The 60,948-nt window shown below is 41.8% G+C and overlaps 1 protein-coding gene and 1 long non-coding RNA gene across 5 annotated transcripts; both read right to left on the bottom strand.

Moving 5' to 3' along the window:
• Positions 1 to 10,991: 10,991 nt before the first annotated feature.
• On the bottom strand, positions 10,992 to 12,348 carry LOC117251240 (uncharacterized). Of its 2 annotated transcripts, XR_013493223.1 has the most exons (4): positions 11,846 to 12,348; positions 11,579 to 11,769; positions 11,247 to 11,449; positions 10,992 to 11,117 (listed from the first exon to the last, which is right to left on the bottom strand). It is a non-coding gene; the product is annotated as an uncharacterized LOC117251240 (long non-coding RNA). The 2 variants fall into 2 exon arrangements; XR_013493222.1 differs by having other exon boundaries at positions 11,579 to 12,348.
• An 11,767-nt stretch (positions 12,349 to 24,115) lies between these two features.
• LOC117251234 (interferon alpha/beta receptor 2-like) lies at positions 24,116 to 60,450 on the bottom strand. 3 transcript variants are annotated; one of them, XM_033617339.2, is made up of 6 exons: positions 60,293 to 60,450; positions 59,712 to 59,844; positions 54,272 to 54,453; positions 53,823 to 53,974; positions 26,777 to 26,939; positions 24,116 to 25,348 (listed from the first exon to the last, which is right to left on the bottom strand). In XM_033617339.2, the coding sequence occupies exons 1-6, from the start codon at positions 60,330 to 60,332 to the stop codon at positions 25,197 to 25,199; spliced, it is 822 nt and encodes a 273-aa protein (XP_033473230.1). In that variant the 5' UTR covers positions 60,333 to 60,450; the 3' UTR covers positions 24,116 to 25,196. The 3 variants fall into 3 exon arrangements, with proteins under 3 accessions (XP_033473230.1, XP_078030402.1, XP_033473229.1); XM_078174276.1 differs by having other exon boundaries at positions 60,272 to 60,425; XM_033617338.2 differs by having other exon boundaries at positions 60,245 to 60,405.
• Between the last annotated feature and the right edge of the window lie 498 nt (positions 60,451 to 60,948).

Consider the following 60,948-nt stretch of genomic DNA (forward strand, 5'->3'; position numbering starts at 1 on the left):
AAATATTTCATAGCTTAACCCATCTTTTCCTGGTGCTGTCCTTCCCCCATTCTTTATAGCTTTGCACAGCCCTGTCATGGAGAAGTACAAATTGACAGCATCAGTATTTTCATCATCCACTTTGAGTTTGAATATGTGGTGTCTCAATGTCTCATTCCTTTTCCTTATACCCTCCTCCCCAATGTTCGTACCACTATGGACAGCCTTAAACTTATTTTCACACATCTTTGCTTTCTCTACATCACTTGTAGCAACCACCCCTTCCTTCTCTAACACTGGCATTCTCTTCTGCCTCACTACCCCTGACATTCGGTGAACTGCTGCCCATACTTCTCCCACTGAAGTGTCTACCCCTAACCCTCCACAGTACTTCCTCCAGCACTCCTTTTTTGCAGACTTAATCACTCTTCTTGCCTTAGCTCTCAACCTTTTATACTCTATCATATTACTCTGTTGTGCCCTTTCTCAGAGCTCTATATGCTCGATTCCTACCTCTGACTGCTTTATTACATTCTTTATTCCACCATGGGACGCTTACTTTTGCAGTGGGGTTTTTCTTAATAGGGATACACTCATATGCTTTATGCAATAGTATTCCACAAAGACTATTACTCCACTCAACTATTGTTCCTTCCCCCTTTACACTATCAAGGGCCTGATCACACTTCTCTGCAAATGTCTTCCAGTCTGCCTTGCTGTAGTCAAAATAACCTGGCCTCATCTGTTCTTCAATTAACAATGTTTTCCCAAATCTCAGCAAAATAGGATAGTGATCACTGCCCAATGTGTACCTGTCCATGGAATCCCATTCTCCCACCCTTGCCCACTCACTAGATGCTAGAGCTAAGTCTATGCATGACACTGCCCCTGTTCTTATCTCAAACCTAGTAGGCCTGCCATCATTCACACATACCAACCCATACCTGTCCATAAATTCCTCCACAGTGCTCCCGTTACCATCTCTTACCCTGCTGCCCCACAGAGGGTTGTGTGCATTAAAATCACCGAGCCAGATGACCGGCTCCCCTATTTGTTCCATAACCTTTTCCATTTCACTTATATTAATTGGCAAGCATGGATTATAGAAATTCACAATATTCACCCATCTATCCTTCTCCCACACCCTTACTAAAACACACTCTAGTGAAGACTTGATTTCCACCTGCTGATACTGTACATCTGACCTTACGAACGTTGCACACCCCCCTCCTGACTTCTCATGTCTATCCTGTCTGATACTTTCATATCCTGGCACCACAAAGTCTAAACAAGGCTTAAGCCAAGTCTCCTGAATACACAGCATCTCTGGTTTATCTTTAAATGCGTCCACAAATCTTTTGAGTTCCTGCCCATTCGCAATTAAACTTCTTGCATTCCACTGCAATATATAGAACATTAGCAGGCTAATCATCATCATCACCATCCTCATGTGCGTCCATGCTTCCCTCTTCATAGTATTCACTTCTGTCTGTACTCTTTCTTTCCCTTTCTGCAACTCTTTCCCTCTCTTGTGTTTCCACTTTCTGTCTCATGAACGTGTGTAACTGCTCTGGGCCTACTTTCACCTTCTCAAGGAACCTTTCCGCTGCATCTATCACTACTTTGATCATATCTGACCTCCTCGTTTGGTTCTTAGCTGCCCACAGAACATCTACCATAAATACTAGAAATGACTCTTTCTTCATTGCCTGCGCTGCCTCTTCCTCCACCACTGGTTTAGCATAGAGAGCCCTCCAAAGTCCAAAGTCCACAATCTAATGTCAAAGTTGTTATCCGATCTAATTTACTTTAATCAAGGATTGACAAACAAGTTTGAATTTTCGCTATCACACAACCGTCTCAACGTCACCCTCCTCCTCGCTCCGCCTCCCACACTCCGGCTCGGCGCCACTGGTCCTACTAAGGGCTTCAGCTATATAGGTGATAGGTGGCCAATTAACTGCCTGACCAAAATCACACTGAACAATACAAAGAAATGACCAGAAATACAACAAACAAATGGGCTTTTGTACAGTATTGTTGAATTTTACAGTGGTTGCCAAGGAGAAACACGACTGCAAATAGAGAAACGCACTGCATATAAGAAAACAAATGCAAAGGGAAAATGCTGCAAATACACAAACGTGCGGCAAATACAGAAACGCACTGCAAATAGAGAAACGCGCTGCATACGAGAAAACAAATGCAACGGGAAAACGCTGCATATTAGAGCCCTGCGTGGGACTGTTTTCTTCATCCCTCTCCTGCCCGCTCTTGCTGAATTTCTGACCATTACCGCCTGCAACCGCAACGTGTGTGTTACACTCCCACCCGCTCCTGCAATGTTTATGTCCACTCCCACCCGCACCTGCAAACCTCTGAGAATTTATGCCCGCACAATAATAGAGATCGATGATTTTGTGTCTTCTCCCGTCCCGCAGGAGAAAACACGTCATTTTATAGGCTATTAATAAAGAGATTCATGGGGTTGTTTCGTTTCCCTGGCCTGCATGTCTTTTGATGCACTGGTCAGGAATAGCGCTCCTATTTCGTTGTTTTCATTTCGTTTTTAATGAAATAAAGGCTGTTTCATATTCTATTCTCCTCCTCTGTATTTTATTCATTTTTCTACCTTTATATAATCACACAGTGATTGAGGTTAAGGCAGGCCTGGCGCCAGGATGAAGTTACTGAGGGGGCGGTTAAAAATTACGAGGGGGCAAATCTTTATTATGCAACATAGGTTCACAATGAGTTACAAAGAGCGCACAGCCGTGCGTAATTGTCGCGCGTAATGACAGCTCGTCGCCGGTGAAACACAATAAACTGCACATCTTCTTTCATGTTTGTCTCATGACAGATGGAGCTTACAGACAGACAGACAGACAGACAGACAGGTGGAGCAAGCGGCAAATTGGTATGAAAGCTGGTTCAGGGCATATTTGTCCATTTATGAATAAATATAGAGTGGAAACGCTTATGCATGTGCACCAAGATCCCACAGTGGTTTTTTTAGCCGCCCGTTCTCGCCCGCAGCAAAGTCCAAACTGAAGGTCTTCTCTGCAGACTGGATAATGTGCTGCAGCCTGTTCTTGCTGAAAAATGTTGTCTCTTTATCTTTTTCTCCCTTTGTTTGTCAGGGTCAGCATCGGACAGCCCCACAGAAGAGGATATATGATTTATATGATGATTGATATTGGTTTTAATGCTAATGAGCAGTTTGAAAATAAGATGTTTCAATAAAATAGTTTTCTTCCAAAGCACTTGTCAGTAATGCATGCATGGAACAGCAATGAAAATTTAGACCTCCTAGAAATGTAGAATTAAGCAATTAGCCCCAAGAGACTGTGGTTTGCCAGCGATTTTACCACGATATTTACCACGTCCGCTTCGCGTCATGCCTAACAACGTCCCTTAGCCATGGTAAAATCAAGGCAAACCACGGCCTAATGGGGCTAATTGCTTTCATAAAATGGTTACTACATATCCCTGGCTGGGTTTCATAAAATAAACACACATTAATAAGAGCTGCAATAATTTATTAATGAGAAATAATCATTCTTTCACTCTTCCGCCAAACAAATAGTTCCTCAACAAGCAACAGACGGACGCAAAAACACACAGGAGCTACAAACACAGTGGAAAGCATGCTTAAAGCTTGTTAACATTTACCTGGGTTGACTATTTAGCTACATTTATCTGGATATCTCCATTAATTGTGCAATTGCTGAAGTAGTGTTCAATTATGTTAGCACTCCTCTTTGCTAGTACGGGGGTGTCTGATTTTGGACAGGTGTGTTTTAATTGCGCTGTGCCAGAAACAAGGATGTTGCTCCAGGATTTTCTCTCATTGTAGTTTGGGCGCCAGTATGACTGCAGGGAGGATTCACATTTATGCCCCGTTACTGACATGATTTCTCTCGCCTCTGAGCCAGCGTCAGAGAGTTTTTGTACAGTGGTGCTTTGCAGGCAGTGGTTGGTGTAGATGGTCTTGGTGCCAGCTGCTTTACAGATCCGTGTCAACATGGAGCCGAGAAAGTTCACCCCCATGGGCTCTCTAGTATACCTAACCGTTAGGAGAGAGAAAAACAAGTCCCCTAAATGTTTTACAGTAACTAAGCTACACTGTAACAAAACAAACAGACGTTACATGTTAACTTACTGTAATAACTGTTCGCTGTTAAAGATTAAAATAGCGTAAGGCTGCCACCACCTTTGTTAATCTAGTCTGGTCCGGTGTCAGAGGCAAGAGAACGTCTACCCCAAAAGACAGGAGTGCAGTACAAAAATAACCTTTATTGGGAATACAAATTCATAAAAGCTACAAGACAACCCCCCACAGGAATCCCCATAAGAGTCAATGACTAAATAACTTGGCAGCCCCCCCAACCCTTAAGCACACAACACTGCAAGTGAATTAAGATAACTTTGCTCGCACCTTACAAAGATCACTGTACACAGCACAGCAAAATAACACTCTACACACTTCTAAAACACAATATCAAAACGCACAGCAACCAATATGGACCACTTCAAACTGTAGGCAGGTCAAACCCATTCCAACCAATAGGGGGAGGCAGGGGGCTAACAGAGTCACAAATACTGCCTCTAAATGGGGCCCCGGCAGGGTGTCAAATCGCTAAAATCTACCATAAGACAAACAATGAGTACACTATAACAAAACTCCAAGCCAACACATAACATTAAGAATTAAAGTTTAACTTATCTCGTCGGCCTGGCAACGACACCCCCCCGTGGGGTGTAAGCATGGGTCCTCCCGTAGAGTCAGGAAGCACACATGGGAAGAAACAGTCAGTACAGCCAGGAGATGCAAAGATGGTGACGGCAGACGACTTGCTTGCAGCAGCGAGACGGCATGAGGCACTTGTTGGAACAGGAAGGTTACAGATCCGCCCAACACTGCACAGGCACCTTCTACATCCCGGTCCCTCGCTATCTAAAGGAGGCATCCAGCCTCCCCTCCTAACACAGGAACAACTCCCCTATTTAACTGTCTTCGCTGCCAGCAACACTAACAGTTGCAAACAGCACCCTCCCACCACGGTGCTGCAGCCGTGAACAAGAGTTCAGTCTTTCTCACGCCCGTCCAGCCGTACTTTGTTTACATTTGAGTCAACGTGCTCCTCCACCCTGTCTGAGCACAGGTGAGAGTCATCAGTCATCAGGTACGTGCACAGGTGAGAGTCATCAGTCATCATGTACGTGGGAATCCCTCCCCACACTCACCCACAGAGAGAGAGTGACCCTCCCCCTCATTTCGTCACTACATTACCATTCATCGTTGGTGTAGTTTCTCCTCTTTGGATGGAGATAAAAGGCCGGTGGATTGGGTGGCAGAAGTGACAGATATTTCTCCAGTGAAGCGACAGGACACAGTGGGTTCCCTGGCTGCTCGAACATAAATCCCTGCAGACTCTCTTTGTTTTGCTGGCCGGCATCCTGGTGATTTTTAGTGCATTCATTAAATGACAGTGTTACATATTTCTGACCGTTTTCGTCCTATCGGATGATAAATGAGTCAGGCTTCATTTGCCCTCCTTAGCTCTGTGTCCCATATGCAGCTGCACATGAGTCAGGCTTCATTTGCTCTCCTTAGCTCTGCGTCACATATGCAGCTGCACATCAAACCAAACTTTGTTGACAAGACCCTCAGGTGTGTTTGGATTCAGCGCCCGAGAGAGCTTGATTTTCTGAAAGTCGGCCCGTGTTAATGCTTGGTGGTGGGATGTTTTGTCGCGACCTTCTCGGCGAAGTTTCTTCACTACTCCAATGAAGACGTTGTTGCTGGTGGTGAACTCGGTATCATTCATCAGACACCAGGATCGACTGATGGGCAGATCATTAATGTGATGGTTAAGCCCTGCATGAAGGCCAACATAACTGCTGAAACCATAAGCTTCACCTTTCCTGTTTTTCACAGTGGCGTAAAACTGGCGGAGAACCTGGTTTAGCTCAATCTTGGTGACCGTTTTAAAATCAATAGCCACCTCCTTCTTGGCACACCAGGTCTGAAAACAGCGAACTGACCACAGAGTCTGTTTAACGGTCCCAGCTCCACTTCTTGCCTTTTCCAGCTCTTCAATCTCTCTTTCATTAATTTCAACGTGTCTCCTTTATTTTTTCTCTTCCTTCTCGATCCTGTCCATCTCCTCCAGCCATTCATCCATGCTTAATCCACCCAGTAAATCCATCCATCCATCCATCTTCTAAGCGCTTCATCCTCTTGAGGGTCGCGGGGGGGGCTGGAGCCTATCCCAGCTGACATTGGGCGAGAGGCAGGGTACACCCTGGACAGGTCGCCAGACTATCGCAGGGCTGACACATAGAGACAAACAACCATTCACGCTCACATTCACACCTACGGACAATTTAGAGTTATCAATTAACCTAGTCCCCAATCTGCACATCTTTGGACTATGTGGGAGGAAGCCGGAGTGCCCGGAGAGAACCCACGCTGACACGGGGAGAACACGCAAACTCCGCACAGAAGGGCTCCCACACCCGGGATCGAACCGGCAACCCTCTTGCTGTGAGGCAACAGTAAATCAAACAGTAACAAAATTCACAACAAAGTCCGACATTGTGATAGATAACAAAACAGGTAACAGCTGCAAACGGTTTAACAATTAAATAGGCGGAGTAATACGGTGATGCAGTCACAGGTGTATGATTATAGTGGTTTTACAACGACTTCCAGCCAATCACAATCAAGGCTTGGATCAACCCGTTTTATAATGAATGTGTAATGTCACAAATACAATGCTAATCTACTGAAAAACAATTATATTACCTTGTGGGCAAAACTTGTACTACTACACACTACTGTGAAAATGTGCAGTATACGCCCACAATGTGTGTCCCATCATCCCTGTTACCCTTGTCACTCCTGTCTGTTATCATAATGTCAATCCTGTTATTGTCAGTAAATTGATAAAAATGTAAAAAAAAAAAAAAAAATATTTCAAATTAGAAATGTAGTATATGATAATGCTTATGTCTGTAACAGGGTTGACAAAGCTATCAAAACATTTAGGAGAAAAACAGTCATAAAATATTAAATTATATAGCCCGAGATGGCACGATACTTTTTGTTGGTCACTTTAGGATGTTCTTACTTCATGCCTATTAAAAAACAGGTGATTAAAGTTATTTTGAATTTGAACTTTTTGAAGTTGAAAAGGCGCCGGTTTCATGGAAATCACCCAAAAACAAATTTCTTTAAACTCAACAGACTGATAAAAGCGGGAAGCAAAACTGTTTTGTGTCAGTCTTCTTCTTCTTTTCGTGTCTTTGAAGCTGGTTGGTTATATGACAGTTTCCCATTTCTTTACACAGTCCTTTGCATTTTTATTGAACACTGCACGATCCTTTGAGCTGCACTGGTTGGGTAGTAGGGGGCAGACAAGGCAGTGCTGCATTGTATGGTCCTCTTCTCCACATTCACAGGTGGTTTGGCCAGTTTCATAGCCCCATCTGGCCATGGCAGCTTTTGATCGCTCTGTTCCTGTTCTCAGGTGGTTGAGCGTCTTCCACTGGACCCATGGTGCTTCTGAGCCCGGGGGGAGGGCTTCAGAAGGAGGGATACCCATGTCAATAGGAGGGGGGTCATCCTCAAGCCTTTTTGTCCATAGTTGGAGTCTGGTTTCTTCCCGTGGACATGGCTGAGAAAGCTTCTCCTGGACTTCAGCCATTGGGCCGGGGGCACACGTCTGTAGAGGAGGTGGCATTCATCACTGGTGGCCTTGGTCATCTCTACTCAGCTGGCGGCTCCCCGTCTCACATCAGCAGGGGCAATGCCAGAGAGGAGGTGCAGGTTGCTTATGTTGATGGGCTTCAACCAGCCAGTGATTGAGCGGCAGGTGTCATTCAACGCTGGGTCTAGTTTCTTGGCGTGGGATGATCTCTCCCACACAGGACACGCATACTCCGCAGAGGAGTAGCACAGGGCCAGAGCAGTAGATCTTAATGTATGTGCTGTGGCTCCCCATTTGGAGTTGTCAGCTTCCGGAGGATGTTATTTCGGGAGTTAACTTTCAGTTTGGTGTTTCTGACATGTTCCTTATAGGAGAGAGTGCGATCCAGTGTTACACCAAGGTAGACAGGGTTGGGGCAGTGCTCAAGGGGTGTTCCAGACCATGTGATGTTAAGGGGTCTGTTTGCTTCCCGGTTCCTGAGATGGAACGAGCAGGCTTGGGTCTTCGCAGGGTTTGCGTGTAGGTGGTTGCGCTCATAGTAGAGGTGTAGCTCATCTAGGGCTGAGGTGAGATTTGCTTCTACAGCTTCAAACATACTCTCTTGGGATGTTACACAGAGGTCGTCAGCGTAGATGAACCACTCAGTGTTCTGGTCCATTGGCTGGTCATTGGTGTAGATGTTATATAGTAGTGGAGCCAGCACACTACCTTGAGGCAAGCCGTTCCGTTGTCGTCGCCAGCGACTTTGCTTGTTGTTAAGGACAACATAGAAGTGAATGCCAGGTCTTTGGTATTCTCCAAGAACTTTTTCAGGAGGAGGCGGTGGTTCAGTGTCATACGCAGCAGACAGATCAACAAAGACGGCTCCTGTCACCAGTCCTTTCTGGAACCTGTCTTCAATGTGCTGTGTAAGATTCAGAAGTTGACTTGTTGTGGATTTGCCAGGTCGGAATCCAGCTTGTTGAGGGATGATTGCTGGTTCAACGAATGGGGCAAGCCTGTTGAGGATCAGGCGCTCAAACAGCTTGTATGGGTGGCATAGCAAGGAAATTGGGCGGAAGCTCTTTGCATGTGCTGGATCTTTGCTGGGTTTTAGAAGAGCGATGATTCTGGTTTTCCTCCAGATCTTTGGGATGTTTCTTGTCAGCATGCAGTTGTTCATCATCTCGAGGACCCACTTCTGTGTCAGAGGTCCAAAGTACTTGATCTCCTCTGTGAAGATATTGTCCAGGCCGATGGCTTTGCCAATCTTAAGGGCTTTGATGCTGATATTGAGCTCTTCAAGGGAGAATGGCTCAGTTAGTCTGGTGTTCTGGGAGTGCTGAAGTCGGGCTACCTTTAGTCTTGGCTGTTTGGCGGTGGATTTCCCATTGAGCAGCAACTGATGCGCAACTTGGTTAGCCGTGGTCTTATACTGTTGCTGTGTTGGTGTTGATGGGTCATTGCTGATTTTTCTGATGAGGCTCCATGCCTTTTTGCTGTTTTTTGCCATATCAGTTGTCTCCAGTAGAGTTTGCCATTTCCGCTGGTGGCATTCTGATAGGGAGGTCATGAGTCTCTCACCTACTTCGACGGTGCTTTCAGCAAAGGGGTCAGATTCGTAGAGCTGTTGGTATTGCTCATATAGTTCGCTGCTTGGAGCGTCAAGACTGGGGATGTATTGAGTGTGGCAGCCTCTTGGGATGTTCTTCCAGGCTGCCTGGTGCACTAGCTTGGTAAAGATTTCATAGTTTTTGGGGTCCGCTGGAAGATGGGCGATCTTCCGTTCAAGATCTTCTTGGAAGCCAGGCCAGTTTGCTTTCCCAAAGTTGAATCTTCTCCGGAAAGGAACTGTGGCTGGGGTAACTGCAGTATTGACTGTAAGGCCAATAGGGCGGTGTTGGGTTTTTGGCAGTGGCTCCAGAACCAGCTTCTTGCTCAATCCAGAGATGCTATGGCTGACAAACATGATATCAGGGTTGTAGCCGGCTTTCCATTGCCCGCTGTTAAAGGACTTTGGTTGTTTGGCATCATGGATCAGGTAGAGCTGGTTGGTTTCGGCCTATGCTTCCACTGCATCTCCACCAGCGTATCCCCATTGTGAGCTGTGGCTGTTGAAGTCTCCAATCACTATCCTTGGTTTCCCAGATGATGGTATTTCTGGCATCAGGAAAGGTGTGGGAGGTGGTTTGTAGACGGAGGTGATGGTAATTTCTCTGAGCTCAGCGGTTAGGACCTCAGTGTTGTTTTCATCGCTCTTTGATGTTGATTCGATGATTGTCCCATTTTTTGCAAGCATGATGCTGCCATGTTTCTCATGTGGTCTTTCTATGAGGTTGGTCATGCCTTCCACTCCAGGGCGGGGGTGTTTGGGTCCACGGTGGGTTTCTTGAAGGCAGAGAATATCACAATGATGTTCTCTGCAGAGTTTGGCAACAAGTTCTTCTTTGGTTGCAGACAGTCCTTCAACATTTAGAGATATGATGGTCAAAGCTGGCCTTGGGGGCGGGTGTTGGCCTCTCTTCCTGTTCTGGGGCCTCATTTATAAAACTGTGCGTAGGAAAGATCACTACAAACGGCGTATGGAGGAAACACAGGAAATGTGTGAGCACAAAAACTACCTGATTTATAACACAGTGCACACGCACATCCTACACCTGTTTCCAGTTATAAATCACAATCAACTCTAAAGTTGGCGCACCTGAGGGAGCGCCTTGCCCCGCCCATATGTGGCTATAAAAGGTTGGGGGAACACCCTTGATACATATTCATTCATACCGAGGCTGAAGACGTCCCAAAAGGGGAAAAGAGCAAAGAAACGAAATTTCATGCAATGTGAAGTGGAAATTCTTGTAGATGAGGTGGAAAAAAGAAAAACTGTGTTGTTTGGTGGGCACAGCATGGGCATTACTAATGCTAAAAAGGCGGACGAGTGGCAGCATATGGCAGATGCTGTCAACAACGTTGCCTCAGAGGGCCGGACTGCGGCCGAAATTAAGAAGAAATGGTCAGACATAAAAGTGGAGGCAAAAAAGCGCCTGGCCCTACACAGAAGAAGTGTATGTGCGACTGGTGGGGGAAAGGGGACACCGGAGCTGACCCCCACAGACGAGAAGCTGGCGGGGATAATCGGCAGTCCCACTTAAGTGGCGTGGTGATGGAGGTGGAGGGGGACACAGATGCGCCAGAAGCACCAACTGTGCCAGAAGCACCGGATGATGCAGGTAAGTGTGTGTCTTGTTTGAAATTACAGTAAAATGAACATGTACAGTACAAACACAATTGAGACGTCATTCACAAAAGTTGAATTTATTTAAAGTTGAATAATTTGTCTTTGCAGACCCCGGGTGTTCCAGCAGTGGTGCTCCACCTGTGGCTGGAGACGGAGACGCCACAGCACCTCGTGCGCCCTCCCGCAGCGGCCGTGTCCTGACAGATGCAGTCCTGCAAGTGCAGAGGGACACAATCACTGCAATTAACGAGGTGGCCAACGAGTTGCGGGACATCAAAATTGTCTTAACAGCCATAAATGACACACTTAAACAGTTGGTAAATAAAAAATAATTTCTGTACCTCTTGTGTGTTTTTTATATGCATTGCATCACCTCCAGACGCTGGCGCACAGCAGCAGCATTTTGCTCACACACGGGGGGGGGGGGGGGGGGGGGGGGGGGGTCAGGGTCAGGGATGACATTGGCCTCAGGTGGTGGTGGTGGCACATTCTCCCTCTGTGCCATGTTGTGTAGCACAGCACAAGCCCTCACAATCTTGCACACCTGCAGGACAAAAATAGTTTAATGCAAAGGTTTAACAGCCTAACATTTTGGTGATGTCTTTTTTTTTTTAATTGAAAAGATCTAAACAGTCTCTCTAGGAAATGGAAATAATACACAATCTTTACACACCTTTGCAGGTGTGTAACACAAACGCCCTCCTGTGGCATCGAGGCACCGCCACCTGCCTTTCAGCAGCCCGATGGCCTGCTCCACAACAGCGCGCGTCTGGCTGTGACGCATGTTGTAACGGCGTTCCTCTGCGCTCTGTGGGTTTTGAAACGGGGTAAGCAGCCCTCGTTTAAGGGGATATCCACTGTCACCTGCAAGGTCAGAGAATGGTGGATTAGGTAGTGCAGTAGAGTTTAATTGCAATATTTCAACATGAACAATCCTTACCTAGAAGCCAGCCATCCTGCACAGCTCCAGCCTCCAGTCTGCGCCCCACACTGCTGTTCCTTAAAATGAACGAATCCTGGGTAGACCCAGGACAACGAGCCACTACATTTGTTAGCACCATGTTTCAATTTCAATTCAATTTTATTTAAAAAGCCCAATATCACAAATCACAATTTGCCTCACAGGGCTTTACAGCATACGACATCCCTCTGTCCTTATGACCCTCGCAGCGGATAAGGAAAAACTCCCCAAAAAAAACCCTTTAACGGGGAAAAAAAACGGTAGAAATCTCAGGAAGAGCAACTGAGGAGGGATCCCTCTTCCAGGAAGGACAGACATGCAATAGATGTCGTACAGAACAGATCAGCATAATAAATTAACAGTAATCCGCATGACACAATGAGACAGAGAGAGAGAGAGAGAGAGAGAGAGAGAGAGAGAGAGAGAGAGAGATGCAGGTAATGACAGTAGCTTACAACAACATTATTGAAAGTAATAATATTATAGTTATAGTTCTGGCTACTGTGGTACAATATGTTGAAAGTATGTATTAATATCTGGCAGTATACATGTGTGACAATAGTCATATGTGTATAATAACAGTAGAAGTATGACTAATGACTAATGATGGCAGCAGCAGCAGGAGGCATCTGGCAGGACCACGGCAGCAGCACAACCACACACGTCACGCTGTCCAGGCACCGCTGCGATATGAGTTAATCTGAGAGACAGTGGAGCACAAAGGCTCCGGAGAAGAAGCCGAGTTAGTGACATCCAAAATGGCCGAGTTAGCAAGATGCAGTAATAGAATATGAGAGAGAGAGAGAGAGAGAGAGAAGGAGAGAAGGTGCCCGGTGTATTATAGGGGGGGGTCCTCCGGCAGACTAGGCCTAAGTCAGCCTAACTAGGGGCTGGTACAGAGCAAGCCTGAGCCAGCCCTAACTATAAGCTTTATCAAAGAGGAAAGTCTTAAGTCTAGTCTTAAATGTGGAGACGGTGTCTGCCTCCCAGACCGTAACAGGAAGATGATTCCACAGGAGAGGAGCCTGATAGCTGAAGGCTCTGGCTCCTGATCTACTTTTGGAGACTTTAGGGACCACGAGTAACCCTGCGTTCTCAGAGCGCAGTGTTCTGGTGGGATAATATGGCACTATGAGCTCTCTAAGATATAATGGAGCTTGACCATTTAGAGCTTTATAAGTTAACAGTAGGATTTTAAATTCAATTCTGGATTTTACAGGGAGCCAGTGCAACGAAGCTAAAACAGGAGAAATATGATCTCGTTTCTTAGTTCCTGTTAGTACACGTGCTGCTGTATTCTGAATTAGCTGGAGAGTTTTTAAGGACTTACTAGAGCTACCTGATAATAGAGAGTTACAGTAATCCAGCCTAGAGGTAACAAAAGCGTGGACCAATTTTTCTGCATCTTTTTGGGTCAGGATAGGCCTAATTTTCACAATATTACGCAGATGAAAAAATGCAGTCCGTGAGGTTTGTTTTAAATGAGAATTAAAAGACAATTCTTGATCAAATATTACTCTGAGGTTTCTTACGGTAGTGCTAGAGGCCAGAGCAATGCCATCTAGAGAAACTATGTCATCAGATAAAGAGTCTCTGAGTTGTTTGGGGCCAAGATCAATAACTTCAGTTTTGTCTGAATTTAACATCAGGAAAGGTTTTTATGTCTTTAAGGCAGTTATGGAGTTTAGTTAATTGATTACTTTCTTCTGGCTTCATCGATAAATACAACTGAGTATCATCCGCATAACAATGGAAATTTATAGAGTGATTTCTAATGATGTTACCTAAAGGAAGCATATATAGAGTAAATAGGATTGGTCCGAGCACAGAACCTTGCGGAACTCCAAAACAAACTTTGGTACGTAAGGATGATTCATTATGAACGTCAACAAACTGAAAACGATCAGATAAATAAGATTTAAACCAGCTCAGTGCAGAACCTTTTAGGCCAATTAAGTGATCCAGTCTCTGCAGTAGAATTTGATGGTCAATTGTGTCAAACGCCGCACTAAGATCTAATAAAACAAGTACAGAGACGAGTCCTTTGTCTGAAGCAATCAGAAGGTCATTTGTAATTTTAACTAGTGCTGTCTCAGTGCTATGATGCACTCTAAATCCTGACTGAAATTCCTCAAATAAATTATTATCATGGAGAAAATCACACAGCTGGTCTGCGACTACTTTCTCAAGGATCTTTGACAGAAAGGGAAGATTAGATATTGGTCTATAGTTGGCTAACACCTCTGGATCCAGGGTGGGCTTTTTTAGGAGAGGTTTAATTACAGCTACCTTAAAAGACTGTGGTACATAGCCTGTTAATAAGGATATATTGATCATATCTAATATATGAGTGTTAACTAAAGGAAAGACCTCCTTAAGTAGCCTAGTTGGGATGGGGTCTAAGAGACACGTTGATGATTTAGATGAAGAAATCACTGCGGTCAATTCTTGAAGAGAAATTGGGGAGAAACAATCTAAATATATATTAGGTCTTACAGCTGTGTTTGAGGTTAGATAGGTACTATCTGAGGACAGGAGGTCATGAATTTTGCCTCTAATAGTTAGAATTTTGTCATTAAAAAAGCTCATAAAATCATTACTGCTAAGGGCTAAAGGAATACAAGGCTCAATAGAGCTTTGACTCTCAGTCAGCCTGGCTACAGTGCTGAAAAGAAACCTGGGGTTGTTCTTATTGTCTTCTATTAATGCTGAGTAATAGTTTGCTCTGGCATTGCAGAGGCCCCTCTTATAAGTTTTGAGACTGTCTGTCCAGATTAAACGAGATTCTTCCAGTTTGGTTAATCACCAATTCCTTTCAAATTTTCGCGATATTTGTTTTAACTTACGTGTTTGAGAGTTATACCAAGGAGCGAACTTTCTTTGCTTTTTTAACTTCATTTTAAGAGGAGCTACAGAGTCAAGTGTTGTTCGCAGCGAGCCTACGGCGCTATCGACAAAATGATCAAAGTCGGTACAGGAAACCTCTGTTACTGAGGGACTTGGTATTGAATTTAACGACGGCACTATCTGATAAACATCTAGTATAGTAACTGTTGCTGAGTGGTGTGTAATCGAGTAAAAAGAAATCAAAAGTAATCAGATAATGATCCGATAGCGAGGGATACTGTGGAAAGACTTTTAGGTTATCAATTTCAATTCCATACGTCAGAACTAGATTGAGGGTATGGTTAAAACAATGAGTGGGTTCATGTACACCCTGACTGAAGCCAATGGAGTCTAATAATGAGATAAACGCAGTAGCCAGGGAGTCATTATTAACGTCGACATGAATGTTAAAATCGCCTACAATAATAACTTTATCTGATTTAAGAACTAAACTGGATAAAAACTCTGAGAATTCAGATACAAATTCAGAATACGGGCCAGGAGCACGGTACACTATAACAAATAAAAGTGGCTGCAAGGTTTTCCAGGTCGGATGTAAAAGACTAAGAACGAGGCTTTCAAATGAATTATAATCTAGTTTAGGTTTAGGGCCGATTAACATTGCATCACAAATGATTTGAACGTTTATGGAATGAACATGCTTACGGTTAATAAAAGCAGGTTCATTCTCACTTGGTGCCCTTATTGCAATATGAGTGCAGTCAATAGCCCCAATTACATTGGGGAAACTGGACATTGCTGCAAATTGCATTTTTTTGTTTGCCTGTTCACCCACCGTGTAAAGAAAGTTAATGTACCGTTGTGACAAACCAATGATACCTCCTAACATGTCTGGCATAATGCGGCTGAAGGTAGGCTGGGATATCCCCCACCTGTCAGCCAGTTCCCTCTGGAAGGTGCCGGTTGCCAGGAAACTGGGTATTGTTACCTGCAGAGGGACTGGCACGGCGTGGTTCCTGTGGGTGCTCCTCTGTAGTGCCGGGCCCAGCGTATCACAGAGGTCCACGATCACAGCGCGTGGCAGTCAAAACCGGCTCATGAGCCACTCGTCATCATGGGCCAATGGATCTTGCTGGTCCCTAAAGAGCCGCTCCCTCCGAAGTCTCCCGTCCGTCACATCCTCAAGCAGTGCCAAATAAGCCATTGTGCGTCTTTACACATTGTGAGTGCATGCCTTTTTATATCTTAATATCTTAATTGTCTGACGAGATACAGCTGTGTGTGTGTGTGTGTGTGTGTGTGTGTGTGTGAGATAATGACAGATTATCGCCGTCTTTATTTATCATCCTGAATCATGTGTTACGTGCGCACTCCAAGGAGTATTAATCACACAGGAGATTATGTACTGTAAAAACGGCTGTATTTATTTTTTACAAATTAGCTCTTCATATCATCCGTGAGAGGTCATATTTTGATTTATTTTACACACAATAGTATCACTTTAACACTTTTTCTTGCGTTTCATCCTTCTGCCATCGGAGTCGCAGTTTCTTATTTCTCCAGTTTATGTGCGTACGGCAGGGTCAGAGTTTGCGTGGAGGACATTCTCCTGTCAAGTTTGTTTTTTATAAATCCCAAACTTTGCTTAAAAGTGGCATACGCCTTCTTTTGTGCGTAGGCAGCCTTTATAAATGAAGGCCCTGGGCTGATGGGCTACTGCCATTTGTTGGGCTTCTGGACATCATTTGTCTTTCTGCTTGGCTTCAAAGTGTTTGGTAGAATTCGCAAGTAATATTGGCACATACAGCAAACATCTCCTCATGATCCGCTAGCTACATGTCCTCTGAATATGCTGTGAAAAAGTCCGGTCTCTGTAGGCAGCCCAGGCTCTGCAAATGGCAACAAAAACACTTCACTTCTGTTACGTTCAACAATGTTATCAAACACAACGGAGCTAGCTCACCTTTTAGCCTCATTGTAGCCTGTAGTTCTAACTGCCTCTCTGGGCACCATGTTCACGTGTGCACGCTTGCGCAAGACCGTGAGACATGGGCACCACGTTCATGTGTGTGTGTGCTTGCTTTCACTGGTCTCGTGCTGGCTGGTTGGTGCAGCCTGGGCAAAAATGTTTTTGTTGCCATTAGCGGAGCCTGGGCTGCCTACAGAGAATGAACTTTTTCACGGCATATTCAGAGGACATGTAGCTAGTGGATCGTGAGATGTTTGCTGTATGTGACAAAAACTTTTCAAGCTTAGGAAGACTTAGAGAGCCTTTAATGAGGCATTGCCCTGGGGGATTATATTGCAGCTAGCTCACCCCAGTAGACCAATTCAGAAAGTTACTGTCCTGATTTGTCATTTAGATACACCAAAACATTCAAAAATTAAAGCATAATTTGACCATAATCAGATTTTGTAAAAGTGTAAAAGTTATGCTGTTGACAGGTTGGCCCGGCTCTCAACAAAAACGCTGAAGGCGGGGCTGTTATGTCCCTTGCTGATGTATTCTCAAGATGGCAAAACATTATGGAACCCCCCAGGCGACTCACCCACACAGCGTACAAACAAATCCGAAATTCTCCTTTTACGAGAATGAGTCAGATTATTTGTGGAGGTAATAATACACCAATGATGGCATATTTATGAATGCAGACATCGATTTTTGCCAATAAACAACTGAAAATGTTACACAATGTTTCTTTAAATATAACAATGTCAGCATGTGTGGAGGAGAGGAATAGTTAAAACTATTTATTTTCTTAAAATGCACTAACTTACCTGTGTTTTTCATGGTATAATGAAAATAAATTATTAGGTGCTTGATTACAAAAACATTAATATGAAAACACATAAAGTGACAAATTTTTATTCTGTTGCCTTTTATTGAACAATATTAGTCCTCCATTTAACATTCACAGTATGCCAGATACCCTCATCGGTCAGAAATCTCTTCTGAAAACTTCCACGTCTTCAATATTGGAGAATTTAAACTTTAATAGCTCCAGGATGACCTCTCTCTCCAGGTCATCGAGCATCTACATAACACAGTAAAAGTAAACAATTAGTAAAAGTATAAACCGAGTGGACTGAACGATAGCAAAACATTAAATCCTCATTTCACGTTCATTCATTTCATGCTAGCCGGCTAGCTAGCAAGTTAACGCTAGGTTAACCTGAGCATCATAGTCAACTGCTAACGGCTAATTTGGAAAAAATTAAAACAGCCCATCCACAAAGGTAACATTAGGTAATTTGCGTGAGATATTTATACATATTGATAAAGGCGGCTAGTAAAATGGCAAACATATGTGACTCGTGTATTCAGACATTGATAAATTCTGTCACTTACTGTTGTCACAGCGGTAATCAAATGTCGAAAATGCCGAAGTCTTTTAGAAGACTCACAAAAAGTTTATTTCTGGTCCTGACGCTGGACGCTGGGCGTAGTTTGTAGGGGGCGTGGTTTGTACCGCGGCTGCAGCTAGACCCTTCTCGCCAGAACAGCTCAGGGGCCTGCGACTGCCTGTGACGTCACACATCTACCTCACTACGGCAACTCCACCCGGACAAAATACATTGCGCCCAATTTGCATGATAGATAGATAGATAGATGTATATATACATATATATACATATATATATATATATATATATATACAGTACAGGCCAAAAGTTTGGACACACCTTCTCATTCAATGTGTTTTCTTTATTTTCATGACTATTTACATTGTAGATTCTCACTGAAGGCATCAAAACTATGAATGAACACATGTGGAGTTATGTACTTAACAAAAAAAGGTTAAATAACTGAAAACATGTTTTATATTCTAGTTTCTTCAAAATAGCCACCCTTTGCTCTGATTACTGCTTTGCACACTCTTGGCATTCTCTCCATGAGCTTCAAGAGGTAGTCACCTGAAATGGTTTCCACTTCACAGGTGTGCCATATCAGGGTTAATTAGTGGAATTTCTTGCTTTATCAATGGGGTTGGGACCATCAGTTGTGTTGTGCAGAAGTCAGGTTAATACACAGCCGACAGCCCTATTGGACAACTGTTAAAATTCATATTATGGCAAGAACCAATCAGCTAACTAAAGAAAAATGAGTGGCCATCATTACTTTAAGAAATGAAGGTCAGTCAGTCCGGAAAATTGCAAAAACTTTAAATGTGTCCCCAAGTGGAGTCGCAAAAACCATCAAGCGCTACAACGAAACTGGCACACATGAGGACCGACCCAGGAAAGGAAGACCAAGAGTCACCTCTGCTTCTGAGGATAAGTTCATCCGAGTCACCAGCCTCAGAAATGGCAAGTTAACAGCAGCTCAGATCAGAGACCAGATGAATGCCACACAGAGTTCTAGCAGCAGACCCATCTCTAGAACAACTGTTAAGAGGAGACTGCGCGAATCAGGCCTTCATGGTCAAATAGCTGCTAGGAAACCACTGCTAAGGAGAGGCAACAAGCAGAAGAGATTTGTTTGGGCCAAGAAACACAAGGAATGGACATTAGACCAGTGGAAATCTGTGCTTTGGTCTGATGAGTCCAAATTTGAGATCTTTGGTTCCAACCGCCGTGTCTTTGTGAGACGCAGAAAAGGTGAACGGATGGATTCCACATGCCTGGTTCCCACTGTGAAGCATGGAGGAGGAGGTGTGATGGTGTGGGGGTGTTTTGCTGGTGACACTGTTGGGGATTTATTCAAAATTGAAGGCACACTGAACCAGCATGGCTACCACAGCATCCTGCAGCGACATGCCATCCCATCTGGTTTGCGTTTAGTTGGACGATCATTTATTTTTCAACAGGACAATGACCCCAAACACACCTCCAGGCTGTGTAAGGGCTATTTGACCAAGAAGGAGAGTGATGGAGTGCTGCGGCAGATGACCTGGCCTCCACAGTCACCGGACCTGAACCCAATCGAGATGGTTTGGGGTGAGCTGGACCGCAGAGTGAAGGCAAAGGGGTCAACAAGTGCTAAACACCTCTGGGAACTCCTTCAAGACTGTTGGAAAACCATTTCAGGTGACTACCTCTTGAAGCTCATCAAGAGAATGCCAAGAGTGTGCAAAGCAGTAATCAGAGCAAAGGGTGGCTATTTTGAAGAAACTAGAATATAAAACATGTTTTCAGTTATTTCACCTTTTTTTGTTAAGTACATAACTCCACATGTGTTCATTCATAGTTTTGATGCCTTCAGTGAGAATCTACAATGTAAATAGTCATGAAAATAAAGAAAACGCATTGAATGAGAAGGTGTGTCCAAACTTTTGGCCTGTACTGTATATGTACAGTACAGGCCAAAAGTTTGGACACACCTTCTCATTCAATGCGTTTTCTTTATTTTCATGACTATTTACATTATAGATTCTCACTGAAGGCATCAAAACTATGAATGAACACATGTGGAGTTATGTACTTAACAAAAAAAGGTGAAATAACTGAAAACATGTTTTATATTCTAGTTTCTTCAAAATAGCCACCCTTTGCTCTGATTACTGCTTTGCACACTCTTGGCATTCTCTCCATGAGCTTCAAGAGGTAGTCACCTGAAATGGTTTTCCAACAGTCTTGAAGGAGTTCCCAGAGGTGTTTAGCACTTGTTGGCCCCTTTGCCTTCACTCTGCGGTCCAGCTCACCCCAAACCATCTCGATTGGGTTCAGGTCCGGTGACTGTGGAGGCCAGGTCATCTGCCGCAGCACTCACTCACTCTCCTTCTTGGTCAAATAGCCCTTACACAGCCTGGAGGTGTGTTTGGGGTCATTGTCCTGTTGAAAAATAAATGATCGTCCAACTAAACGCAAACCGGATGGGATGGCATGTCGCTGCAGGATGCTGTGGTAGCCATGCTGGTTCAGTGTGCCTTCAATTTTGAATAAATCCCCAACAGTGTCACCAGCAAAACACCCCCACACCATCACACCTCCTCCTCCATGCTTCACAGTGGGAACCAGGCATGTGGAATCCATCCGTTCACCTTTTCTGCGTCTCACAAAGACACGGCGGTTAGAACCAAAGATCTCAGATTTGGACTCATCAGACCAAAGCACAGATTTCCACTGGTCTAATGTCCATTCCTTGTGTTTCTTGGCCCAAACAAATCTCTTCTGCTTGTTGCCTCTCCTTAGCAGTGGTTTCCTAGCAGCTATTTGACCATGAAGGCCTGATTCGCGCAGTCTCCTCTTAACAGTTGTTCTAGAGATGGGTCTGCTGCTAGAACTCTGTGTGGCATTCATCTGGTCTCTGATCTGAGCTGCTGTTAACTTGCGATTTCTGAGGCTGGTGACTCGGATGAACTTATCCTCAGAAGCAGAGGTGACTCTTGGTCTTCCTTTCCTGGGTCGGTCCTCATGTGTGCCAGTTTCGTTGTAGCGCTTGATGGTTTTTGCGACTCCACTTGGGGACACATTTAAAGTTTTTGCAATTTTCCGGACTGACTGACCTTCATTTCTTAAAGTAATGATGGCCACTCGTTTTTCTTTAGTTAGCTGATTGGTTCTTGCCATAATATGAATTTTAACAGTTGTCCAATAGGGCTGTCGGCTGTGTATTAACTTGACTTCTGCGCAACACAACTGATGGTCCCAACCCCATTGATAAAGCAAGAAATTCCACTAATTAACCCTGATAAGGCACACCTGTGAAGTGGAAACCATTTCAGGTGACTACCTCTTGAAGCTCATGGAGAGAATGCCAAGAGTGTGCAAAGCAGTAATCAGAGCAAAGGGTGGCTATTTTGAAGAAACTAGAATATAAAACATGTTTTCAGTTATTTCACCTTTTTTTGTTAAGTACATAACTCCACATGTGTTCATTCATAGTTTTGATGCCTTCAGTGAGAATCTACAATGTAAATAGTCATGAAAATAAAGAAAACGCATTGAATGAGAAGGTGTGTCCAAACTTTTGGCCTGTACTGTATATGTATATATAGATATAAATAAACACTATCTAATATTTCATGTTAATTTCTACCTTGGATCATGCTTAAATTGCTTAAATCACAAATATGAAAACTGGAAACTATTCAATCTGTTTCCCATGCCAATAGAATTATACATTATATTGAGCTGCAGTCTGGGAGGAGTATTTTTTAGACCAAATATTGATGCCAGTACTTACATCTTAAACTACATCCTCCAATTCCATACATATATTTTGAGCTTTATTAGTAGATATACAGTATATAATTGACAGTTCTACTGTGCTATGCCAAGTTTTCGGGTGGCCAAGAGCCATCTCTGGTTTGTCTCCTGGGGCCCCTTGCTGTGTGTCTTAAAGGGTTCCCATAGTCATGGGCGCAGCACACGCGGAGTATGCATGGGACATGTCCCCTGCTCTTCCTGTATCTTTGCCCTCTGTTCACCGCACTTTTTACAGCTGTTAGAACCGTTCAATTTGTTTTTAACATGTGGTAACATGTTTTTCCGAGCCGTCTTTAAACACACCATGAGTAGGCGGTGCCAGGTGGCATACACAGATGAGACGTGTGCTGCTGGGCAGTGCTGCTGCTGTGTTAACTATGTTCAGCAAACCAGCCAGCAAGAAGCAAAAAAACTTGCACAGTTTCTTCCAAACAAACCGTGTAAGCTGAGTAATGCTGTTGCATGTAGATAATGTTAGCTAAATGATGACTAATTAATAGATGCCAATATATCAAGTTAAGCTAGTTAACAAGAATACTAAGGTTATTGTCACCTATGTTAAATAGCTTGCTAGCTAGTTTCATGCTAGGAATAAACCCACTCCTCCTTAATTTATGCACAGAACTTGTGCTCACTATTGCTTTGCACATATTTTTTTTAAAATCTTTATTGCTACAATAGAAAGAGCAGGGTCGGGGAGGAGACAGTGGACCAGAGGCCAGCAAGGTTGATCATGCAGGGTCTTCACAGGTGAGGAGAGATTATAACTGGTGGAGAAAAAATATCTGTAGCATAAAAGTGACTTTGAGGTTAATTTCCACAGCAATTTCACTACTACTATTCCTAATTCTATTTCAAAATTTTGCTTTCCACATATATTTTTTTAATCTTTATTGCCACAATAGAAAGAGCAGGGTCAGGGAGGAGACAGTGGACCAGAGGCCAGCAAGGATGATCATGCAGGGTCTTCACAGGTGAGAAGAGAATATAACTGGCTGAGAAAAAGATCTATAGCATAAAAGTGACTTTGCGATTAATTTCCACAGTTATGTCACCACTACTATTCTTACTTCTATCTATAAATTTTGCTTTGCACATTTATTATCTATATTATTGCAATAGATAGAAGAGAGACAGGGAGAAACCAGGCAGGTATCAGGACAGGCGCCTGACAGCAGCACCAATTATCAGCCCAAAGCTTCACAGGTAAGGAGAAATTATAACTGGCTAAGGAAATGTCTATAGGATAAGAGTGACTCTAACATTAATTTTCACAGCTATTTCAGAACTACTCTTATTTATGCTCTAAAATGTTTTTGTCTGTATTGCAATAGGTAGTACAGGGAGAAGGCTTAAAAATATTTGATTAATTTTGCACATCTGTGTTGTCATACTTGACTAAAATGAGAAATACATCTTGATGTTGATATGTTTAGTGTTGTGTCACTTTCTGTCTTCATGCCATTAAATTAAATTATGAGGCTTATTACCCTGTTACCTTGTCACTTTCATTCCATTTTGTGTGCTAATAATGTTCTAACAGGAATGGTGTTTTACTGAGTGTTTTTACCATGTTCAGTGTTGTCATTTGACACTTAATTATCTGGCTACTTACCCTGTAGATGCTCGAGGGTCATTCTGTGTCAACTCAACCAGAGTTTGGCAGCTAAAACTTTAGATTTTGATAGTACATAATTGTAAAGAACTAAACTAACTGTGGCTGTTTGTGGTAATGTGGTTCTTTAGCCCCTAAGGAGAGCTGCAATTGAATGCGAGAGGATGATAAATCACTCAATAGACCTCTGAACAATTTGTCCCCCTCACTTCTGAAATGATGGCTACGCCCCTGCCCATAGTTATGATATAACTACTGGGTGGGGAGATAATCTTGATACGATAGAGAACGTTTGGTTACATTGTAACCTTGGTTCTCTGAGTGAGGAGATTATCTCCCCAGGCTTAAGGCCGCCCAGTACCCGTTCCTATCAATGTTAATCAGTGGGTGCATGCACAAGATGGGGCTTTTATAGCCAAGAAGTCAGGCAACTCAGTGTACTCAGTGTTTATTCATCAGGTGTTTACGTTATCTTCAGCTCATCAGGGTAGTGAACTATGCTGAATTTTTATGCTTTGTTTTTCCTATGACTTGGTTGCTCAGATTGAGTGTCATGCATTCTTATACATTTGACATCAAACTGTACCTGACTACTTTATGAGTCAGTTAAACAAACATTAAAGTGAGTGAGACGGTGCTTTATGAAACAGTGTCTTTAAAGTGTAAAAACATTTTATTTTATTTAAGTTTCAATGTCAGCACATATCATAAAAAGACCAAAATTAACAATGTGTCAGACCATCTCTACTTTGTTACTTTACTACAAATGTGGCTCTCAGTGTCAAGCCCACTGGTCTGTGCTAAAGACATAAATCTTTAAAAGCAACTAAAATATATATTTTATTTAAGAGAAAGATTCAGTAATTCCCAAACAGCTGGCTGCTGTAGTTTTTAATGAACGTTCCTCAAACAGAATAAAATAGTGCAGTATTTAGAGACTATTTTCAATGGTAGATTAATACCAAGCCACCAGGCTAGTGCCCAGTGTGGATACTGTGGGATTACAGGGTACCAGGGTCGCTGATACATGCCTGCTGGTCCCTGTATGACCAAAGTGAGAGCTGTGTCTGCATACTCAGCGTAAAGTCAAACACATTCTCAGTGGGTGTTGGCCTTTGCCAAGGTTGTCCCTTGTCATCGATCCTGTTTGTGATATCCATGGACAGGATCTAAAGGCACAGCCTTGGGGAGGAAGGGGTCTGGTTTGGGGACCTCAGAATTTGTCTCGGCTTTTTGCAGATGATGTTGTTCTGTTGGCTTCATCACACCTTGACCTGCAGCATGCACTGGGGTGGTTTACAGCTGAGTGTGAAGTAGCTGGAATGAGTTAGCACCTCCAAGTCTGAGGCCATGGCCTGGGAGCACTTTGGGTTCCCCTGGAAAGAGCTGGAAAGCATTGCTGGGGAGAGGGATGTCTTGAGTGCTTTGCTTGGCTTGCTGCCTCCATGACCCAGCCCCAAATAAGTGAATGAAAATGGAAGGATGGATGGATGGATGGATATTCTGTTGATTGACTAATTGATGAATCTACTGATCACTATATCAATAGCAAGCTCTTACATGATCATTAATAATTAAAGTGGGATCTAACTTCAAAATCCAACTAATCACACAAACTGATCAGATTGATTATCATCTAAACAACAGAGGAAAATGCACTCTCTGTGGCTATAAAGTATTCTGAGTGCAAAATTTAAGGTGGAGATGAACAACTGAAACTTAAAGTCCCAGTACACACAGATTTGTTACCAGAGTTCTAGCTAGGTGCTGTCTTAGTGATTCAAAGCTCAGCTGACCACCATGGAGAACCAGTCCAATGAGGAGAAAGCCCAAAACACAGAATGCACCCAGCAGGCTGAAGACCACATACACTGTAAAACAGGAGGACAGAAACATCAGGTTCACACACTTTGGTTGTTTGGAACATACACTTCATTATATCAGCAATCCAATTACTTGTGGAAAGACTGGAAAATTCAATAAGCCCTCAGTTTGCAAGGCTGCTTCATAAATTCAACACATTAAGTGAAAAATCTTAAAAAATAACCCGATACCTGGCATGTATTGTGGTCAAGCTTCAGTGTTAAACTGTTCAATTCCAATGTCTTCTACATTTACATCTCTGAAAGGAACTAGTAAAATTCAACTAAGTCACTCTTTAAACCAAGAGTAATAAACACTGGAGAGGAACTGTTTTCACATTATAACAAGATATTTTTCTGTGTTTTAATGACAGACTATTCTCATTACTACTTACAAATTATTCTCTTTTATCAGTACTAATTTTTTTCTTGTTATAATGATACATTGTTATTCAGTTGTGTCTTATATGTGTTTTACATTTTGTGATTAATCATGAAATTCACTATTACACAAAATCAATATATTTTAATTAAATATAATTAATTAATTAATTAAGCAAATTTCTTTTGTCACGATGGTTGGAGAATGCTGCCATACTTGTAACATATAAACTGCAATCACAATATTCATATTGAAAGGTTCAGTTGAGGAAAGCAGGAAGACAGATGGCGAACAGAGAAATGTCTTGATGCTGTCTCTTTCATCTAGTTATAAATGTTTCTCATCACCAAAATAAACAGATTAATGGGGAACGGGTGGTGCAAAAAGGTAGAGGCATGTCAAAAAAATGTAAGCACTGTGAAGGGTCTTAACTGTTTTATTTTGGCTTTGGGAAGGGGAATACAAATTTAAATGGTTGTATTTTGTATAATTTTACTGCAGATTTTTAAGAAAACCGATGGATTTGGAAGGTATGTTTTATTTTTAAAAAAAATGCCAAAATTACCCCATTTATTACAGCCTGAAACTGTAAAAACTGATTTTGGATTTTTAATTTTCCGACAGTCCTTGAACACGTGCTACAGACACTTCCATCAGATAAAAAGCATTATCAAATCAGCTTAAAGACTGATATTTCATCAAAATCACTTTATATTTATGTATCATTTAAAATTTGGCCAAAAAACCGTTTGCACTAACTAACCAGCATGCGCAACAAGAGTGAAAAATGAGGCTTTTTTCAACTCCAAGATTTTGTCTTCGACTTTTAACTTTCAAACATCAAAGGGTAAGTTTTAAAAATCTAATAACTTATTTATGGTGGAGGGAGGGTCATGTATCTTTCAGCAGAAACAAACAACAACAAAAACAAGTCACACCCCAGCCATCCCCCTCCTGATAAGTAAAGAACAGTCCCTTAAGGTTGCACAAAAGATGAAACAAAATTGCACATGCTTGGATTACACCATTATCTGTGTATACAGTAAAACACATACGTGAGCTTCTGGATGGAGGAGGGCTGGTGAAGGCACAGTAAGGTTTACTGGAGACAGCTCTGTTGTTGAAGAGTGATGTCACAGAGATGTTCACACAGTACTCCACACCTGGCTGCAGGTACGCAATCATGTGCTCCTCTTTGTAAGGCAAACTCAGTCTGAACTGTATCACAACAGATACATGATAAAGGGCATGACAGAAATTACATGGCACTATGCTAATAATTGTTAATAATAACAGAACCTATTGTTATTGTCAAGATTATTTTCTTTCTTCTGCGCCATTGCCTTTTTGAGGGGCTTAGGATGCTGAAAGACTAACAAACCAAGCGACAACCTCCAACTGAAAAATTAAGCCAATACAGAAGTGCCAAAAACAGTGCAGTTCCTCTAATGGCCACTTGAGGCTAGCTCTGGAAGCCAGTCATGTTGAAATGTCTAACTTTACAGCAGAAATAAACATGCTTACAGCCTGGTACAAAAAACGGGTTTGGTCTCTATAGCTGATTTAAACAGTCATGGCAACTGTACAGGGGGTGAATTTTTTTTTATAACTCACCTGTTTATTCTTTATTAAGGCTTAAAGTTACACATAATTGAGGGCAGGGCCTTTTTGAGCGACAAGCTGTTTGCTGATAATGTCCTCGGCTTCTCAGTCAGATCCACCCCTTGTTCCCCCACAGTTCCAGCCCTTCACCCAAATATGGTCACTTCTGGCTCCAAAATATCAAGATGGCAATGGCCGTAATGCTAAACTGGAAGCTTCAAAATGGTAGACAACCATGGTAGCTATGTCCATTATTTTTTACAGTCCATGATCAGGCAAGAACTGGCAAAAATTGCAAAGTTCTGCAGTAATAGGGCGTGGTTAGCAGTGCCCCCAAACACACACTTGGGTTGGGATACAGTTCTTTTGACATTCATGAAATTTGAGTAGATCATGTCTCTCATCTTTGAAGGGATAGTGCACCCAAAAATGAAAATTCAGCCATTATCTACTCACCCATATGCCGACAGAGGCCCTGGTAAAGTTTTAGAGTCCTCACATCCCTTGCGGAGATAGGCGGGGGGAGCGGCTAACACACCTAATGGTTGACGGCACCCCAGACTAATGTCCAAGTACACAAAATTGAATCCACAAAGTATCTCCATACTGCTTATTCGTAGTGATCCAAGTGTGCTGCAGCCCCAACATAAAAAGTTGTTTCAAAAAACGTCATATGAACTCTGTTTTTAGCCTCACTGTAGCCTGTAGCTCTGACTGCTTCTCTGTGCTCCGCATTCACGTGTGCGCGCTTGTGCGAGACCAGCGAAAGCATGAGCTTTGCTCACCCGTGTTTACATCACGTGACACGTGCACCGCAGGGGGAGACAGCAGTAACCACAGAGCTAAAAGATCATTTGCACTACGGTCTTTTAGCAAAGGACAGCCCAACATGTCTGAAGACTTTGAAATTGAGGAGGAACAGCATTTCTTTGTTGAGCCGTATTTGTTTGAGCCCGAGTATACGGACGGAACTCAGGCTACTGGACGAAGCAGCTGCCGCAGCTCATGAGCCTAACCCTCAGCCAGCTGCAGAATACCGGAGTCGAGCACTGAAAACCTGGTGGTGTAGTTGTTTCAAATGCAAAGCAATGCCAATGGATGAGGAAAGTCTTTGCTGCTCAGACTGGGAATTGGCAATGCCTGCACTTGAGAATCTGGACATCAGTACTGACGAGACTGCTGCTCTTCAGAGACCGTGCATCACCGATCACCCTGAGCGCGCACACGTGAGCGCGGAGCACAGAGAAGCAGTCAGAGCTACAGGCTACAGTGAGGCTAAAAACAGAGTTCATATGATGTTTTTCAAAACAACTTTTTATGTCGGGGCTGCAGCACACTTGGATCACTACGGATGAGCAGTATGGAAATACTTTGTGGATTCAATTTTGTGTACTTCGACGTTAGTCTGGGGTGCCGTCAGCCATTAGGTGTGTTAGCCGCTCCCCTTGCCGATCTCCGCAAGGGATGTGAGGACTCTAAAACTTCACCAGGGCCTCCATCGGCATATGGGTGAGTAGATAATGGCTGAATTTTCATTTTTGGGTGCACTATCCCTTTAAGAACTTAAAGAAAATTTAAAAAAAAAAAAAGTTTTTCACCCAACAGATGGTCAGCCATCTTGAATTTTGTGTGCACATTTTTGTTTTACAAACACCTTTGAGGACTTTAGGATGCATAAAAACTTTGCATCCAGGTTCAAAGTAGTAATGATTTCAATTTGAAGGTGTAATTGGGCTTGGGCATGGTACACTGGCTCTGTAGTGCCCCCTTATTACTTTTAGCCTTTGAATACAGCCTTATACCACCCTTGGTATACTCTTAAAAAACTCAAGAAACTTGGTGAACTGCACAGTGCCTGAGGCCTTTCACTCATTAGGAGGCGTCCTAATGAGTGAAAGGCCTCAGTTGGGACAAAGTTGCTCTGATAATAACAACACGTGGTATGCACATTGCTCTCATCATTCCAGATGTATTTCCCATGTGATTTTAGTAGCTCCGCCCACCCAAGAAAGTATGTTTTTCATGTATTATATGCAAACCTCCTAGGGGGTTTATCAGATTTGTTTCAAATTTGTGGTTTAATTTTAAAAACTTAATTATGAAAAGTTGTTATAATTTTTGTGGATTGCAGATTGTAGACAGGCATAAAATTTCCATGTTGCACCAGGAAACAGGGAGTGGTTTTTAACTCAACTTTACATTGTTTAATCTGCACCAAATGTATTGTGCTTGAGTCCCAGCTTGACATGACAACAGGAAATGATATGTTTTGTAATTAAAAGAACTCCGAGAGAATTAATCAGATTAACTTCATATTTGGTCAGTACAGTCTTAACATTTTTGGGTCTTTGTAGAAAATTGTTGCCATAGCATGGTGGCCATTTTGCGTGTTTTGCCATAAAACAAAAAAATGTTGTAACTTGATCATACACTGTCTAATCAAATTTCTTATGCTTAATTAGAGTTCCAGCCAAAAGACGTCTATGTGTTGAGTCACAGTTATGGCACCAACTGAAGTCAGCCTTATGTGATAAGGATCATTTGAATTATATGAAATTTACAGTGTGGTCTACACATGATATACAGCCACATGATATATACGTAGTTAGTGTTTTTTTCTTGCGCCACATATTGGACAGAAAGTGGTACAAAATTTGCAATTCGTCATCTCTAGTGCCTCACACACTCCATGCTGGAAATAACATTTAAGTCATGCATGCCGTGTCTGACAGGAGAGGAGATGATGAGCGTGCCAACCAGTGTCCCACCAGTACCCCCAGTGTGTGGAAAAGTGTGAGTCTGTTCATCGCTGCTTGCAGCTTTAATAATATGTGCATCTTTTGCCGTTTTGAATGTCATATGCACATCATTTTATACAACTAACAATACATGTGTGACCATTTTAGGAAAAAACTTGAGCTTGTCCTGTCTAACAATGTGTCAGACTTTCCATATTGTAGTTGAAATAATCCAACACTAACATTAAAAGACAAAGACTAATGTTGGTAAAAAAACAACCCATTTCTCAATTTTGTCCCAGTGTCACCAATTAGATCTGTAATTTTCGACCAATGATTAAATAAATGAATGACTTAATATTTTTCCACCTGAATTTTAGTCCTTGAAACATTAAGAACTTCATATTGAGAAACAAACAAAAAAATAGAACTGAAGTGGAGATAAAATCAAAATGGCTTCAGTATTTCTAAAATCTTGGTTTTATTCTTGTAGTACTGTTCCTGAGGTTTTAGTTGGTTGAGGTGGGGCTATTTTACCTACAGAACATTTTAAGTACAATCATTAAAATAACTAGTAGGCTACTGCTACTAAATAAATATATGGAGTAAAAAGTTGTCTTTTCCCTTGGAATTTCAATGATGTAGAAGTGTAAAGTACCATGAAATGAATATTTAAGTACCAGTACCTCAAAGGTAAACTTCATTCACAAAATGACAATTTCTATATCAATCACTCTCACCTTGAAAATCTGAGAGAAAAAACTAAACCTCGCATACTTCTACGGCAAACAGAGAATCCAGAAACATTCTTCACGAATTGAGGTAAATGGGTGTTGTGTTTAACAACAGCAAAACTATATCAAAATATCTGTTTACAAACTCACACTTCTGAATAATACAAGTCTCATATATCCAGTTATGCTCAGTACTTCCCAAACACATGCATTTTCACCCAGACATGATGATTTAAAACATGTCAGTCAAACAGTCTTATGTATAGATAAGTAGTGTGCCTAAGCAGGCATGTGCGTTTGAATTCTGCTCGAATGGATCTCAAACATGTGCATGCTCAGGTAGGCATGCTCAGGGCATGTAGATGGAAGTGTTTTATATTACAACATTTTATTGAAAATGCATGTGTTTAGGAAGTTCTAAGCATTAACTGGATAAATGAAACTTGGATTATACTGCACAAGTTGTGTGTAAATTGTTTGTAAATGGATGTTTTGCTGTTGTTAAACGTGGTCCTTGTTTACTTCAATTCATGAAGAATGTTTGCCTCTTTTGGATTCTCAGTTCACTGTGGAGGCATGCAAGAAAACTCCACACATTCAAAATAACACACGGTGAGTTACTCATATGCCAAGTGCTGTAATGAAGTACAGTAAATACTTTTTCCACCACTTCAGTTAACAAAGAAATTATGAAATTTGATCTCAAGTTTCAATTCATATAAAGAATCAAACATAATAGTAAGTAATATTACTATTCATATTGTGAAAACCTGTGAATTTGTTACAATTGTTCACAAATGTTGAGTTCATTAGTTTGTTTTATTTCTATTAGCCTTGTCTTGTGGCCAGATTTGTTCTATTTTTTTTTTTTTTTTTTTTTTTATCTTTGTGTTGAAAAGGTTCCTTTAAAAAACTATCTGCATTTGATTTTGTAGGTGACACTCTTTTCTTTCTTTCTTTTTTTCTTAGCTGTTGGCTGTAACTACTGTAACTGTATCTGTGTCTTGTAATTCCAAAGAAATCGTAGGTGATGCACATCACTTCCTGTGTCAAACTATTGTATTCTTCCCAAGAAAGAGCTGCCAAACACCAGGTATGAACTGCTAAACAGCAAGATACACTGAACAAAAATATAAACGTAACACTTTTGTTTTTGCTCCCATTTTTCATGAGCTGAACTCAAAGATCTAAAACATTTTCTATATACACAAAAGACCATTTCCCTCAAATATTGTTTACAAATCTGTCTAAATCTGTGTTAGTGAGCACTTCTCCTTTGCCGAGATAATCCATCCCACCTCACAGGTGTGGCATATCAAGATGCTGATTAGACAGCATGATTATTGCACAGGTGTGCCTTAGGCTGGCCACAATAAAAGGCCACTCTAAAATGTTCAGTTTTATCACAGATCACAATGCCACAGATGTCGCAAGTTTTGAGGGAGCGTGCAATTGGCATGCTGACTGCAGGAATGTCCACCAGAGCTGTTGTCCGTGAATTGAATGTTCATTTCTCTACCATAAGCCATCTCCAAAGGTGTTTCAGACAATTTGGCAGTACATCCAACCAGCCTCACAACCGCAGACCACGTGTAACCACAGCAGCCCAGGACCTCCACATCCAGCATGTTCACCTCCAAGATCGTCTGAGACCAGCCACCCGGACAGCTGCTGCAACAATCAGGTTGCATAACCAAAGAATTTCTGCACAAACTGTCAGAAACCGTCTCAGGGAAGCTCATCTGCATGCTCGTCGTCCTCATCGGGGTCTCAACCTGACTGCAGTTTGTCATCGTAACCGACTTGAGTGGGCAAATGCTCACATTCGATGGCGTCTGGCATGTTGGAGAGGTGTTCTCTTCACGGATGAATCCCAGTTATCACTGTTCAGGGCAGATGGCAGACAGAGTGTGTGGTGTCGTGTGGGTGAGTGGTTTGCTGATGTCAACGTTGTGGATCGAGTGGCCCATGGTGGCGGTGAGGTTATGGTATGGGCAGGCGTATGTTATGGACAACGAACACAGGTGCATTTTATTGATGGCATTTTGAATGCACAGAGATACCGTGACAAGATCCTGAGGCCCATTGTTGTGCCATTCATCCACGACCATCACCTCATGTTGCAGCATGATAATGCATGGCCCCATGTTGCAAGGATCTGTACACAATTCCTGGAAGCTGAAAACATCCCAGTTCTTGCATGGCCAGCATACTCACCGGACATGTCACCCATTGAGCATGTTTGGGATGCTCTGGATCGGCGTATACGACAGCGTTTTCCAGTTCCTGCCAATATCCAGCAACTTCGCACAGCCATTGAAGAGGAGTGGACCAACATTCCACAGGCCACAATCAACAACCTGATCAACTCTATGCGAAGGAGATGTGTTGTACTGCGTGAGGCAAATGGTGGTCACACCAAATACTGACTGGTTTTCTGACACCCCCAGACACCCCCAATAAAGCAAAACTGCACATTTCAGAGTGGCCTTTTATTGTGGCCAGCCTAAGGTACACCTGTGCAATAATCATGCTGTCTAATCAGCATCTTGATATGCCACACCTGTGAGGTGGGATGGATTATCTCGGCAAAGGAGAAGTGCTCACTAACACAGATTTAGACAGATTTGTGAACAGTATTTGTGAGAAATGGTCTTTTGTGTATATAGAAAATGTTTTAGATCTTTGAGTTCAGCTCATGAAATGGGAGCAAAAACAAAAGTGTTACGTTTATATTTTTGTTCAGCGTACATGCTCAGTCACTGATGTGTAAACACTTCCTTGCTTGAAGGCTACTATGTCTCCTGAATGTCACACTTAAAACTGCTTTTCTTGTCCATTTTTTCTCCTCCATGTTTTGAAGCTTAAAGGGGAACAGGAAGAATCTTCAGACAATTCTCATTTTCTCCAGGAATGGTTTAGTCTCTACTTTCTGGTCTGACAGAAATATGTGGTCAGAAGAAAAAAAATACAGATGTAAAGATAAGTTCCCTTTTGTTCTTCTCATCAGGCCCAGTGTTTCCTTGAATGAAGACAAACATAAGCAGGTGACAGGAAGACGTGGGTAAAACCCACACACATTGAAAAACATCAGCCATCTGAGTGAACCTGATGCTTCTATAAGCCATAGACAAGCCTACACATGTGTTTTTCTCAGTATTCTGATAGACCTTGCATGCATCTGTCAAAGAGAGAAAGAGGAGCTGCCTTGTGGGTTTGCTGAATTCATTTCTTAGTATTTCACACTGCTCTGAGTTTCATATAATTTGAACTGTGCTGGGATGAGGAATGTCACAAGGATCAAATCATAGCACCTCTGCTGTGTTTCTATCACATGTTGTCATAATCTGTGTAAATAACAGCACATACACAATACCTTCACAAAATACATACAGTATGTGAGCTTCTGCAAGTGGAGTACTGATTACATTTATGGTTGCTCTTGAGTTTTATTAGGGCCTCAACCCCAAAACAGTATTAGCCCTGCTTAAACTGTATAAAATAGTTGACTTAGCAACTGTGTTGTCATCTACTGGTTTGTGAATTTCTGTTCATTCCCATCTTGGGATTTTGGAGCCAGAAGTGACCATATTTGGATATTTAGGTTTGAGCTGCATAGACATGAGGGGTGGATCTGTCTCATACACAGTAATGAAGACATTGGTGTTCAGTAACTTAATTTTGACAAGGCCTAGTCTCGCTCACCAGACCTTTCTCAAGAAAAGAAAGGTCTGGCTGCGCCGACTCTCACTTTAAGATTGGAGAAAAAACGCCCCGGCTTTTTTTATTTCTTTCAACCAATCACAATCGTTCTTGGCAGTGCCACAGCAACGGTGCGCTTGCAAAAATATTGCCGGGGGGAAACAGGTTTTGGTGCAACACGCCCACAAAAATATCACCTACAGGACGTGAACCATGGCAGAAAAATGGCTACATCCCCGCAAGATCAAACACCGCAAAAGTTAGTAAAGGACGTTTGACGACTACGACAACCGGAGGTGGTAGGGCGGGACTTCAGCAGGTGGCTCGTTCCGCCCAATGAGAGGCTGATCTATGCAGCGAACTTCCGCCCACTCAGACTAGACAAGGCCCAACTCTGCAGCCGTGACCACTGGTTACATCTGCTTTGCCAACCTGTAGGCCTACCATTTTGCTACAGATTGCTGCTATAGGGGGCTCCAGGACTGAGGCCTAAAACCTTGAAATCAGCTAGCATTTTAGCACTTCCCTCATCTTGAAGTCAATTGGTTTTTTGAATGGGTTTTTGGTTGCCTGAAAGAAGGTCTGATGTTAACACAAGAGACTTTCACATTTTGTTCTATAACATAAAATATGTCAGTAAATACCCCACTGTGAATTTTGAAGCTTTTATGCACTTTTAAAGGGGCAAAAAGTGAAATTGTTTCACCACTAGGTTTGTTGTTGTGCACTGCCTGTAGACCAAAACAAGGTGTGTCAGGAGACATACCTCCCTCTACCTCTGCTCTCCACCACCACCACCCCACCCCACCCCCCCCTTGCCTCATCTAAACTTAGTTTAGCAGTTAGTGATGTCTTTCACTCACTTGGTCTCTGCTGTGTTTAGCTATTCCCCTGCCTACTTCAGTGATGATGGTACCTGTAATAAATGTAATATATTTGCTGAGATGGAGGCTCAGTGACTAGAAGAGCTGGTAGAAGCACTATACAGCTGTACGTTACTCCAGTAGCTGGTGGCAGCTGACTCGGCTAGAGCCATCGCCGAATCCCGGCTAGTGCTAACACCGAGAGCTAATGCTAACGTTCCTACTCTTCTCTGTGAGTGAGAGCGATGTTTTAGCCTGACTACATTTTACAATGCTAATTGCAAATGTTAGCTGGGCTGCCGGGCTACTCACCTAACACAACTGTAACGCCTGACCCATTGCTGGGACCAAGCCGCTAATAACTCAAGCTCCGGATATTAACCCATGCTACGATTGTAACATTAAATTTAATTATACAACAGTTAGTTCCGGCCCTGCAACCTGATTGGTCGAGAGACAGTAAAACCGTGACGATATTGGAGTACAACATCACAGTTATTTCACTGTGTATGTATCACTCCGCCTCACAGCTGATTGCAATCAGCAATTAAATCAAAACTGACGGTTAGTGTCAGTTAGGTCAGCAGTTGCGTTGTAGGCTACTTCATTCATCCTCTGTCAAAAAGCCAAAAATATGGATTTATTTCCTAAAATAAGTTTTGAATTAATCTATGAATGGCATGCATCCCTGGAAAAGTATTTAAACAAACTTCCACCAGATGCTGAAGCTGAAGCCCAGGATGACAGCAGCTCACACAGACAATATCTGGTACACTAAAGCTCCGCTGGGAATAAACTCAATCGCACAGATGCTGCCGAAGATGTGTAAAGAGGCGGGGACACCAGCTATCTACACCAATCACAGCCTTAGGGCGACTGCCATACAGAAGCTGTCAGATGCGAGGGAGATCATGACAGTGAGTGGGCACAGGTATGATGTTGTTTTAACGTAGCCTATATGTAAAGTTAGTCTTCTAATTAGGAGTCGGACCCTAAAATATAACTTTTGTCTTGCAGGTCTGAGAGTTCATTAAAAAGCTACTGGAAGCCATCCATGGAGAGCAGGAAACAATGGAGCAACATACTGTCAGATCAGAAGGCAGAGTCGGCTGTGCCTGTGAAGTGACAGTCCACCATGCAGTCACCAGAGACTTATTTCTCCGGCTGCACAATTAAGGGAAATGTGCAGATAAATGTGTATAAAGAATAAGTGCCTGGCGCACCATGTTTGCGTTACATAGCAACGGTGACAGCAGACTCCTGAGGGAACTATTTTTGTTGGCGGAAGACAAATAAAATGTTTAAATGATCTATTTTGTCCTAATTTTTCAACATTTCTTAATCAGCCTTGCTTATTTAACTGTTGAACTGTTGTATAAAAGCAATATCACACTCAAGCTTGTGATGTTATACTCGTATATCGTCACGGCTGTGATTTTCTTCGGCACTCGGCCTGCGGCCTCATGCCTATGACCGAATCACAGCCATGACGATATATGAGTATAACATCACTCCCTCTCGTGTGATATTGCTTAATTGAATAGACATAGCCACATGTGCCTAACGTTACTGTAACACTAATTAAAACAGACATTTGACTTTATGTTGTTACTTAGGCTACCTGTCCAGGAGAAGAAGAGCTAGCTCCGAGTCAAATTGTAACCCCTTTAGCTGCCTTTCTAGATTGAAGGAATTAAAAAATTGCTATGTGAAGAACTAGAGGTTTAATTTCATCTGGAGTATATGACGTCACATACCCTCTTTCTGTGTTGATCTCCAGCCCCTTGTTTACAAGCCGGTCCGGCTGCGCGTTCATGTATGTTCATGAACGCGCAGCCGGACCGGCTGCTATGTTCTTCACATAGCAATTTTTTAATTCCTTCAATCTAGAAATGATGAATTTCTGCTTATTGCCCCTTTAAAAAGGCTAACAAGTGACTAAATGAGACTACAGAAGGTCATCATGCGGCATACGGCCTTACAGCCTCACTGTGGGGGCAATGTTAAGTCATGGGACTGTGATGTAGATCATTGATAATACTAGTTGAACCTGGTCGGTACACAAGAAAATTCAAGATTAGCACCATAACCATGATGCAATCGTGTGTGGTTATATAGTGTACATTTAGATGGGAGGGGGTAACAGAATATCATGGCACAGATTTCCTCCTGAACATCACTATGGAAGGAGACATGGGTAGACAACAGCTGTGAAAAGGAAAAACTGGACCTCAGGATCAGACAATCATTTTTGAGGTAAACCTTTTATTTCAGGTAAGAAATGTTGGCTAACAAATGAATCATAATTAACTTACATGAAAGTGATTATTTTCTTCATAGTGAAAATTTGAGTTATCCCTATCTATAACGTTAGTGTTGTTGAGTCGAATTGGTTGCAGACATGATTAGCTAGCTAATGCCAGAAAGCTGTCTAGTTATTTCTTAAAGGCTCATTTTAATAATTTTTTTACACAGTATTTTATTGTGTGCTGTTACCAGCAAAATTTATGTGTAATCCAACAATGAGCCTATTCTTTTATCTGCCTTGCAGATACTGATGGACAGTAGTTGTCTTGTGGTCTTGAGACTTAGTAGCTCTGATACCTAAACTCCAAGGCATGCCTAAAAATAACTACTTGTATCACATTTAGATGATTCATGTTTTGCATCTCTCCTGTGTTGCATGTGAGCTGTGCAGTGGTAACTGTTGTCAACTCTAACTGTGTAACTGTGGCTGGATTTTATCATTGGCTGTGCTTTGATATGTTGGTATAAATTAGAATGTCCTCTCTCATGTCTGTCACAGAGAGTTTTAATCAAGGGTCAGATGAAGTTTGTTTGTTATGTGGCTTCCAGTTTGCTGCATTCAATTCATCAGATATGGGTTTCAGAGGTTTCTAGTCTACCTGTTAATCTACTCTGTGTAACTTGGATTTAGACCTGGACCTGTGTTTATAACCTCCCCAAATTTAAATATTGTAGAAATCTCAATTTTTCTCCTACTCACAAAGTTAAGAAAAAAGCCATTGATTGCATTTATTTTAATAGAGACATACAAGTCTGTGTAGTTACATTTGTATAAGAGAGGAAGTAGTGTGTGTTACAAACGAAAAAGAAAAATATTATGTGAATTGTCCTCTGTCATAATGATCAACTTAGTATGTTGTCATCATGTGCCTTTATTTGTTGAGCTTTTATTATGAGCAACTTATGTTGGCAGTTTAAGAGCACTTAGATTGTCAAAGTTTTCTGTATGAGTAAGATATTTTTTTTTTCTAAACACATTTTATTGCAGTAAAACATTGGAATCACAGTGATAGAAATACAAGCATTGGAAGAGTGTTTGTTCACACATTGAACTGAAGAACTTTGCAGTTGAACCCCGCAGTGATAACTTAATCTTCTTAACCAAGAGGCACTAGAAGGTGGAATCTGCTGTTTTCATAGGAGAAGAATTCTCCTATAGGCTTTTAGGGAGGTCAATCAGATTACATTGGCTTGTTTTACCGGGTCATGGTTATTTTCTTCAGAAATACAAAAAATAGCGATCATTAGGATAGCTCGATTGTCAACTCTAATATCTCTGATATGGCCTTGAAGTAGCTATTCCAATATTCAGCCAGTTTTGGGCATGACCAGAATATGTGTGAGAGATTACAGGGTGATAATGAGCATCTTTCACAAGAATCGGTAATATCAGGGTATATCCTTGACAATCTGGATTTAATGTAATGCTCTCTGGGCAAGATTTTGAAGTGAAAAAGCTGGAGCTTTGCACGGGATGAGCAAGAGTTTATTTCTTTTAGTACCTTTTCCTACATAATGTCTGTAAAGGACACCCCTAACTCTTTCCCATTCTGCCTTTATTTTAGTGAGGGCAAATGGTGTGTCTGGGTTATAAGATTGTAAATAAAGGAGATATGATGCTTTGTCATGCTCGTTAGTGGTGTAAGGTAATCAATTCCAGTGGCAGGCGGGGTGTTTGGGAATGATTGCGTGTTAGATTGAATAAAGTGTCGGATTTGAAAGTATCAGAAAAGATCGGACTGTTGGAGATTAAATTTAGAGGACAGAAAGGCTAAAAATTATTGCGACGGACCTGTTCTCAAGGTCATCAGTCTTCTCAGTTAACTCTTTGTTCACCTGTTGCAGTTTTTCCACCCGTTGTTCCAAGCTTGTCAGCCTATCACTATGGTCAGTGAGGGCTTCCTCCATATCAGCAAAGCGAGGCTTGTTATCTTCAAATTTCTGTGACGTGGTTTATGGGTGCCAGGGAAGCTTGCATTTCGGAGGAGATCGCAACACGGGTTTTCTCCAGCTCGGGTTGAAGTGCAGAGATAGACAAGGCTCCCTCCGTCTCGATAGCTGGTGTGTCCATGCTGTTAGCTCCAGCCGTAGTTTTCCCTTTTTGACCCTAGTTGGTTGCCATACCGGAAGTCATGTGTAAGATGTTGTTGTGGTGCTGTAATTATTGTTTTACCTTTGGAACACAGTCAAAGACAAATTGGTGTAAGTGTTGTAGAATTATGTTATGTAATGATTATAACTTGTGAGATTCCTTTTTATAGACTTAGTTGTATTGCTGTTAAATGATTGGTCACAATTTTAACTGGTTTTGCCTATTACTGTTATAGCTCAGGTGGCAGTTATGTGATGGCAATGTTGAATATTGCATAGCTCACAATAAATCTGACAGATTTAGGGCTCTAGCTTCCCTGTGCAGCGCAGGGTGGCGCAGGGTGGCGAACCCCGCGCAGAGCTAGTTTCGAGCAGCGCAACCCGAGGCGCGCTCAGTTTGGTAGTTTGGCAGACCAAAGTGCGCTGAGATGGGTGTGGCGGCGCAGCAGGGGGAGGTGTCGACAGATGCAGCTTGGCGCAGTGACAGTTTCATGCCAAAAGGCTTCGCCGAAGGTGCGCTAAAAGCTCGCCAGCTGAAACCAGGGTACTGTCAGCGCAGGCGGAGCGCAGCCGGTGTAAGCCAAAGTTTGGCTGACTGGCGGACAGTGCGCACACGTCACCAAAACCTCACAGGCAGGTTTCCAGAATGTCAGGCACATTAACGATTCAATAAATACCCAAAAAAACACTATTCAATGCAACTATCTGCAATCAGCACATAAATGTATCTCTATATCGACTGTCCCGTCACATCTGATGTCAGATCAAAGGGGATTGGCACCGTTTGGCACCGTTTGGCACACGTAATGGAAACTCAACCTGATTTGATTAACACAGCTGCAAACTGAGTTCACATCCCTCTCAGCCAACCACAAACAGCCACAGCATCAGATAGGGAGTATATATTCAGCATCTGTCATCTTAGAAAATTCAACTGCGAGAGACAAAGAGAGTGTGTGCGCGCACGAGAGAAACACAACATTGATTTACAATTGTGGTGACCTCCTCTCAGGCTACCTTTGCATCATCAGCCCATGGAGGTCTGCTCGCAGTTCCGTATATTGGGACACTCCAAGCTAGGACCTCCCGGACAAAAACATCAGTTTCCTCTTGGGAGAAGTTTGGCCGTCTGACACTGCTGCTCTCTTCTGCCATGGCGAATTGAGTAAACTCTCATTACGCCTTCGCACGGCGCATTTAAGGGCGAGGAGAGGGGCTCATTTGATTGGTGTGATGTGTGTAAAACCCACTCCACGCCTTCTCTCCTCCCTCTTTCCGACTTGCGCAGGTAGGAGGGACAGAGGTGGGAAAGAGGAGTAGCTGTGCCAGGCACACGGTGTGCCAAACTTGCAAAATCTGCCTGGCCACACCCAGTTGTGTAGGTGCGCTGCGCCCCCACCTCGCCCAGTCTGCGAAACTAGAGCCCTTAGAGACAAGACTTCACATTTCCAATGGCAACACTACTAACTGTGAAAAAGTGGTATGTATGGAATCAGTCATCATTTGCTGTTTTTGTGTTTTTCATTTTTCATAAATGAGAGATGTTAAACTGTGGGAAATATGAAATAGTGCATTTTGTAAAACTGTGGCTTTGAATCTGTGCAAAGTAACAGCTGACCCATCAATTTTCCACCTACAAATGCCACTGAACACATTTACACCTAAACTGAGTCTAAATTAAAGCTGTGTAACTGTTCATGATGGAAATGGATGTCGGAGATAGAACAGAGGAGGGTAAAGATATACTATGCAGGATTTTCCTAAAAAACATCTGTCTCAATCATCACTTATGACCCACTAGAGGTGGTGTATTTATCTGCAGAGACACTCTGCCTGGATTTTATTCTTTTCTGTGTGATGGATGTTTATGGGCGTGTAGCCCCACAGTGCTCAGGTGAGGTTGGGGCTTTATAAACAGACAGTGCTGGTGCACATCTACATTGCCATCACTCTATCCTCACCTCCTCCATCACCATCTGGTATGCTGCTGCCATTGCCAAGAACAAGGGCAAGCTGCAGCGCATCATATGCTCTGCTGAAAAGGCTGCAATCTGCAATCCCTCCAGGACCTGCACATCTCCAGCACCCTGAGCCAACCCCTCCTAGTCCCACCCACAACCCCTCCTTGTTCCCCACAGGAGGCTGTGGTCCATCAGGGCTAAAACCTCAAGCCACAAAAACAGCTTCTTCCTGACTGCAGCATGTATTATCAGAACACATTCTCCCTCCAAACTCATTACATATTGCCGTTTGGTCAGTGGACTTTCATGTCTACATATTACGCGCTAGGTATCGTGGGTGCGTATGTTGTTGACGTTCTGGGACAGCGTGTTGATTTACAACTGTTACATGCATTGTGTCTTTTCAAATTACACTTCTGTTTTCACAGGAAATGTAAAGTTTCTGCTCATTAGATGCATACAGTCTTTATTAAAATAAACTTACGACATCGGCAAAATGAAGCGTATATACAAAAAGCATGTGGTTAGGTTTAGAAAAAAACATCACAGTTTTGCTCAACATTCATATGAGTAGTGAGCAATGGGCTCTTGGGTAAAAGTTTGGTGTTGTTGGACCCACCCACCACCCCTCCTGCCCACCCTATAAAGACTCTCCTGCTCCTTAAATTATGTTATTCTCCAGTGGTGTTATGAACTAACGCCTCCTGACATCGTAACAAACACTGCAAAAGCATACTTGTTTTTCATTGGTGTCTGATGCTGAAATCGATGACCGGTATTTTACAGCTCTGGAAAAGGAACAGGTTGGTCATCAACAAGACCCGCGACCCCCACTGACATGGATTCTTATCCTGATCCACATGCATTATGCGCTATATTTACATATAACTACTACCTCCCCATATGCACATATTCTTTATTATTTATACTGTGAATTTTTACACCACTGCTCATCAATATTTTGTACATCCCTGCACAAAACTGTACAGCACCTCCACTTTAAAAACTGATATACTTTTATGCATTTCTTATACTCCTATATCTTTATTTTCATATTTCTATTGTAAATGTTTCTGTTTTATTTTTATATGATGTCTCTTGACTGTTGCACTGTGCTTATTGTTATGCACCAAATCACAAAGACAAATTCTTTGTATGTGCAAACCTACTGAGCAATCAAGACATTTCGGATTAAGCCCCTATTGCGTGATTTGTCCTATAAAGGTGAAGGTTGTCCAGCTAACACGAGGAGGCCCACATGAAAATAAAGTTGGTCTGAAGTGTCTTCATAAAAAAATGAGAACGCAATTTACAACAATTGAGGGAGAAAAAAAATGTTCTCGTTTTGCATAGAGTTAGACAACCAGTCCCTCCAGGATCTCGCAGCAAAAAAACCTTGTATTTGTAGCCAATTTTATCAAAAAATACGATAAAAATTGTGGCATTTTATGTGATTTTTTGCGGGAAATTACGGCTAATGACAAAAATTGCGGCTAATGACAAAAGGAGAAAAAAAAAGTCATGTAATCACCTGCTATAATAATCATACTGAATATTACAAAAATAGCTGCAAATGTTTTTTTTTTATAGTTCTCTTCTTTAGTTTTGTTAGTTTTTGTTTGTTAGTTTCAAAACATGGACTCCAATAATGTTGCAAAAAATCCTGATTGAATATTGTAGCTCTCAAACCAGACAATGTGACTGTAAAACAACATGTAAGCTACATCTTCTGTTAACATAACATTTTAATAAATTCAAAACATATTCACTTTAGCTGTTCTTTTATCTCAGACATGTATTAAGGTGTTACATACCTTTTTAGGCTTTTAGGCTTCATTTTATGCATTTAAACAGTGCAAATTCTTATGTCAATACAAAGCGTTTCTCCATACTGCAATGGCATTAGCGGGATTTGATGACGCGTCTGATGATGTCGCATGCGCGACAACTTCCGGTCAGCAGGAAAATGTGGAAAATGCGGAAAAAACGCGGGTCTTTTGAAAAATTGCAAGCCCCCGCAAATATTGAGGACTTTAGTTGAATTTGCGTTAATTATTACAATCATAAGATCGCGATTTTCTGAAGGGATTGGACAACATTCCTCAACCTAGGTTCCATATTTTCTGGTCTAAAGTCAAATCATACAAGATCAGGCATCAACATACTGGATAAAGCTTTTTATACCTCTGTATTTTTTTTGCCTGTAGCCTTTTTGTTTATATTTTGGAGATTATGTTAAATTCAGACAGAACTGAAATTATTGTTCTTGGCCCCAAACACCTCAGAGACTCTTTATCTAATGACACAGTTTCTCTGGATGGCATTGCTCTGGCCTCTAGCACTACTGTAAGAAACCTTGGAGTAATATTTGACCAAGATTTGTCTTTTAATTCCCATTTAAAACAAACCTCACAGACTGCATTTTTTCATCTGCGTAATATTGCGAAAAGGCCTATCCCGACCTAAAAAGATGCAGAGAAATTGATCCACGCTTTTGTTACCTCAAGGCTGGATTACTGTAATTCTCTGTTATCAGGTAGCTCTAATAAGTCTTTAAAAACTCTCCAGCTAATTTAGAACGCAGCGGCACGTGTACTAACAGGAACTAAGAAACAAGATCATATTTCTCCTGTTTTAGCTTCTCTGCACATCCTACTCCTAATTTATAAAGCTCTAAATGGTCAGGCTTGGTCATATCTTAGAGAGCTCATAGTGCCATATTATCCCACCAGAACACTGTGCTCTGAGAATGCAGGGTTACTCGTGGTCCCTAAAGTTACCAAAAGTAGATCAGGAGCCAGAGCCTTCAGCTATCAGGCTCCTCTCCTGTGGAATCATCTTCCTGTTGTGGTCCGGGAGGCAGACACCGTCTCCACATTTAAGACTAGACTTCTCTTTGATAAAGCATATTGTTAGGGTCGGCTCAGGCTTGCCTTGTACCAGCCCCTAGTTAGGCAGACTTAGGCCTAGTCTGCCGGGGGACCTCCTATAATACACCGAGCACCTTCTCTCCTTCTCTCTCTCTCTCTCTCTCCTTTGCTACACTCATGTCTTGTTACTGCATCTTGCTAACTTGGCCGTACTGCATGTCACTAACTCGGCTTCTTCTCCAGAGCCTTTGTACTCCACTGTCTCGCAGGTTAACAGGTTAACTCAATTTCGATCAGCATACCAGAGACATACAAAAAAGGAGCCAACAAAGACTGTCAGCTATCCGAAAACTCAAAGGACTCTATGTCGTCCCCCCCCATCTACTGCTACTTCTGTACCAAAGCATCATTCGACCAGTCCTTCTGTACTGTTCCACATGTTTCCTCACCATGCTGTCTGTCACCAACTGGGCCAAACTGACACGCATCACACACACCACTTCCAAAATCATTGGTCTTCCAAAACCCAACCCCACAGAGTTAAATAACAGGTCACCCTTTGCAAAATCAATGGAACGGGACATAGCCGCAGCTGCACTGAACAAGAGATCCCGTGGACTCAAAGTGTCCACCCCTGTAAATGAACATGTAATGTTTTGTGATGTCTGTGATATGTCTGTGCCTGTGATATCTATGATCGAACTATGTAAATGTACAGTTAGTGGAAACGAATTTCCCTCTGGGACGAATAAAGTAAGTCTTAACTTAAATCGCAGCGGTGCCTGGATAGTGTGACGTGTGTGGTTGTGCTGCTGCCGTGGTCCTGCCAGATGCCTCCTGCTGCTACTGTTATCATTAGCCATACTTCTACTGTTATTATACACATATGATTATTGGCACATATGTATATTATCATATATTAATATATACTTTCAACATATTATACCACAATAGCCGTAATTATTACTTTCATTAATGTTGTTATAAGCTACTGTCATTACTGTCTGTCCTGCATCTCTCTCTGTTTCTGTCTCTCTTTCTGTCTTATTGTGTCATATGGATTACTGTTAATTTATCATGTTGATCTGTTCTGTATAACATCTATTGCATTGCATTGTCTGTCCTGGAAGAGGGATACCTCCTCAGTTGCTCTTCCTGAGGTTTCTACCATTTTTTTCCCCCGTTAAAGGTTTTTTTGGGGAGGAGTTTTTCTTTATCCGCTGCAAGGGTCCAAAGGACAGAGGGATGTCGTATGCTGTAAAGCCCTGTGAGGTAAATTGTGATTTGTGATATTGGGCTTTATAAATAAAATTGATTGATTGATTTGACAAAATCAGAGTTTCAAAAGTAATGTTTTAGAATCCCTGCTGAATTATTGCTGCATGACACTGATAGAAGGTACACTGAAAGAGCCGCTAAAACAGCCAGCTGAGGTGCTGGAATTTGCTTTTGCAAAGTATTGTATTGCTTTCAAAAACAAGGTATCGCTGAGTTGATGCATGATAAACAATAAAAATTACAGGAAACAGCAGGGTTTGTGGAAAAAAATCTTTTGTGGGACCTCTACACACTCAAAGTTTTGAATGTGTGACCCCTCACTGTGGTCTATTGCATGGCTACATCCAGTAGTGTCAGCAATTTCAACTCCCTGTAAGCAAAAACCTAAGCGTTCCTTTTCTGACAGTTTTTTAAAAAAAATTTTTATTCTGGCTACAGTATGATGTCAGCTTGTGACCAATATCTTTATTTGGTCATCTGCTCCAGGCACAGTACTTCAAGTGTTAACATTACATAGCCTACACTGCTGATTTGGGATCAGATTCCTACTGGAACATGTCTGGTTATGTTTAAAGCTTTAAGCTTTTATTGGTTAATTTCAGGGTAAAGAGTGCTGCTATTTTGCGTTAGTCATTTCCCCCACTGCAATGACAGCACAGAGATGCCCATAAGACCCTTTAAATTCTCACCAATCAGAGCAGACTGGGCTTTTCAGGAGGGGGGCTTAAAGAGATAGGCGCTAAACAAAGTCTTTTCAGACAAAGGATAAAAATAGGTTGAATGCTCTGCTCCCCATGGTGGTGAGACGGACGGAGGGGACAGACGCAGTGGCGGCTGCTGGTCTTTCAAGGAGGGGAAGCTCATTTTCGGCCTACATCATAAAATGTGTCCGTTTATTTATACGTATTTGCACCAAATCAATCTGAGGTGTTGATCTGCCCTGCTGTTTAACTCTTAGTTTCTCCTCGTAAGGAAGACTATCAAATGGCTTCGCCAAAATCCGGTCAACAATATTCAAATTGTCTGCCATTATGTGCAGCTTGCTAGCTCACTCGCTAGCTGGGGCTGCTGTGCGAGGCTAGTGTGACTGCCTGTGAGTGCTTTGGGACGGTGGAGGGGCTCACAGCAGCACCCGCTGCTCGTTGGGGACAGTAACTGCAGAGCGACAGAAGTCAGAGTCTCCAAACACGAGTACAGTCTCCAATAACACCAGAAAAAGATGCTAGATTTGTTGCTAGTCGTTTTTAACAAAGAAAAAGTCACTAAGAGGATTGGAAAAGTCTCCAGATCAACTCGGAACGACGGAATGAAACTTGGAAAATGCTCCGGTGGTGGTTTATATTTCAAGATCGCTGATTCGCTCATTTCGCTGTCAATCAAAAAGGGATTCAGCCTCAGACAGATCATCCAATCATCATGTCGAAGCCCAGCGTCCAGGCCAGCCGAGGCCAGCCCACTGCCCCACAGACCCCCAGAGATGCTGAGCATCCGATGGGCGGGACAAAACCGAGCATTTATCCAATGACTGTCTAGTTTCACTGCAGTGGAACAACCCACTCTATGCTTCCCCATTGAAGTCTTTGGACGCTGAGCTTCGACACTGTTTAATGCACTGTGACGCTACGGGAATGAATGAGAAGAAATTCACATCAGTGACCTGTGATAAGTAGCTGATTCTGAACAAAAGTTGAACGCGTTCTAGCGCATATTTAGTCAATGAAATGTAAACACAACAGTACATATTTGACCACTTATTTGACATTTTAGGGGAAGCTGAGCTTCCCTTGCAGTCTTAGAGCAATCGCCATTGGTGTGGAGGAAGAGGATCTGAGGGAGTGGGAGGGAATGGGAACATGGAGGAGGTCAGACAGATATGGGGGGGCGAGGTTGTGGATGGCCTTGAATGTTAACAGGAGGACTTTAAAGCCTTAAACATATCACACAGAATGGAAGTGTGCATCTACTGCTAGCTCACCCAGCACCACTGAACTAGCTTATATAGCAGCTCTGCAGAGGAGGATGCCATTAATGTTTACATCTCACCCTGTCACAAGCAAAAGCCTCTCGTCCAAGAGTAGACGCTTCCCTCTGTGCAGTGATACGGTTGGCGGGTGCAGTTTGCCAGAGAGAAATTAGTTCCTACATGAAACTGCTCATAACAAGGTCTGTAGATTATCTTGAGTAACCAGGTCACGATTTCTATAAAGAGACATTGCTGTTGAGATTTTTAAATGTACTTTTTTTTTGGGCGCATTGAACACTGCATGTCAAGTGCCATCTAGTTCCATTGTATTAGAGAGAAGGCAGGCATCTCTACGGCCAATATCTCTTGGCAACAATGCTTGACAACTCACATCAAAACAATCTAGATTGATTAAAAAGCTCTACGGGTGGAGTTCCGGTTGGGTGAGCGAGGTGATGGCGGCGTAGGAAAATGGGCTCCCAACATTTTGAGTTAAAAGTTACCCACTACAGCTCGAATAGTTTTAAAACTTTCAGTACAGGTCGTCCTAGCATTGTGGGTCTCGAGGATGCCTAAATTAAAGCCAAAAAAGTCAACGCAGTTGGTGTTACTTGAGCGAGACGAAGTTAGCCAGGAGCCCCCGGCTAGCAGCATAACGGAGGACAACGACACGCAATCAGACAACGACAAGGAGCTGGTGGAAGAAGCGGACCTGGGTCTTATATTGAAAGAACTGAGGGAGTTTAGGAGAGACAGCAGTCAGCAGCTGAAAGAGATACGAGAGGAAATAAACAAAACTAACACAAGAATCGAGGAGACTGAAAAAAGGATCGACACCGCCGAAACTCGGATACAAGTGACGGAAGAAGCGGTTCCGGAGCTGCTGGGGCTACAGATTCACCTGGATGAAAAGCTGACGGATTTGGAGAGCTGCTCCAGGAGAGAGAACATCAGAGTTAAAGAGGGGGCAGAGGAGGACTCTCCGTCGATGGTGGAATACGTGGAGCACTTGCTCCGGGGGGGTCTGGGGCTCCAGGACTCCTTTGAGCTGCGGGTGGAGAGAGCCCACCACGTCTTGATGCCGAAGCCGCCATCGAGAGCTCCACCAAGGTCAATTGTGGCCAAATTGTCAAGCTACAGGATGAAAGAGGAGATACTGAGACTGGCCTGGCAGAAGCGTGGATTTCAATGTCACGAAAAAAGGGTTAATCTGGACCACGACTATGCGCCTGATGTGTTGAAAAAACGAAGGGAATATGCCGATGCGAAGTCGGTGCTGAAGGAGAAGAAAATCAGATTTCAGACTCCGTTCCTGGCCCGGTTAAGAGTTTTTTACCCAGAGGGGACGGTACTGTATGGATCAGCGGAGAAGGCGACCGGGGACATGGCGAAGAGGGGGTTCCCAGTATCAGTTATTAAACACCCGGAGTCTCTTTTGGAGCAGATACAGCGGTTCACGTGGAGCACGAGCAGGAGACCGGGGAACCGGGAGAGAACGGACAAAGTCGGGAGCTACAAAGAGAACCTGCAGGCCTTTAGGCGCCCGGATCCGATGTGACTGTCAGAGAACTGTAAATCATGGTTCGGTGGAAAAAGGGGTGAGTTTCTGTTGTAATTAGGGGACGCCGGGGACCCGGCTCCCAGCAGAGGGAGGACAGACTGCAAACAAGAATTGCACATTATAAGAACATTTTATAGGCCATAACTAAGGATATAATGTAAATGTTGGGCCTTTGTTTTTCTTTTTGCCATGTAGCCGGGTGATCAATAGTATGCACAAACTGTTACAAGTGACTGAGGGCCCTCACACACCGGCTAGTGGGGGAAGCTCTCCCTCAAAGCCCTCTTGTCATCGGGGCTTAATTAGGGTCGAGATGAAGACTTCACTATTGGAAGTCTTTATTTCAGATGTCATTGTTTTTGTGTGTTATTCCTCACTAAGGGGCGTGTTTTGCTGCTGTTCTTTGCAGCCTTTGGGGTGTTACCTGTGATAAATCTAACTAACAGTGAATATTTGTGGTTGTTATGTGAAGGGGCCTTTTTTTTCCTTCTCTTCATTGGACACAAAATGCAAGCAGTTAAAATAGAAACTTATAATGTGAATGGTCTAGTCAATCCTTTTAAGAGAAGCAAGATTTTGACCAAACTGAAAAGAGACAAAGTTGAGGTGGCTTTTCTACAAGAAACGCATCTTTCCAATACAGAGCATGCTAAATTAAAAAGAATGGGCTTTAAGTCAGTTCTCATCATCATATGCAGCTGGCCATAGGAGGGGGGTGGCAATATTAATTTCCAGTAAGATTAATTTTGAGCCCATATTTGAAAAGAAGGACACAGAAGGGAGATACATTTTTTTGAGAGGGAATTTAAATGGATCATTGATAACTCTATTGAATATTTATGCTCCCCCTAATTCGGATTGGAGTTTTTTTAGACAAATATTTGATTTGATAATAGCAGAATCTCAAGGTGTCTTAATTTGCGGGGGGGATCTCAATATTAGATTAAGCCCTAAACTTGATTCTTCAAAAGTACATGTTACTCAGCCCAGTCAAACTGAACAAAAAGATCAATTTGACAATGGAAGATATTGGTTTAATAGATGTCTGGAGAGAGTTAAATCCTTTGAAGAGAGACTATACATATTTTTCTAATCCACATTTGGTATATTCAAGGATTGATTATTTTTTAATCTTTTGTAAAGATTTGCACAGGGTTGGTGACTGCAGCATAGGGATTATGGACCTTTCAGACCATAGCCCTCTTTATTTAGAACTACATCTCGAACAATATCAGAGAAACACCTTATGGAGATTAAACATTCATATATTGAATCATATGAAGGACCAAATTAAGAAAGATATTACTGAGTTTTTGGAACAGAATGACAAATGGTGAGGTTTCACCTCCAATATTGTGGGACGCATGTAAAGCACTGCTAAGAGGTAAGATAATTGGATATAGTTCTCATTTAAAGAAAGCTAAGCAAAAACAATTAGATCAACTGCAAGCAGAACTGAAACAGCTAGAACAAAAGCACAAAGATGCAAATGACGAGAAGATTAAAGAAGCACTTAGGAAGAAAAAGAATGAAATAAATGAGACATATACAAGAGATATACAAAAGAAGTTAATATTTACAAAACAGAAATATTATGAGGGGGGAGGGAAAGCCAGCAAATTGTTAGCTTATAGGCTGAAAAGGCAGCAAGCGGAGAATTCAATCCATAAAATTAAAAACCTGATGACTAATGTAATACACCATAAATTGAAAGATATACAAAAGAGTTTTGAAATATATTTTCAAAAACTATACTCTCAACCTCATGTTGACAAAACAAAAATGGAAGAATTTTTTGAGAAGATTCTTCTTCCTAAACTGACCGTTGAACAGAGTAACCGACTTGCAGAGGAAATAACAGAGAAAGAAATTAGCGCAGCCATAGCCCATCTTAAATCAGGGAAGGCCCCAGGCCCAGACGGGTTTCCGTCAGAGTGGTACAGGGTAATGGGGGTTTCGTTGATCCCTATGTTGCAGTCTACCTTTAATTGGGTCCTTAAAAGGAACATGATACCTCCCTCCTGGAGGGAAGTGGTAATTTCACTTATTCCAAAAGAAGGGAAGGATAAATCGGAATGTAGTAATTATAGACCGGTTAGCGTATTAAATCAGGACTATAAAATCTTTACACATATACTTGCCAAGCGAATAGAGGGACTGCTACCACAAATCATTAGCCTTGATCAAACGGGTTTTGTGCGTCAGAGACAAACCCAAAATACCATTAGACAGACCTTGCACGTAATAAGTCATATAACAGACAGTAAGCTGTCAGCAGTATTAGTAGGGTTAGACGCAGAAAAAGCTTTTGATTGCGTAAATTGGTATTTTCTGTTTAGAGTTTTGGAGGAATTTGGTTTTCACAATTCTTTTATTAAGACAATACAGGCTCTTTATGATAACCCGAGGGCAAGAATTAAAATTAATGGAGTAGTTTCAAACCCCTTTTCACTGGAACACGGAACGAGGCAGGGCTGTCCAATTAGTCCTCTCTTATTCGCGATTTTTATTGAGCCCCTTAGTGGATTATTCATAATAAAGACATTAAAGGAATATGTATGAAAGGAGGAGAACAAAAGATTTCCTTGTTTGCCGATGATATATTGTTACAGTTATCCAGCCCAGAACAATCTCTTGTACAGCTGTTTTCACTTTTGGAACAATATGGATCTTTTTCAGGATATAAGTTGAATGTTTCAAAAACACAAATTCTTACTTTTAATTACAGTTCCTCAGAAAATGTGAAGAAGAGGTATAACTTGAGATGGAAAGCTGAATCCATGAGATATCTGGGGGTAAATATACCTACAGACCTGTCAAAATTGTTTGCACTCAACTTTCTCCCCCTGAACAACAAAATTAGGGAAGACATACAGAGATGGGATTCAATACCTTTTCTTAATTTTGGATCTTGTATTGAATCAGTTAAAATGATTATTCTGCCGAGAATGTTGTATCTCTTTCAATCCCCGTGTCTAAAAGATTATTATACTGCTGCTCAACTGAGACCGTTAATATGCTGGTGTAATCCAGAATACAGGGCTAGATGGAGGGAGATTGAGGGGGATATGACAGGGGAGTTTCCAATTCAAGCAGCAATAGGGGATAAGGGGTTGATGAATAAGTTAATGGATCTGGGAAACCCTTGGATTGTTTTGCCACTTAAGCTGTGGAACAGGGTAATAGCTCAAAATCATTTAAAGGAAGCGATAAAAGTTTTGAGGTGGTGTGCGTTTGATCCAGATTTTGTGCCTAGAAATTGGGATGTGAGGTTTAAGGGATGGGTAACTCATGGTTTAACAGCATATTGCACTTTTTTGAGTAAGGGGTCAGTGAACAATTTTCAAAACCTAAAGGGACAATTCAGTTTGAATAATGATGATTTCTATAGATTTCTACAGGCCCGTCATTACATTGAGCAAATTAGGAAGAAGATCACACAAGAGCAATGGGATAACATTTTATTAAAAGTCTTTATAGATGCTTATGCTTCAGGCCCAAACCAAAAAACCATCTCAAAACTTTATAGGGGCTTACAACAAATGAAAAGTAGCTCACTGCATGTAAAACAGAAATGGGAGGAGGAAGGGAACCTAGTTCTAAATGCAGAAGACTAGGAACAGTTATGTGGGATACAATGGAAAACTTAAAATTCAACACTTTGGAGAGAGTTCTGCTAGAAAAGCCTTATCAGATTCTTTATAACGCCAGCTCAAAAAAGACACTACACCAACTCATCTGCATGTTGGAGACAGTGCGGATGCCTTGAGGCAAATCACTTTCACATATTCTGGTCTTGTCCAGTATTGAAACCTTTTTGGCAGGAGGTCTATCAAATTGTGCTATAGGAAAGCCATTACAAGGAAGTGGTTAAAACTAGAAAAACCTACGGTGGATGAGTGGATTGACATTATTTATGACATTTTTAAGATGGAAAGAATTACATTTGCCATGAGACTGCAACAAAGTGTGTTTTTGAAAAGATGGGAAAGATGGATCATGTATGTTACACCGGTGCGACCATCTTTTGTCTAATGCTAAATTGTATGTCCCTTTTCTCCTATTCTTCCCCTTTTTACTTCATTTTTAAAGTTTTCTATTTTTTTTTAATATCGCGGAGGTGCACTCCAGCGTTCCTGTTCTACGAAGTTTAGTTCTTATATTGTATTAACAGATTGCCTTATAATATGGTGGAAGGACCAATCATTCATCTCTGTATTATATATAGTCTTGGATATACTGTGGAGATTCAACTGTAATTTATGGATGAATGGATGAGAATGGTGAAATGTTATGTCAATGAACATGTGAACCATGTAAAATCCTAATAAAAAGAGAATTGGACAAAGAAAAAAAAAAGCTCTACAGGTAGGAGTCCAAATTAGTTTTTTAGATTTTGTGGTGAGCTGTCCCTTTAAGCCTGACACATACCTGTGCACCATCCCAGGTCCTTTGCACATCAAAGATGAGTCCTCTATACAAGTCCCTCAGCTGCTGGAATCTCTTCATTGAAGGAACTCTGAGCTGCAGAACCAAACAGTTCCCACAGCCCGACACAGACACATCAGGAAGTCCCAACACAGCTACGGAGAGCAATAAACTCAGTGTCAGTCAACTGGGAGAGTTTCATTACAGGACAAATAGTCATAATTTAAAAAAACTGAGATGTTTGCAATTCTGATGCTGGACAGCAGTCCCATGTTCACTCAATTTCCAACATGTCGAAAAAGAAATAACGTGAGCTAAGTACACTGCATATACTATGTTTATATAAATTGACCAATGTATATGTCTACTGTGCACTTAGAACAACTGTGGATTTTTAGTTTGGTTGGAGAAATGTTTGTAACTTTTAAATCTTCCAAATAAGTGTGTCTCACTGTCTGACAGAGGCTGGAACCACCCTGATTCAGTCCAGCCGGACGTCTGTGTGGATGTGAAGGCCTGGACGCGGGCACGGTAGTGATCGAAGGGGTCCTTAAATGTTTGAGTTAGATTACATGTCTGTCCAGCTGTCAGCTCTGAACAAGCAGCTACTGGTTTCCACATGTTCTTCTTCTTCCTCCAAAGTGAAAGAAAATACAGAGGGAAAGAGAAAAAGATGGAGGAGCACTGGTAAGGAAAGAATGTGTCATCCTAAAAAAACTTAGACCAACTTAGATCACTTAGACCACAGCAGGTGGAGGTCAGTGCAGAGGCAGAGGGAGAGAAAACAGAACTGTCAACATGACGATTAGCATAATACCACAGATAACATTCACAGCAGAGTAGAAAGGCAACTAACTGGGCTGTGTGCATCATCCTGGGACAAAGAACACACACTTGTTGTGATATTGCTACAGTTACTAAAAAAGTGCTTACTCACAGCGTTTAAGAAGTTCCTCAGAAACAAAAGTGAAACATCTGGCAGACTGTGCTGAGTAGGAGGTTAGCATTATCATCATGGAATACATTTCAGACTATTATAAACAGAGAAATATGAGATGCTGTTGCCATTCAGGGATGATGCTCTGTGGGCCTGTCCACCACTTTGATCCAGACTAAAATATCTCAACAACTGGTAGATGGATTAGGATGAAATTATGTACAGACATTTTATAGTCCCAAGAGGATTAATCATAACCTCTGATATGCCACCAACAGGTCAAAGTCATCCAGGGAAAATTCTCAAATTTCTCAAACCATGTTGGTTTGACTGTTATAAAATTTGGTACAGATTTCCATGTTGCCCTCAGGATAAACAGATATAACACTGGAGATCCCTTGGCACTAAAAGGGAACTACACCCATTTTCCAAATTCATATATGTTATTCCTATGGTATAAGACAGTCCAAAAATATTAGCAAAAATGAACAACTCTCTCCAAAATCCAATAACCAGAGTGCTAAATTCTGTGCTCTCTGTAAGAACTGCCATGTGGCTTGTTGCTCAACTTGATGCTTACATATTAAACTAGAGACCATCTTGTGATGGGATCAGTCCAGCCGTGATACAGTGATCCACAATCTGTGACTTAAAATGAATGTGGGCCAGGGGCTATGCCCCCCCACAGTGGCCTCTGCCCTACTTTCAGCCCCTCTATTTTTGGCCCCCCTTGCTCCTACCACATCAGTAAACTCTGCTTTCATTTTGATCTCGACTGCACACTCGTAAAGTTCGTGACTGCATCTTGAACAGTTCAGAACAAAATTTTGTCCACAGACAGATAGACAGACAGACAGACAGAAAAAAACACCTCCCCAAATACAAAAAATAACAGCATCTGTTGTAGTTCCTGTTACAACAGGTGTCATTAAAACCACATTTTACCACAATGACAAACAAACAAACACACACACACACACACACACACACACACACACACACATGTACCATACGTACGAAGTTGCAGGCTATAAACCCTGTGTGGGTGGGAACCCTTGCAGAGTCATAGCAGATCACATGCTCTACCACAGAAGCCATTTTAAGCATTTAACCAGGTGTTTATGTCTTTTGTGCTAAAGTCACAATTGTGCAAGATGCTGTCACAAAACTTTACAGGTGTGTAGCTGTGATCACAATGAAGGCTGAGTTAAATGATGTGGTCCAAGCAAGGGGGTGGGAAGATGGGGGGTAGCAAATAGGTAAGGAGCTGTTAATTCCCCCACTTTACACCCCTGGCTGACTTTTTTTTTAATCGTAGATTGCTGCAAAAAAAAAAATCTGAAGTGATCCCATAACAAGGTAGTCTCTATGGTAATGTTTCAAGCTTGACAAAGCACAGATCTCACAAGCTCAGTTTTCTCCAGAGAGGTCTGAGTTTGGAAAACAGCTCAGTCAGTGGTGGACTGTTCATGTTAATAACTCAGCATCAGAGGACAGCACTTGTCAATCATCTACTATTCAGCCTACATGAAATAAGAGCCATTCCAAGTAAATGCCTTAAGGGTGATGCCAAATCACAAAAGTAAAAGAAGAGGAGAAAGACTTTGTGAGGCTGACTGTTTCATGTTCCTGTAAGGAAATGGCTTTGTGATACTGTAATTAAGAGGATACCAGTAAATAACTAGAGAATAATAGGCCTACCATTAATGTATGAATGATGTGGAATATTTTAAGGTTGTTTGAAAAGCTGACTGCACTGCAATGCTGGCATAAGTGTGTAAGAAAAAGGTGAAGTAATATGAATAGTTAGAAAAGTGTAAATAAGGTTAAGGTTAATAAGGAATATTTTGAGGTTCTTGAAAAGCTGACGCTACACTGCAATGCTGGCTTTAAATGTTGAATAATAACATTAATGTATGAAGGATGTGGAATATTTGTTTCAATTTGTAAGAATAAGGTAAAGTGATAGTTGAAAAAGTTGAAAGGTGTCTAACGAGTATGAATGTCATTGAAAAGTTGAATGACTATTTGACTAATGTTGACTATTTGAAGGGTTGCTGAAAAGCTGATGCTACACTGCAATGCTGACATAAATGTATAAGAAGGTGATGTAGTAGGAATAGTTGGAAAAGTGGTAATGAGTTTAATTTGTATGAATTCTTGCTGCATACTACATGTACTACAAGTACTGAGCACTGTGTATGTATAATATTACAATATGTTACAATATGTATTTAACAGTCATAATCACAAAAGAAGCAACAGTAGTATGCTGTTTAAAATGGAGATTCTGCTACTGTCCTCAGTAGCCTATTTGAGATTCAGAGACACGCACACACCTACATGTCTGTATTTGTGTGTCAGAGAGGTTGTCATGGTAATATTAACTGCTCAGTGACTCCTGGGTAAAGCAGTAAATCTCAGAGATTTAGTTGAAGCACTCTTCTCAAACTGCTGGCCTTTCCTCAAAAACAATACCTCCGATGATTATAATTTGTATACTGTGAAAGAGAGCACAACTTGAGGAATAAGTATTTTTAAATTTGTGTCTGTTGTGTCTAAAATGTGAGCATGGTCACAGGTTAGAAAACTGGCATGATCTGCTGTCCTCAGAGATTTCTGGTCTCACTTAACATGGACTTCAATGCGTCACTTGGTGGAGTTTCTCTGACTTTTAGGTTCACTGTACCAAATGTGTAAGTTTGAATGCTTCCAAAGTGACATTCATTGAAAGAAGACAAGTTTTACTTCATTTTTACCAAAAATGATGAATGTAGAGTGAGAACTGTGGGCGAGTTCAAGACACATGCTTAAGAAGCTCTCTGCAAGCAGCGTTGAGTCCCCCACTGTAGCTGTGAGCATTCTGCCCCATAGAAACCCATGGTAAAACCTAAGGAGGGAATTTTTACCATGCTTTGAATATTTCAAAAAGTTTGAATAGGATTTGAAAGTTGAATACAAGTAAGAATGTGAAAAAGATGATGAACATTTTGAAGTCTGAATGAAGTTTCTACGTGAATGTATGAATGAGGAGCTACGCTTTGAAGATTTCTCCATTCTTTTGAATGGGGAAAAATGCCCCAAAAAACGCTGAATATTTTGGAAAGTATGAAAGATATGAATGAGAAAAGTCATAGCAAGTCCGTCCTAATTACAATGAATATTTTGATGTTTGAATGAAGTTTGTATGTTGAAAATTGTGGAAGGAGTAAGTAGTAGCGCCGCAAAAGAAAAGTGGGTGGAATAATAAGAACTAGAGAATGCAATTTCTGAAGAAATTGCAGGTGTGAATGCTGCATGCTGAATAGCTGACGCTACACTGCAATGCTGGCTTTAAACGCTGAATAATATCATTAATGTATGAATGATGTGGAACACTTGAAGGTTTTTTTTAAAAGCTTACAATACACTCCAATGCTGACTTAAATGTATAGGAAGAAGGTAAAGCCATAGGAATAAGTAAAAAGGTTGAAAGGGGTCAAGTGAGTTTGAATGTTATTGAAAAGTTGAATGATACCAATATTGTGGAATATACCAAGATTCTTAAAAAGCTGACACTACACTGCAATGCTGGCTTAACTGTGTAAAAATGAGGTATAAAGTATTAGGAATAGCTGAGAGAGTGGAAATGGGTCCAATTAGTGTGTGTGTGTGTGTGTGTGTGTGTGTGTGTGTCAAACTGCACTCATGAGCTCAGGTTGCCATGGTAATGTAAACTGCTCGTGACTTCTGGCTGAGGCAGTTAGTCTCACAGAGATTTAGCAGAGGTGCATCCCTCAAACTGCTGGCCTTTCCTCAAGAACAATAACTCAGATCATTCTGATTTTTTAGCTCTATGCACTGTCAGTTGAGTCCTCCACTCTAGCTGTGAAACATTCCGCCCATAGAGACTCATTATAAATTCTGAGGAGGGCATATTTTCCATGCTCTGAACAAGTTTGAATATTTCAAAAAGTGTTAATGGAATTTGAAAGTTGAATACAAGTAAGAATGAATGAAAGATGACGAACATTTAAAGTTTGAATGAAGTTTCTATATGAATGTATGAATGAGGAGAATGCATGAAAAAGCATGAAATTGTGTCAAGTTTGAAGAGTCTTGAATGGGGGAAAATGACAAAAAAAACCCAGAATATTTCAGAAAGTATGAATGTTATGAATGACAAAAGGTTGTGAAAGCTTTCTTATTCACATCCAATAAGTATGAGGAATAATAATTGGTTGTGCCTGTGTTGCACAGCAGGCACCCCTAATAAACATGAGGAATAGTAACTATATTCAGTTTTGAAAAAAATCTAAGCATATGTTTAAAATGTTGGTTTCAGTATACACACACACATTTATTTTATACATATATTTTATACATATACACACACACACACACACACATATATATATATATATATTTTGGTCTTAAGTCTGTACATTTACATCCACACTATAATGTGATAATATTCTGAATTCGATGTCATGGGTCATGTAAATAGCATTTTCCATTTGGATTTTGTGAATTAGGCTATATTCCAAATGTAGCATTTTTCAATGAAGACGTGGGATATGCTGGTATTAGTCAGGTTTTAATAGCATTATATGGACATGTATACAGCACATTTGGAATATGCATCTCAATTTAGGGTTGCCTGCTTTTTAAACATTATGAAAGACTTGGATAGCAACAGGTTTTTGGATATGCAAAAAATATCATAACACCAACCTTTTTAAGAAGGTGGTCTATGGGGTGAAAGAGAAAGGCTGTGCTCACACGGTCCAACAAGTCTGCCACTGGTGGAAATTTTCATTTTCATAAGCCATGTAAACAGTGTAGTAGGAATATTGTCTCTTTCGGAATAAAACAAAAAAAATTACTATTTTGTGCATGTAAATGTAGTGACTGTCTTATCACCTCTCTTTTCTTTCCTCTCTAACCAAGCTTTGTGATGCCCATTGACTGAATACCTGGGGCAGAGGATTTGAACAGTGAAGTGGGTGTCGGAGGGAGTCTCGTGGCCAGGCAGGAAGCTCAGTGTGTGCTCCATGTTGAAGGAGGAGATGGAGACGTTGGAAGGTTCAGGGAGGGAAACACATACCACTGAACAGGAGAAAAGAAAATTCACTTTGGAATTCAAAGGGACAGTAACATTATTAGATATTTTAATAATATTGTTTGGTCTTTCTTATTGTTTTATAACTCTGCATCACTAAACAGTGCTAAATCAGCTGTCTGCACAAATTACTGACACATTTCCTGATGCTATGCATGCAAGTGAGCTAATTCTGAGCTGTGAGGAACTACCTGGTTTTACAGAATTACAACGCATTTACTGCTTCTGCCAACATCCATATACACATCTACACAGCTGCTACAAATCTCAGTCCAAAAGTGTAAAAACAAACAAAGGGAGCTAATTAAAACATAGACACATTGCCCCTGCACAACAAAGCTCTCAAGTACATGAACAGTACAACATGTATTCATCTCAAATAGTCACCATGTAAACCCCCTACTTCCTCCCCACCTCCAATCCAGGGAGTATTACCAAGGTGTAAATGCAGAAGAAGAAGCATCCACAACTCCATCTTCCCTCCATGGACTGTTATGGCTCGTAGTAAAACCTCTTACTCAAGATAAGGCTCGTTTTTGGGTTTGAGCACACAACATATAGAGGAGGATGGGAGGGAACTGGGGTTATGTGTGGGGGTTGGGAAACTTAGCACCACTGATTATCATGTGCAGGGCTGAGTTTCTATTTCCCCAGAAGTCCCTCCCTTTGTGATCTGCCCCTCAGATCCTGCATTTAACTGTGTGAGCGGTCACAGTCGCCTGACAATGGTCCCAACTTGAGTCAGCAAACTTGACTTTAATTTGCCTTTGTGTCTGACCCCTAAGACTTTTATTTGTAGTTCTCATGCTGACTCTCATGCTGTGCTTTGGTATCCTTCTGCACAAAGTAAGCTTGAAAAATTTGTGTTTTTACTGCAGTTGAACAAATGACAGAACATGGCTTGCTATTTAAATGTAAGTTTATTAGTTGTGAAATGTACATGTTTCCAGCTGGACACTGAGTAATTAAACTAAAGAATAACGTGACATTGCGTTTTTTTAAACAGCAGAATTTTACAGTGAGTATAAAATACAAAAACGTCACACTTATGGAAGCTGTTTGATAATGTTGTTTGAAGTTGGCTGCACACA

The sequence above is a fragment of the Epinephelus lanceolatus genome, chromosome 14 (assembly GCF_041903045.1).
Source record: "Epinephelus lanceolatus isolate andai-2023 chromosome 14, ASM4190304v1, whole genome shotgun sequence".
NCBI lineage: Eukaryota > Metazoa > Chordata > Actinopteri > Perciformes > Serranidae > Epinephelus > Epinephelus lanceolatus.

What these genes read in the sequence shown, in the direction of transcription:
- LOC117251234 (XM_033617338.2), bottom strand. Translation starts at nt 60,332, where the DNA reads ATGGAGTTGTGGATGCTTCTTCTTCTGCATTTACACCTTGGTAATACT. An exon ending in GTTCCAGCCTCTGTCAGACA is followed by an intron (nt 53,975 to 54,271) that starts GTGAGACACACT and finishes TGCTCTCCGTAG; the next exon opens with CTGTGTTGGGACTTCCTGAT. An exon ending in GGACCTGGGATGGTGCACAG is followed by an intron (nt 26,940 to 53,822) that starts GTATGTGTCAGG and finishes GTTGTGATACAG; the next exon opens with TTCAGACTGAGTTTGCCTTA.